The sequence below is a fragment of the Marmota monax genome, unplaced genomic scaffold (assembly GCF_021218885.2).
Source record: "Marmota monax isolate L192 unplaced genomic scaffold, Marmota_monax_Labrador192_F-V1.1 WCK01_AAM20220418_F8-fsc00315, whole genome shotgun sequence".
Classification (NCBI taxonomy): domain Eukaryota; kingdom Metazoa; phylum Chordata; class Mammalia; order Rodentia; family Sciuridae; genus Marmota; species Marmota monax.
The window spans coordinates 591,299-663,387 of NW_026692798.1; the positions used below are offsets into that span (position 1 = coordinate 591,299).

The 72,089-nt window shown below is 36.5% G+C and overlaps 2 protein-coding genes across 3 annotated transcripts in view; both read right to left on the reverse strand.

The window, feature by feature from the left end:
- Window positions 1–13,487: 13,487 nt before the first annotated feature.
- Window positions 13,488–53,711, reverse strand: Klrg1 (killer cell lectin like receptor G1). Of its 2 annotated transcripts, XM_046448204.2 has the most exons (6): window positions 53,535–53,711; window positions 50,103–50,204; window positions 47,451–47,620; window positions 41,791–41,891; window positions 41,103–41,202; window positions 13,488–13,597 (listed from the first exon to the last, which is right to left on the reverse strand). In XM_046448204.2, the coding sequence occupies exons 1-6, from the start codon at window positions 53,614–53,616 to the stop codon at window positions 13,508–13,510; spliced, it is 645 nt and encodes a 214-aa protein (XP_046304160.2). In that variant the 5' UTR covers window positions 53,617–53,711; the 3' UTR covers window positions 13,488–13,507. The 2 variants fall into 2 exon arrangements, with proteins under 2 accessions (XP_046304160.2, XP_046304161.2); XM_046448205.2 differs by lacking the exon at window positions 50,103–50,204.
- A 17,530-nt stretch (window positions 53,712–71,241) lies between these two features.
- The window catches only part of LOC124095097 (large ribosomal subunit protein uL23-like), a 936-nt gene continuing 88 nt past the window's right edge, over window positions 71,242–72,089 (reverse strand). The window contains exons 1-2 of the mRNA XM_046448207.2: window positions 72,007–72,089; window positions 71,242–71,552 (exon numbers count right to left, since the gene is read on the reverse strand). The exon at window positions 72,007–72,089 is cut by the window's right edge and continues 88 nt beyond it. Of these exons, the coding sequence (XP_046304163.1) occupies window positions 71,307–71,552; window positions 72,007–72,089 (329 nt within the window). The 3' untranslated portion in view covers window positions 71,242–71,306. The remainder of the gene's footprint in view (window positions 71,553–72,006) is intronic.

Sequence of the window (72,089 nt, forward strand, 5' to 3'; positions counted from 1 at the left end):
GTCTTCTTTGATATAAGGAGAGTAACTAAGAACAGAGTAGGGGCGAAGAGCATGAGAAGAAGATTAACATTAAACAGGGATGAGAGGTGGGAGGGAAAGGGAGAGAGAAGGGAAATTGCATGGAAATGGAAGGAGACCCTCAGGGTTATATAAAATTACATACAAGAGGAAGTGAGGGGAAAGGGAAAAATAATACAAGGGGGAGAAATGAATGACAGTAGAGGGGGTAGAGAGAGAAGAGGGGAGGGGAGGGGAGGGGAGGGGGGATAGTAGAGGATAGGAAAGGCAGCAGAATACAACAGACACTAGTATGGCAATATGTAAATCAATGGATGTGTAACTGATGTGATTCTGCAATCTGTATAGGGGGTAAAAATGGGAGTTCATAACCCACTTGAATCAAAGTGTGAAATATGATATATCAAGAACTGTGTAATGTTTTGAACAACCAACAATAAAATTTTTTTAAAAAAAGAAAAACATCTTAAAGTGTTTCCTAAAGTGGAATTAATCTCTTTCTCTGTTTTATATTTACAGAGTGGCATAAAAGATGAAGTCACCCTCTCTGCCTATATCACCACTGCCCTTCTGGAGATTTCACTCCCAGTCACTGTATGTACAATATTACTTCTCCATCTTCCCAGACTACTATGAAATCTTTTGACCTGTGGCTACACCACTCCTTCACATGCCAAATAACTTTCTGCATTTTCTAAATTCCATCAGGTAGGGGCACTTGGTTTGGGGGTTGTAGCTCAGTGGTAGAGTGTCTTGCCTAGCAATGCATTAGGTTTAATTCCTAGCATCAAAAAGAAAGAAAAGAAAAAAGGATCTGTCCAATAAAAATGTGCATGTGTTCCAAAACTAACCCAAAACAAATGTCCTCTAACTCTGTTCTTATCAGCTTATATTTTAAATAAAAAATAATTTTTAAAAAGGAGTGATTTCCAGCATACTATGGGGATACAGATACATGAATATTCATAGCAGTGCACCTCATAATAGCCAAGTTATAAAACCATCCCAAGTGCCTTTCAATAGATTAATGGATAAAGAAAATATGGTATATACAGCCAAAAAGAAAGATGAAATTTTGGCATTTTCTGATAAATGAATGGAAATGAGGAGCATCATGCTAAGTGAAATAAGCCAGACTCAGCAAATGAGAAGTCAAATGTTTTCTCTCCTATGTGAAAGCTAGAGCAAAGTCAGAGGGAAAAGGAAGAGGAGCAGATATCACAAGGATAGAGGGAATACCAGTGAAGTAGAAGAAGGAGAGTGAGGAGGGGGTAAGATGAATCAGAAAGGGGAGGAAATGTGGGATGAATTTGACAAAATTACACTGTATACATGTACAGGTATACCACCGTGAATTTCACCTTTATGTATATCTACAAAGCACCAACTGAAAATAAATAGATAAATAGAAGGAAGATCAGTAGAAAAAGATGAAGAAAAGGAGGGTGAAGAGGAGGAGAGAGAAGTACTAAGGAATGAAATGGAGCAAATTAAAGTTCATACATGTATGATTTATCAAAATAAATCCCACTATTACATGTCACTACAATGTACTAATATAAGCACTTTAAAAAAAAAAAAGGCTGGAGTTGTGGCTCAGTGGTAGACAGCTTGCCTAGCATGCATGAGACACTGGGTTCAATCCCCAGCATCACATAAAAAAACTAAATAAACAAACAAACAAAAAGGAATGATTTCTTGTGGGAACAGTGGTATGTGCCTATAATCCCAGTGACTCAGGAGGCTGAGACAGGAGGACCACAAGTTTGAGGCCAGCCTCAGCAATATAGCAAGAACCTAAGCAACTTAGTGAGACCATGTCTCAAAATAAAAAATAAAAAAGGGCTGAGGATATAGCTCAGTGGTAAAGCACCCTTGAGTTCAATCCCCAGTACCAAAAAAAGGACTGATTTCTAAAATGGTGGTTAAAGAGAGACTGCATGGATGGAGATAGATGATAGATGATAGATAAGTAGAGAGAGAGAGTGATTGATTGATTGATTGATTGACTGATTGATTGGTTTGAAAAGCACTGGTATCACCTTCCTATAATCTCTTTTATTTCAGTACCTGCTCTTTTCACATAACTCAGAATAACATTGTTCTCCCTTCACAGCACTCTGTTGTCCGCAATGCCTGATCTGCCTGAAGTCAGCCTGGGCACTAACAGAGGAAGGGTCCTGTGGCAGCCATGTCTACACCAAGGCACTGCTGGCCTATGCATTTGCCTTGGCAGGTAACTATGACAAGAGCAAAGAAATACTGAACTCATTTGAGGACACTGTGAAAGAAGGTGAAAACATATGTTGTGATATTTCTCCCCACCCACTTCCCTGGATGGATAAGGACAAGAATATTGACTCCTGAAAAACAATCTTCCATTTTGATCTACTACTCTTTGAAAAGCTGAGATTTCTATGCAAGCTTATGCACTAGGAAATAAATGCTCCTTTTATACCCAAGCCTTCCCTGAAATCTTATTATACAGAGAACAAAAATCAATAAAAGTAAAATCACAAGAGAGTTCAGGTATTTCAATCTCCCTTAACAGAAACAAATGTGGTTGACATGTTTACTTTTATTTATGATACATGAATACCTATCAGAATCAGTAAAAACTACTAAGAGCCATAGGAAAAGAACTATCATCCATAATGACAGCTTTCATATGTTACTATTTCTATTACAACTCTGAAATCAATTGATAGGTTTTTTTAATATTTATTTTTTAGTTTTAGGTGGATACAATATCTTTATTTTATTTTTATGTGGTGCTGAGGATTGAACCTAGTGCCTCATGCATGCTAAGCGAGCACTCTACCACTGAGCTACAACCCCAGCCCCCAGTTGATAGATTTTATATTTCACTTAAACTAAACACTAACATTCAACCTTATCTAACTCTCTTATCATGGGCCTACAATGAGATCTGTTTCCACTTTCTGTCCTAGGCCTGAATTGTATCTTTTCATTGCAATTAGACAAAAAATGTCAGAACAACAAAAGTCAGAGGTCAATCAATAGGATTTCCCCCATCAAATACAATGCTAACAGCATTTGATCATTTACTTGCATTTCTTCTTTTCCCTTACTCCCACCAGGATGTGTTGCCTTGCCAAAGGCCCCAAAGCAATGGGCCAACCAACTGTGGACCAAAACCACACAACTGTGAACCAAAATAAACAGTTAATCTTTTGAAGTTGATTATCCCAAGTATTTTTCCACAATATCAGAAAGCTGATTAACACATCTTCCCTCACTGTAGTCTGATTTGGGGAAAAGGCATATTCAAATCTTGAGTAGTACTGGTCATAGTCTACCATTCCCACATGCCTCAGTGGCTCTACATGATTGCAGTAGATCCCTGTCATAAACTCACCCAGGGTCTCTGAGATGTCTTTCCTGCTTCCTTCCTCTGCCCTATTTTCTCTTTTCTCTGATCCCACATCCATTTTTCTTTCTGCAAACAAATCTCTCTTTTTGCATTTAGGCTCCTCTGAAATCTGAAATCTCAAAAGAAGAGACAACTTTCCCCGTCCCCATAGTGAAGTCGTACAGGGAAGTAGTGAAGGGTGCAGACTCTGGAGCCAAAATGCCCAGGTTCATTTCTTGCCTCCTGAATCACTTGGAGCTTGGAGAGATTGCAGACTTTTTCTAAGCCTTTTTTTTTTTTTAATTAAAAATTTGATTACATAACACCAACAAAATGCTAAGAACGGTGCCTAGCAGATGGTAGACATTTAGTGTTACTGGGTTTTTGTGTTTTTTTTTTTTAATAAGAGTTAAGTGAAACTTTATCTCTTTCTTTTTTTTTTTTCCTACAGTTTCTTGTACCTTCAGAAACCTTGCTTCTATAACTTTCTTATCCCTTTCCCACTAGACTAGACTTTGTCGCACATGGAATTGATAACCCAAAGTCATACAAATTGTCAGTAGCATAAAAATGTGATATAGGATCCAACTTGACCTTTCTATCAATGACTATTTACTTGTCACTATATCATTTATTGAATAACACAGTGTTTCTGAACTATTTTGAAATGCTGCCTACATCATGTATTAAGTTCCTTGATGTATGATTTATTGCTTTCTAATATGTTCCATTTATTAGCATGCTTATTCATGTATTAAATTATCCTATTTAAGTTATTATTACTTTACAGTATATTTAACACCAATAGAACTATCCAATACTTTTCTTTATTAGAATTTTCTTAAAATTATTTTTGCTCATTAATTTTTCTATGTGTATTTAATTAATTACACAAGGTTAAATGTTAAAATATATTGCTATAGTTTGGATCTGAAATGCCCCCCAAAAGGTCTATGTATTCAAGGCTTAGTCCCCAACATGGGAGATGGTGGGGCCTAGTGGGTGGTATTCCACCCATTGGAGGTGTCTCCTTAAAAGAGGTAGTGGGCCCTTCTTCTCCCACTCTTTTTCACTTCACAGCCACAAGGTGAGCATTCTGTTTTACAACACACTGCTGCCATGATATGTTCCCTCACCACAGTCCCAAAGCAAATGTGATCTGTTTCCACTTTCTGTCCTAGGCGTGAATTGTATCTTTTCATTGCAATTAGACAAAAAATGTCAGAACAACAAAAGTCAGAGGTCAATCAATACGGGCCAATTGAACATGGACTAAAACCTATAAAATTGTGAGCCAAAATCAACCCTTCCTCTTTATAAACTGGTTATCTCAGGAATTTGTTGCAGTAACAGAAAGCTGATTAACACATGATGATGGTATTTATCTATATTAGTATCAAAAGTGAGCTTAGATTAGTTGAGAATGATTTATTAAAGGTCTTTTTTAAAAGTCTGCATTTTATCCTATAAGTAATTGGAAGTCAATGGAATTTTTTAAAAACTTGACAGTGGCATATTGAGATTTGTTTGGGGATAGTAACAAGTAGAAAAAGTAAGTTATAGTGGGGGAAACAGGTGGAAAGGACAATAGTTTTATTTCTCATGAAAATTTTGACTGGAAAATGGGTTATAAGCATATCCTACTTTTTAAAACTGTTTTTTTTTTTCTATTTTTCATTTAGGGAAAGTCAAAGTGCTTTACTCCAATATAACAAGTTCTAGACCAAAATGAAAGTCTGCTAACAGATTTTTATGATTTGGAGCTACTATAGATAACAGGTTCATCTTCCTATGTAATTTTTTCTGAAATCCATTAAAAAAAAAACATAATTAACAGTAGGCAACAAGTCAGTAATTACACATTTTGATTTGATAAAGAATGGAGACTACTAAAAAAGGTAAGATGTGAGCCGGGGTTGTGGCTTAGCAGTAGAGCGCTTGCCTGGCATGTGTGAGGCCCTGGGTTCAATCCTCAGCAACATATAAAAATAAATATATAACATAAAGGTATTGTGTCCAACTACAACTAAAAAATAAATATTGTTTTTTTTTTAAGTAAGATGTTGACTAGTGGGATTTGAGATAACATATGAAAAAAGAGATACATATAACATATTCTAGATTCATTCCTCAGATATTTTGCATTATTTTTTTTTTTTAATTTTTAATATGTACCCCCTACCTTTATCCCTGTTCTGATAGCAGCTCTGACACTTTTCTTAATGTGCAATAATGAAAGGCAACCACATGGTGGCAGCAAAGGTTAAAAATTATTAGTATTGCTACTTAATTAAAAATCTTTAAATAAGTTTAGCAAAAAGGAGAAGAATAAAATAATTATGGAAAACTAAAATGACAAAATCACAAAATAAGGAAACTAGCATACTATTCTTGATATTTAAGAATAATCCTCTTGACTTGCTCCACTTTCCAATCCCACTAGGGCAGCAATCCCACTTTCCAGAGCAGACCCACAGGGACAGAAATATCACCTTTCACATCCATTAGAACAATGGTCCTGTCCCATACCCATGCTGAGTAGAGGTCAGCACCCCAGGGCTCCAGGGAGCCCCATAACCATGACTATGGGCAGAGATTATCCAGACTGTTGAAATTGAAGCAATGGCCTTTTGAAGCCAGGCCTTGTGTCTCTTCTTAGAAGGACTCTAATCCAGGCCAGGCATGGGGGTGCTCACCTGTATCCCAGTGGCTCAGGAGGCTGAGGCAGGAGGATTGAGAGTTCAAAGACAGCCTCAGCAAAAGCGAGGTACTAAGCAACTCAGTGAGACCCTGTCTCTAAATAAAATATAAAAAAAAAAAGGGCTGGGGATGTGGCTCAGTGGTTGAGTGCCCCTGGGTTCAATCCCCACTATCCAAAACAAAAAGGACATTAATCCCATTCACGGGGGATCCATCCTCATGACCTAAGTACTTCCCAAAGGCACCACCTCCAAATAGCACCACATTGGGAATTGGGTTTTAACATGTAAATTTTGAGAGGTTACAAACATTCAACACATAGCAGTCTGATTAATATAAGGAACAGCAGAATCAAGCCAGTGCAGTGGTGCCTACCTGTAATCCCAGACACTCAGGAGTTTGAAGCAGGAGGATCACAATTTCAAGGCCAGACTGGGAAATTTAGTAAGACCCTGTATGAAATTTAAAAGGGTGAGAGTGTAGCTCAGTGTTATAATATCCAAGTACTTGGGGAAAAACAAAAGCAGAGTCAAATAGCCATCAGAATAGTCTGACCTCCAGACCTATGGCATTGGGAATTTCATCACAGTTCTCTAAGATGTAAAATAAATAGGAATACCACTAACTTCTTACTTGATCAAGATAGACATGTTATAGATCAAGTGAACAAAAGTCTAGGCTATATGATAAAAACAGGATCATGGCACTTCAAACAATCCCCAGACTTGATCTAGATCCAGAGCCCATTGAATGAATAGGAAGTTGGGTCCTCTTGAGTTAAGACCTTGAAATGGTACCAAATACTTATACAGTTAATCCTTCTCCCAGCTGTCTAAAAAAGCACCTAAGACCTTTGACCAAGGTAACTATTTGTTGAAGAAAAGGAAATAATTAGAACTTGGGGGACTATTAAACATTAGTCTGAGAGCACACTAATTCCAGAAGACCCAAAACATCTACAGTCCATCAGTCAGAATATGGGCAAATGGAAGTCAAGTGAGAAATTTCAGTCTAGTTCTAACTCCCAGTATACCCAATGAGTCCTGAACCCATCTTATGGTTATTTCCTGTTACCTAGGCCATAATTAAATAGACACACATGGCTGGAATTGGCTCCCTAACTTGTAGAGTGAAAGCTGTTATGCTGGTAAAGACCAAATGAAGCTGCTAGAACTGCATTTACCCAAGAAAATAGTAAACCAAAAGCAATACCATATTCCTAAAGGGATTGTGGAGATTAATATGACCACCAATGACTTGAAGGATTCAGGGGTGGTCATTCCCACCACATTCCCATCAACTTGTCTGTTGACCCTGTTTAGAAGAAAGATAGATCTTAGAGAATGACAGTGGATTATCACATGCTTAATTGGGTAACTGCTGTATCAGACATGGTTTTATTACTTGAGCAAATTAACATATACTCACTTTCCATACTTGTTAGTAAAAACCACCAAAAGCAGTTTGCTTTCATTTGGCAAGACCATGAATATACTGGTCTAACTCAGGGACATTTCTATTGTCCAGATCTGTGTTATAATTTGGCTCACTGTGATTTCATTTTTTTTTTCGTGTGTGTGTGTGTATGTGTTTGTGGGTGTGTGTGTGTGTTTATGGTGGTGGTACTGGAGATGGAATCTAGGGGCACTCTAACCCTGAGCTATATCCCCAGGCTTTTTATTTTGAGACAGGATATCACAAAGCTGCCCAAGCTGGCCTCAAACTTGCAATCCTCCTGCCTCAGCCTCCCAAGTAGCTAGAATTGCAGGTATGCATGAGCCACCATGCCCTACATGTTCATAGAAATCTTGTCCCTCTTTCCCTTTTCCCTTTTACAAGATATTACACTGGTTCATTGCATTGATGACATTATGCTTATTAGACTTGGGGAGCAAAAAGTAGCAACTACTGTAGACATAATGGCAAGATAGTTGCATGTCAAAGAGTGAAAAATTAATCCAACAAAAATTTGAAGAACTATCCAAGCAAAATTTCTAGGAGTCCACTGGTATGGGTTTATGTTGAAATATTTCTCCTAAAGTGTTTTAGTCCATTTGAGCTACTGTAAAAAATTACTAGAAATTGGGTGTCAAAAACAAGATCTAGGTGCTGATAGATTCAGTGTCTGGTAAGAGCCCCCTCCCTAGTTTATTAGACGGTCATATTTTGCTATGTTCCACATGGTAGAAAGAACAAGGGAGCTCTCCAGTGTCCCTTTTCTAAGGACCTAGTCCCATTTGTGAGGAATGACTTAATCACTGCCCAAAGTTCTCACCTACAAATACCATCACTTTGGGAGATGGGATTTAATGTGTGAAATTTGAAAGGAAATAAATATTCAGTCTGTAGTATAAGATGAGGGATAAGGTCCAGGATTTGGTTGTGGCCCCTTTCACAACCAAATAGAAGACAATATCAGGGGATCCCTTTGGATTTGAGAGACAACATAATCTATAATTTGTTATACCAGCCCATTTGCTGAAGGACCCAAAAAACTGCTAGTTTAAAAAGAAGGCTCTGAATCAGGCCCAAGATGCTCTGCTACTTGGGCTATACAATCCAGTAGATCCAATGGTGTTTGACATGTCAGTGTTCAATAGGGATGCTGTTTGGAGCCTTTAGCTAAGTAATTTGCAGAGCCAACCCTTAGAATGTTGGAGCAAATCTCTGCCATCCTCCATGGATAACTGCTCTCTCATCAAGAAACAGCTGTTGGCCGTAAACAGTTTTAGCAGAGACTAAACACTTAACCATGAGCCATCAAGTTACCATGGTACCTGAGCAGCCCATCATATACTGGGTGTTATCCCATTCACTAAACCATTAAGTTGGATGTGTACAGAAAGACTCCAATGTCCAAGGAAAATAATATGTATTTGATAAAGTCCAAGCAGACCTCAAAGACATAAGTAAGTTTCATGAAGAAGCGTCCCAAATACCCACAGTGCCCACTCTTGCTACACTCTGGTCTTTCTCTATCTCTCTTTCTCAGCTTGTACTGAGTAAAGCAGATTGGCCTCCCCAGTGTGGGTGTGCATTATCCAGTCCAATGAGGGCCTGAACAGAAGGAAAAAAGGCACAGAAAAGAGATCGAGATCTCTCTCTCTCTCTCTCTCTCTCTCTCTCTCTCTCTCTCATCCCCCAACCCCACAACTGATTGATCTGAGACATCAATCTTCTCATGCCCTCAGACCATTGACCCTTGGTTCTCAGGTCTTCAGACTCAGACTGAAACTAGCTTTGATAGGTTTTCAACTTGCAGATGAAGGTCATGGGATAGCTCAGCCTCCATAGTTGCACAAGTCAATTCCTTATACTAAATTAATAGGTAGATGATAGATAGATAGATAGATAGATAGATAGATAGATAGATAGATAGATCCTATTGCCGCAGTCCGGCTGCAGCAAACTAACGGGGGGGTGACGAGCAACTTGTGTACATTGATACACCAGGAGTGGGAGCCGTTTATTGTAGGACAGGAAGGGTATATATACATTACACACAGCTTATCTTAATTAACATAAACTAGATACAGCAGTCAACCAATAAGGAATCTCCACACTTAATGGCTCGCTGGCGTTACTTCACAAACCACTCCCTCTGGCAAAATGCCAGGCGCCATCCTGACTTGTTTACAGACCCTAACATCCTATTGGTTCTGTTTCTCTGGATAAATGTTGAGATCTAGATTTTATTCAGAATTCAGTGTACTTAAAGGACCTATTTGGAACAATTGGGAAAATTTATGTATGAACTATAAGATAATAGTATTGATTTCAAATGGTTTTCTTAGGTGTAGTAACAGTGTTTAGAGAATATCTCTGCTATGGAAATTTTATACAAATGCATTTGGAGACCAGGAAGGTGATTTGTGCAACCTCCTTTCAGATAGTTTGGTAAGAGAGAAGAATGGAGGCAGGGAGAGAGGAAAGAAAAGGAGAAGCAGCAGTTGTGACAATACATTACCAATAGGTGAATTTAGAAAAGGTGGTACCAAAGTTCATTGCACTCATCTTTCAACTTATCTGTGGGTTTGAAGGTTTTCTAAATAAATAACTAAGTACTTTAGTCAAATATTGAGTACCTATTAAGTACCAACTGCTTGAGAAGAAAATATATAAAACAATCCCTGACAACTCTGTAAGATGGGTATTATTATTCCCATTTACATATTCACTCAAATATTTGAGAAATTTCTTTGAGGTAAACATTATATCTGTGGCTGGGAAATAAAGCAGTGATAAAACAGATAAGATAGTTCTTCATAAGATTTACATTCTAGTAAATAAAATGGGGGCAGGAGTTGTAGCTCAGTGGAAGAGCACTTGCCTAGTATGTGAGAGGAACTGGGTTCAATTCTCAGCACCACATATAAATAAATAAATAGTCCTTCAACAACTAAAACAAAATTAAAATTTTTAAAAATAAATAAAATAAAATGGGCTATGAAGAAATAAACCACTCAAAGAAAAACATCAGAACAATGGCTGATTAATAATAGAAATCAATGGCCTTTACATATATAAACAAAACAATTGCAAATGTAACTTTTTAGTTACCCTATTGACAACAGGAGTAACAACAAGTTTTTAAAAAGATGTCTCCAAAAATCCTTTAAGAATTGCAAAATCTATATTTTAAAAATTCTTTAAAACACTACAGAAGAACACAAAATGTAATTTTAATTTTAAAAAAAAAAGAAATAGCAAGTCCTGGGCTATTAAAAAATCAACAAAGAAAGGTTAGTTCTACCAACTTGATTCTAAAATATGCATAGAGCCAGGCACAGTGCTGCATGCCTGTAATTCCAGTGACTCGGGACCTGACTCAGGAGGACTGCAAGTTCAAAGCCAGACTCAGAACTTAGCAAGGCCCCAAGCAACTTAATGAAACCCTGTCTCAAAATAAAAAAATAAAAAAGGACATGGATGTGGTTCAGTGGGTTCAATCCCTGATATAAATAAATAAATAAATAAATAAATAAATCACACATAGAAAAATTGATAAGCAAAAAGAATTTTTAAGAAAATTCTAATAAAGAAAAGTATTGGATGGTTCTATTGGTGTTAAAATATATTATGAAGTAATAATAATTTAAATAGGATAGTTTGATACATGAATAAGCATGTTAATCAATGAAACATATTAGAAAGCAATAAATCAGCTCACATACATTAAGGAACTTAATATATGATGTAGGCAGCATTTCAAATTAGTTCAGAAAAACTGTGTTATTCAATAAATGATATAGTGACAATAGTCACTGATAGAAAGGTCTAATTGGATACTCTATCACATTTTTTATAATAAAATAAATTCCAAAAGAAATATTTAAGCAAAAAATAATTAAAATCATCCATGTACTAAAGAAAAATATGGGAGATTTGTTTTTGTGTAATCTTGTAATGAAGACAGAATGATTCTGAATTATATAAAATCCAGACTTATAAAAGAAAAGATGACAATTTGATAGGTAAAATCAAAAATTTCTCAAAAGAAAAAAAAATTCTACCATATACAAGTTAAGAAAAAAAAAGAGAAACTAAATTTTCAGCTTATATTACACTCAAATGACTAATTTATTTAGCATATGAAAATTTTTTCTCATATAATTATTAATAAAAAATCAATCATCCATTTTTTTTAAAAAAAAGGGTAAAGGCCAGTCACTGACATACCACAGAAAAGGAAATACACATTGCTCTTCAGCAGGTAAAAGATACTATCATTCTTAATATGAGAAATGCAAATTAAAACCACATGAGAAAAGATGTTTTACTTCTCTGATTAGCAAAGATCAAACATAACAAAAAAGTGTGTTTGTGAAGGTGGAGAGAAAATGAAACTTTCATATGTTGCTGGTGGGAGTATAATCCATTGATTTATATATAGCCATTTGGTAATATCTCCAAACTTTCAAAATGCACAAAATTAGCCAGGCACAGTGGCACAGGCCTGTAATCCCAGCAGCTTGGGAGGCTGAGGCAGGAGGATCCCAAGTTCAAAGCCAGCCTCAGCAAAAGTGAGGTACTAAGCAATTCAATGAGACCGTGTCTCTAAATAAAATACAAAATAGGGCTGGGGATGTGGTTCAGTAGTCAACCAACCCTTAGTTCAATCCCTGGAACCAAAAAAAAAAAAAAAAGCACAAAATTACATATTCAAAAAAAGAGTCATTGCAGAACTTTTTAAAAAGACAAAAAGGAGAAAATGAACTAAATTTCCATGAATAGGAGACTATCTAAATAAATTGCCAAATCCACAATATAGAATTCTATCAAGTACATTAAAAAAACGAGACAGCCAGGCCTGGTGGCACATGCCATTGGTCCTGGCTACAAGGAGTCTGTGGTAGGAAGATCATTAGAGCCCTGGAGCTTAATATCAGCCTTAGCAACATAGTAATACCCTGTCTCAAAAACAAACACAAAACAAAAAATGAGGCAGTTTTAATGAATATGGAAACAGAAAGAATCAAGATATATTGTTAATTGGAGGAGAAGGTAAGTTCAGAACAGTGTGTCCACTATATTATAAATTGAATTAAATGTGAGTATATGCACTTATATCTGTACAGGTTTATATATAAACAGATTGTATCTGGAAAAGCACACAAAAAGCCAATGTTTTTTACCAGGAATGAAATTGGGTACTTTGAGGGTCAGGGGATAGAGACCCTTTTTTTCACTGATATGTCCCTTTGTTACATGAAACGTCTGAGGCTAGTGCCAATGTAACATGGTACACTGTTTCGTAGTAAAATGTTTTAATAAGTAGAAAAGAACACTTTAAAATAATGATAAAGGGGCTAGGGATGTGGCTCAGTTGCACAGTGCTTGCCTAGCACACGTGAGGTCCTGAGTTCCATTCCCAACACTGCAAAAAAGAAAAGAAAAATGATAAAAAGTATAGTATAGTAAACACATAAACCAGTAACATAATAATTGATTATAATTAGCAAGCATTATGTACTATACATAATAGTGTTGCTATACTTTCATATGACTGGCAGTACAATAGCTCTGTTTACAGCAGCATCAAGACAAAAATAAATAACACATTCTGGAAAAAATTGACAAAACAAAAAGTTGGTTCTTTGAAAAAAATAAATGAAATTGACAGACCCTTAGCCACGCTAACGAACAGAAGGAGAGAGAGAACTCAAATTACCAGCATACGTGATGAAAAAGGTAATATCACAACAGACACTATAGAAATACAGAGGATAATTAGAAATTATTTTGAAATCTTATACTCCAATAAAATAGAAGACATTGAAGGCATCGACAAATTTCTTAAGTCATACAATTTGTTCAGATTGAGACAGGAAGATATACACAATTTAAACAGACCAATATCAAGTGAGGAAATAGAAGAAGCCATCAAAAGCTTACCAACCAGGCTGGGGATGTGGCTCAAGCGGTAGCATGCTCGCCTGGCATGCGTGCAGCCCAGGTTCGATCCTCAGCACCACATACAAACAAAGATGTGTGTCCGCCGAAAAACTGAAAATTAAATATTAAAAAAAAAAAAAAGCTTACCAAGAAAATCCCAGGACTGGATGGTTACACAGCCAAGTTCTATAAGACCTTTAAAGAAGGACTAATACCAATACTCTTCAATTTATTTCACAAAATAGAAAAAGAGGCAGTAATTCCAAACTCATTCTATAAGGCCAATATCACCCTGATCCCAAAACCAGGCAAAGACAAATCAAAGACAGAAAACTTCAGACCAATATTTCTAATAAATATAGATACAAAAATTCTCAATAAAATTCTGTCAAATTGAATGCAAAAACATATCAAAAAGATTGTGCACCATGATCAAGTGGGATTCATCCCAGGGATGCAAGGTTGGTTGAACATACAGAAATCAATAAATGTAATTCATCACATCAATAGACTTAAAGATAAGAATCATATGATCATCTCAATAGACACAGAAAAAGCATTTGACAAAATACAGCACCCCTTTATATTCAAAACACTAGAAAAACTAGGGATAACAGGAGCATATCTCAACATCATAAAGGCTATCTATGCTGAGCCTCAGGCCAATATCATCCTAAACGAAGAAAAATGAAGGCATTCCCTCTAATACTTGGATCAAGACAGGGACATCCTCTTTCATCACTTCTATTCAACATAGTTCTTGAAACACTGGCCACAGCAATTAGAGAGATGAAAGAAATCAAAGGGATATGTATAGGAAAAGAAGAACTTAAATTAGCACTATTTGCTGACAATATGATCCTATACCTAGAAGACCCAAAAGAACTCCACCAATTGCAATTCCCATTCAAAATCCCAATGGCATTCCTCATAGAAATAGAAAAAGCAATCATGAAATTCATCTGGAAAAATAAGAGACCCAGAATATCTAAAGCAATTCATAACAGGAAGAGTGAAGCAGGTGGCATCACTATACCAGAACTTAAACTATACTACAGAGCAACAGTAACAAAAACACCCTGGTATTGGCACCAAAACAGACTGTAGACCAATGGTACAGAATAAAGGACACAGACACTAACCCACAAATTTACAATTATCTTATATTAGACAAAGGTGCCAAAAACATGCACTGGAGAAAAGATAGCATTTTCAACAAATGGTGCTGGGAAAACTGAAAATCCATATGCAACAAAATGAAATTAAACCCAAATCTCTCAGCATGCACAAAACTCAACTCAAAATGGATCAAGGACCTAGGAATTAAACCAGAAATTAAACTTTTTCATCTAATAGAAGAAAAAGTAGGCCCTAATCTTCATCATGTGGGATTAGGTTCCAACTTCCTTAATAAAACTCCTATAGCACAAGAATTAAAACCAAGAATCAATAAATGGGATGAAATCAAACTAAAAAGTTTTTTCTCAGCAAAAGAAACAATCTGTGAGGTGAACAGAGAGCCTACATCCTGGGAGCAAATCTTTACCCCTCACATATCAGATAGAGCACTAATCTCTAGGGTATATAAAGAATTCAAAAAAGCTCTGGCTGCTTTCCCTTCTTGAGTGGGCACGGAGCCCCAGCATGCTGGTTCAATAAATCCCCCTTCTGCCAATTGCATGAGTGGTCACTTGGTGGTCTCTTTCTCTGACGTTTCGCGGGACCCTTACATTTGGTGCATTGGCCAGGAAAAGTGCATCGCCGGACAAGGAGACCTCCAACGGACTCCTTTAGGGGGTAAGTAAGGCGCCTCTTCCTCTTCTTCTTCCTCCTTTTCTTCTCCTCCTTGTTCTCCTTCTTGTTTTTCCTTTGCGATCGCTTAGAGCTTTTTGGTTTTTGGCTCGATGGAGAGCGTAAGTTCTCAGAGCTTTTTGGTTTTTGGCTCGGTGGAGAGCGTAAGTTCTCAGAGCTTTTTGGTTCAGGTTTGGTTTTTGGCTTGGATTGGTTTGGTTGGGTTGGCAGCATGGCTGTCAGTGGAGAGTGTAAATTCTCCCTGGCAGTGGTGACAGACGTGTCCTAATCCACAGGCCACTCCTCTTAAGGGACGCCTTAGAGGATTTGGGGGGGGGGGCAAAAGTGCCCCCAGTTGGTAGAGGGACAAGAGTGCCCTCGTTTGTACTCTGCTGCCAACACGTTTGGTTTCGCCGGCAATTCTTAATCTTTGCCTCTAAACTTGTGTTAACAGTTTACTGTTTGTCCTTGTCTCTGTGTCACGTTTGTATTGTCCCTATCTCTGCCTGAGTAACTCCCAGTATGGGACAAAGCCATTCCACGCCTCTGTCCCTGAAGCCTTTCTTGGTCCCTGCCTCCACTCCGACCCCTCCCCCAAGATCTTATCACTCAATCCTTCTGCTCCTCCCCCTTTTCCCTCCATTCTCCTTGAGTCACAAGATTGTAGATCTTGGGGTTGTGAACGAACGGGAGCTGCATGATGATCTTTGTGTGTCTTTTTGTCTGTGTCTCTGTTAAGTGTGATGGCATTGTTTTACTTTGGACCGATGCAGAGTCCCAAATTCCAAACGGCCTTAGATGTGTGGAAGTAACTTTAGCTAAATTTTAACCTAATGCTTCTCCTGTGAGGGACCAAAAGTCAATAGAACCGCCAGCTTTTCTGTTCTCACCTTTTACACCTCTCTTAGCTGTGTTTTAAAGAACTTTGATAAACTTTACCCCCATTTGTTAAGCAAGATTAGGGAAACAGTGTTTTCTTTTCTTCCCGTAGTTGGCTTGAGCACGCCCACTGCAGAGGGAAATGCCTGGGGTCTAAAAACTTTGATATCTCGCTTAAACTTTTCTCAAACTCGAAACAACTGCAAGCAGAAGATGAACTTTTTGGGAAGCTGACTACTGAAAAGTTAGGAGATGTGAGAAATGCCTAGTGCCTGGGGTCAAACCAGGCCAGAGGAACTAATCCTATAAGTAAAAGGTGGAACTAAGGGGCTCCCAGCAGCTGCCAAAGCCATTTTGCTTTGGAGAGTCTCCTCCTTCCTTACCTGCACTTTAGGGATTACCCCACCTCTGTTTGCTTAACTAATGAGACAATAAATGCAGTAATGTGTTGATGTTATAGATTGTTTCTTGGGGATAATCTTGGCTAAATGTGTATCTAAAAGATAATTTTTTTATTGTAACAGTTTGGTATCTGAATGGGTTTCTAAAGCATTGCACTATCTTGCAGTTAAAAGTTGGGTTTAAGCAATTGTTTAGTTTGATTTCTGATAGTTCATGCTAGAAAACTTAAATACTTAGGGTAAAAAAATTAGAAAGTTTCAATTTTGAACTGGGTAGCCTGAGAAAATTCCACTAGGTATTCCAGTGCATTAACTTGGGCAAAGATAATAAATTATGATATGATATCTGTTCCCCTCAGTGTGTAAGATTCAGAAAAAAAAAAGGGGGGGGTGCTAAATTAAAACGTTGGTCTGGCTTATTGAAATGACATTAATTAGCAACAGTCTTGGAAATTTTTAAGGCTTGATTTTGGATATACATGATAAAACTTAATACTACCTTAGGAACTTCAGAACAAAGGAAGCAGCTTAATGATCCTGAGGAAATTTCCTCTGATGGTGGCCTTTATATTATCAGAAAAAGATCCTATTTTCAGTTTTGTGTGGGCAAGTGTTTCTAATGTAAAGAGATATAAAGATATAAAATTTTGAAAATTGTATCTTAAACCTGAAAATTATGACTTATAGCTAAAATGACTTATAGCTATTATGACTTATAGCTATAATGCTGAGGTTTCTGCTCAGAATTCCAGTTTTCCCAGTTCCTTCCAGACCTCAGCCAGGACTTAAGCTGATATGCAAATAGAAGAAGCTTGGGGCACTCAGCAGGAGACAGATTTCAGGCCCAAGGGAAAAAAAAAAAAAAGGTTAAAGTGTCTTTTTACCTGAACTCAAACTAGACCCCAACCAAAAAGTAAATTATATGCTATTTATTAATTACTGGCCAGTCATCTTTTTTAGGACTCTTGCTTTTTCTTAGATTCTGTATTTTTTTTGGAGCTTATGATTTTAATCCCACAGACGGGTTAATGTTTTCTGATCAGTTCTATTTCTGATCAACTGTGGAGTTTTTAAACATTGCAATGGAGATTTCACCTGAAAAAGCTACAAGGGTGTTACACTTGTGTTATGTGTTGTATGTCGGTATGTCTGTATGTGTGTATCTCCATATATCCTGCAGTGATATGACAATTGACAGATGAGGAGCGCTCATAAAAAAATTTAAAAATGGATCCAAATATCTTTGATTCACGTGATTCAAATGGTTCAATTTAAATTGGGTAAACAGATAAAATGATGGTGTCTATAAAATAATCTGCTTAAATTCAGAAATTTACAGATATTGTTTTAAAGTGTGAACAAAAGGAGGTTAACAGATGGAAAAGAAAAACTAGAAAGTTTTAGGTATGGATTTAATAGAGGGAAAATGTGTTTCTGGATAAGAGAGTCTATGTGATTAAGTAATTAAGAGGGTTTAAATAAGTGATAAAAAGGTCTGTGTAAGTTGGTTATATGTGTAAGTTTTTGAGCAAGTAATCTTAAAGAAATTAAAAATTATACAACTATGGTTAAACAACAACTGTTATTTTTCAGTACTTTTCTTGTGCTCTCTTACTCTGCATAATGTTCTTCCAAAACCAATTGCAGAAAGTTTCTAATTAGACTTTCAACCAGCTTCTGCTTAGGCACTACCGGCCTCTGACGACCGATGAACCCCTAGCATCTTCAAGAGAACAGTTCACTCAGTGCTGAAGCTCACTACCAAGCATGATGAAATGCAATGGACATCAGACAGTGGGAGACAACAAGTTCGGAGAATCTCATAATCTGCCATCCTGGATTCATGAGTCTTTATGTCCTTCTGAGCTTCCTCATGGCCCTTGGTCTCTTTTCTGTCAGTCCCCCCAGCATGGAACTTCTGCCAAAAATTGACCTTTGCTTTAATCTTTATCTTCATTCTGTTTTTATTCGCTCTGATTTTCTTCAGGTGCTGGTAACGCCAACTTGGCGCCTATCTGGAAGAACTTACTAATAAACGGGTTGCCTGCCACTTATCTAAGCCCTACCATCTCCCCCTTAGTTCTATATAAGCACACAGCTTTTTGCAAGGTTAATTATAGTGCTGTTAATGTGTTCATATCTTCCAGGTATACAAGTCTGTAAGGTAGAAGCTTCAAAAGAACATTATATCGAGCTGGTGTTCTAAAGTTGTATGGTAATTTTAGGCTTAAAAGAAAAAAAAAAACATGTTGGAGATTTATTCATATCATTTGTGTTCTACAACTGGACTTGTTATCAATAAGATATGTACGGTCCCATGTTACTTTCTACTCTGAGATACAATTTATGTATTTTTAAGTTAATGAGAGCCTAATCTGTGTGAAGGTTTTATTGCAAAACACAAAAGTACATTACTACTTTTCTACAAGAGGTTAAAGCTTTCAGCCTTTAATTCATGTTTTAAATGTGATATTATGTTGTGTTAGCTAATGTTCATGTAAACTTGAACAACAATTTATGTAAACTTTGTAAAATGATCAGCTTCAGAACTATAGTACTTGAGATTTATAAAGAGCCCTGCCTTACTTGAGATAAGCTCTGTCCCATCTCACTACATGTGAAAGTGGCTATGAAAGAAGTAAGCCAGATTTCAGTACAGTTAAAGTTGTGTCCAAAAGTGGGTTTTTGCCAAGATTACTAGGATCTCAAATAGGAAATTATGATGTATAACCCTGCCAGAATTCAAGGTAGCTATTATGTAAGATAAATATGTTTTTACCCTAGTTAGTTTTGTTTTGTAGTTTGCTTATAGATGGTTTAAGGATTGCCTGTTAATGTTTTAAAGAGGTACTGCTTTAAGAACTCACAACCTGGGTCAACTTAAGATAAGGAGTTATCACCTACAGGATAGAGAGATAGACATTAAAGCCCAGTGCTCTTAATAGAAGGCTGTTAACTTATTTGCTGGATGTTTAAGATTAAGTTTTAAAATTAAAAATTTGGCTCTTGCCCTCTGAGTCAGTCTGAATCAGGGAATAGGGGACTTCTCCAAAGGGCTCTGCAACTCTAGGCCACATAACCTCCTGAACAGGGAGATTAATGAGACCAGTGGAGGACAGAAAGCCAATCGGTGCATTTGCTGTGAAGAGGAGGGTCATCAGAAAAGGGGAAACATCCCTGATGCTTCCGAGGGAAGCCACATGGTCAAGCAAGGCCTGGACCCATCCTGGTGCAAATGGCACTAGCAGAACTGAGAAGCTGCTATGAAGTTCCCCGAGGACTCCCAGGGAAACTCGGCTGACTGTTGACAATAGATAAGAACAAAAGTCAGTTTGACTTGCTTCATCTTAAACACTTAGCAAAGATAGTTAAAGCCAAAGCACAGCTGTTCCTGGACATTTTAAATGATAATAATAGTTAAATGTAACTTCCAAAAATAAGTAAACTGGAGGCTACAAAAGAGATTCTCAGACAGAAATGTCTGATAACTATTAAAAGGAACTGCCAGAGTAGTTTTTAGTTTAAGGCCCACAGATATTCCTAACCTACACAGGTAGGCTTGGTGTTTGCTAGTATGGTTATCCAGCCCTAAGTAGCAGAATTAAAGGTTTCTCTATTAGACACAGGTCATACTAGTAAAAGGATTTTGCAAGATCAGATGACATTAAATTATTAGACTACATCTTAAAGGAAAAGGACATCTGTAAACCTAAATGTTAGTTGTTGTGTTTGCATCCCCGACATTTCTGGCAAGGTGACAAAGGTCCTTAAAGATTTACATGCTCAGATAGAAGCCATGTCCTCAGCAACTTTGTCGTGGAAACAATATCTTAGCTCCTGGTTCTTGGTACTTCCTGGTGAAAAACATTGTTAGTCTCTGTCTTGGCCATTATACTCATTGGCATATTCCTGTGCTGTGACATTTATTGCTGCATCAATATGGTTCCAGTAAATTAATGAATTCTTGTTTCTCTTATAGACCACCTATCACTCGAATGGCCCTCCAGCCTAATACTTCTCAATTGGACTTTTATCATGGACCACTCGATAGACCCAATATTTTTAAAGGGGGACTCCAAACTGCTTGCCCCACACCGTCCCTTTTCAGCCTGAAGAAGCCAGAAAGATTCTCTTCGCGCCCACCCCCTTCCTTACAGCAGTAAGGAGTTCCCAAATTAGAGGGGGAAATGAAGCCAGATTTTAAGTTAGGTAGTCAGTGTAGTTAGATAAATCGGGGTCTAATATCGAGTGGAATCTAAAATGGAGGCCATGCTGAAAATGATTCCAGGGAACGCAAAACAACTCATGAAATGTGAAACCCTTCAATAATTGTGATGCATTACTTTTAAGATTAAAAGTAGTCAGAAAAAGGAGTGGGGAATGTAAGGGTAAAAGAAATTGAAGTTAAAGGGTAAAAGACCGGGTGTTGTAAAGTTTCTAAGCTGCAAGGTCTGAGTTAAAATGTAAAGGATTAGGTATTGTTAGGTTCCTATGCTACCTGCAAAACCTGAAATTTCTGTAGCTGTTAAGACAATGCTTGGAACTGCCCAGTAAATATTTCCCCTGACTATTTGGTTGTTTAATAAAGGCTCTGTGTGGTCGCACGAAGGCATTGCAGGGCCTGGACCAATCAGTTTAAATGTAACCCCCTCCTTAGGAATGACCTATCACTCCAGCCTGACCTGTTCCCACCAATGAATGAACTAATCATGTTTAGGAGTTGTTGTTCAATTTTCCCGCGCCTCATGATGATTTGTTCTGATGTATACAAAGCCCTCCGCCCTCCCCAAAAAGTGTACTTAAGCAGTGCTCAGCTCCTGCTCGGGGCTCTGGCTGCTTTCCCTTCTTGAGTGGGCACAAAGCCCCAGCATGCTGGTTCAATAAATCCCACTTCTGCCAATTAAAAAAAAAAAAAAAAGAATTCAAAAAGCTAAGCACCAAAAAAACCAAATAACCCAATCAACAAATGGGCCAAGGACCTGAACAGACACTTCTCAGAAGATGATATACAATCAATCAACAAATATATGAAAAAATGCTCATCGTCTCTAGCAATCAGAGAAATGCAAATCAAAACTACTGTAAGATATCATCTCACTCTAGTCAGAATGGCAGCTATTATGAAGACAAACAACAATAAGTGTTGGCGAGGATGTGGGGAAAAAGGTACATTGATACATTGCTGATGGGACTGCAAATTGGTGCAGCCAATATGGAAAGCAGTACAGAGATTCCTTGGAAATCTGGGAATGGAACCACAATTTGACTCAGCTATCCCTCTCCTCGGACTATAGCCAAAGGACTTAAAAACAGCATACTGAGGGTCACAGCCACATCAATGTTTATAGCAGCACAATTCACAATAGCTAAACTATGGAGCCAACCTAGATGCCCTTCAGTGGATGAATGGATTAAAAAAAAAAGTGTGGCATATATACACAATGGAATATTACTCAGCATTAAAAGAGAATAAAATCATGGCATTTGCAGGTAAATGGATGGTGTTGGAGAAGATAATGCTAAGTAAGCCAATCACAAAAAAACAAATGCCAAATGTTTTCTCTGATATAAGGAGGCTGACTCATAGTGGGGTAGGGTCGGGGAACATGGGACAAATAGATGAATAGATGGGGAAGAGGGAAAAGGAGGAGGCAGGGAATTAGCAAGGATGGTGGAATGTGATGGACATCATAATCCAAAGTACATATATGAAGACTTGAATTGGTGTCAACCTACTTTATATACAGAGATATGAAAAATTGTGGTATATATGTGTAATAAGAATTATAATGCAAAAAAACAAGTACATGTATAAAGATGTGAATTTGCGTGAACATACTTTATACAAAGATATGAAAAATTGTGCTGTATATGTGTAACAAGAATTATAATACATTCCAGTGTTGTGTGTTTAAAAAAATAAAATCAATAAAAATAAGTAAATGAGTAACACATTCTACTACAGCTTATCGTTAGGATGGCTATGGTGTCACTAGGCAATAAGAATGTGCCATTATAATATTATGGAACAACCATAGTATATTTGGTCCCTCGATGAACAAAATGCCATTATGCAAGACATGACTGTCTTTTTATCCCAGAAAAGTACCCCCCAAAAGTGACTTCTTTTGAAGCATACTCACCAATCCTCTACTCCTTCTTGTCATTGTCCCCCTCAAACCTGTTCCCTCCTTCACAATGATTCAGGACTCTGTCCCAAAATTCTGTCATGTTTTCTACTCCTATATTCATATCAGGAAAAAAGTATTTAAGCATTAAACTGTAAAACAAAATAATGATAAAAAATATAAACTTATTAGAAAATTTTTGGAAAACTATATGTAGAATCCAAAGTACAGGATTCCAGATGGAAAACCAGAATCTACAATGGGAGGAAAAATAAGAGATTTGACTTGATTGAAATTTAAAATGGGGGGCTGGGGATGTGGCTCAAGCAGTAATGCGCTTGCCTGGCATGTGCAGGGCGCTGGGTTCGATCCTCTGCACCACATAAAAGTAAAATAAAGTTGTTGTGTCCACCAAAAACCAAAAAATAAATATTAAAAAAAATTCTCTCTCTCTCTCTCTCTTTAAAAAACATTTTTTTAAATGTGGGGGCTAAGGTTGTGGCTCAGTGGTAGAGTACTTGCCTAGCATGTGTGAGGCACTGGGTTTGATTCTCAGCACCACATATAAATTGATAAATAAATTAAGTCCCATCAACAACTGAAAAAAAACATTTTTTTAATTCAAAATGGGCCAAGTGCTGTGGTACACACTTGTAATCCCAGAGGCTTGGGAGGCTGAGGCAGGAAGATTACGGAATTCAAAGCCAGCTTCAGCAACTTAGCAAAGCCCTAAGCAACTCATTCTCACCACAAAATAATGATAAATATGTGAAGTAATACATGTGAATTAGCTCAATCAGTCATTGCACAATGCATTTATATTTATTTCAAAACAATATGCTATTGAAGACAAATGTGTTTTAGAATTTATGAACATTCAGAGATGGTTGGGAAGGGTAGCTGTGCAGATTATTAGTAGCTGTTCTCTCTTCTAACAAACTTTTGTTAGTGTCATACATAATTGAAAACAATAGGCTATTGAATAATTGTAATATTGTCCTGATTTTTTAAATTCATTACATATAGGTTGATTTTGAAAAAAAATGTTGTTCACAAAATGCTGGGAGCCATTAGCCAAGTAGGTATGACAATTTCCTTGCCAGCGTACCCCATGTTGCAGTGACATTGAATGTACGTGACCTTGCTCAAGGACCAAGGCAGATTAGGGTGTTCCCGGTTTTAAGATAATCTTGTTTAGGGCGTTCCCAGTTTAGGTTCCAGGTTTAAGGTTTAAGATTATTCCTGCTGGGAATAGGGCGTATCCTGCTGCCTGAGTTCCCCTTGAGTTCTCACGGGATTCAGACAGTATATTTTGGAGATAGAAGCCCAGTGGAGGTGGATTTGGGCAGAGAAGGTGGATTTGGGAGAGAACGTGGATTTCCCCAGAACGTGATTGTAGACGGCTGGTGTGAGTTCGGGAATAAAGAGTTGCTGTTTGAATCTACAAGCTGTGTGGTGGCTCGTGATTGTGTGCCCAGCCAGACTGCGGCATTTGTGCCCAGCCAGACTGCGGCATTTGGTGGCCCGTGCGGGGAACTTCTGAAGCTTGGAGGTAAGTGAAATTGCTCGCCCTGAGGAAGAGCGAAAGAATGGGTGACCAACTCAAAAAACAATGTGTTATTGTTTTGATTTATCTTGTTTTTGTTTCAAGCTGCCTATCCCTAGAAATTTCTCAGGCAAACTGGAAAAAATGGTTGACTAAAGGTTTGAAGTTTGTCGGCCCTGAGGAAGAGAAAATTGATACAACGATTTTTTATTCCGTTTTTGTTTCATTCAGTTTCGGCTTTGTTTTGTGCTATCTTATTGGGTTGCGTTATCTTTATAGTAGATTAGAAATTAGTAAAAAACAAACCGAAAAGATGTTAAGTAAATTGTTAGAGGTTCAGACCATGGAGAAAGACATTTTAGATCAAGCAAAAGAGAAGGTCTCTCGAGCTAGTCAGACAGAGGAAGAAAATTTAAAGGAAAAGGGGTTGTTAGGAAAAAGGCCACAACAGGAGGCTTTTAGTAACTCCGTTTTATCACAAGAGGGCGTAATTCAACCAACAGCCCCACCGATGGAGACAGCTGAGTGGCCCTCAAACCCCGTAGTTGATAAATGGGATCCTGAGACAGGACCTCAAAGATTAGCATGCCCTGTACTTGAACAGGCAGGAGGGCAGCGAATTCACCGTGCTTTAGATTTTAAAACAGTGAAGCAGTTGAAGGAGGCTGTAACAACCTACGGGCCACAAGCTCCCTTCACGGTAAGCATGGTTGAGTCCATTACTAACTTGGACATGACGCCAGCAGATTGGGCTAGCATGTGTAAATCTGTACTAAATGGAGGACAATATTTGTTATGGAAGGTTGCCAATGAGGAATTTTGCACGGAGACAGCTAGGCGAAATGCAGCAGCCGGTTACCCTCAAAGAAATCTAGATATGTTGTTAGGAAAAGGACCTTATGAGGGTCAACGGCAACAAATTGAATATGATCCTGCTATATATGCACAAATTGCTGCAGACGCAGTTAGGGCATGGAAGACTTTACAAGGACATGGAGATTTACAAGGTCAGCTATCTAAGGTAATACAGAGAGTTAATGAACCTTACGCTGACTTTGTAGATAGGCTAATTCAAACGGCTGCCAAAATTTTTGGGGATACAGAACAAGCAATGCCATTAATAAAACAACTGGCTTATGACCAAGCAAATCGTTGCTGCAGAGAGGTTATTAGACCATGGAGACATGAAGATTTAAACACATATATTAAATTATGTAGAGATATTAATGAACAAGGGCAAGTCTTGGCAGCTGCAGTACAACAGGCTTTAGATGCCAGGCCAAAAACATGCTATGATTGTGAACAAACAGGACATTTTAAAAGGAATTGCCCCATAGGAGGAGGGTTTAACAAAAGTAGGTATCAAAGGAATAGAATACCAGGTATTTGCCCACGATGCCGTAGAGGGAGACATTGGGCTAATGAATGCCGTTCTCAAACCACCATAGAAGGTACTCCCTTATCAAAAAACGGACAAAGACCAGGTATTTATCCAAGATATCGTGGAGAAAGGCATCAGGCTCCATTGCCAAAAAACGGACAGGGGGGCCCAATGCTCCGGGGCCCACAACCACAAATATACGGGGCAGTGGAGGATCCCAGCAACACCATCAGGGTAGTGCCCAGGACACATTGTCCATTAAATCCCTCATCAGACAAACCCGAGGGAGCGCAGGGTTGGACATCTGTGCCTCTGCCAGAGCAGTATTAACTCCAGAGATGGGAGTTCAAATCATTCCCACAGGAGTAAAAGGACCTCTTCCCCAAGGAACAGTAGGCTTATTATTGGGACGTAGTTCATCTACATTAAAAGGACTTATGATAAGTCCTGGGGTAATTGATCCTGATTATGTAGGTGAAATAAAAATTATAGCTAGTTCTCCAAGAGGTATATCAGTAATTTCACCTGGAGATAGAATAGCACAGTTGTTAATAATACCCAGCCTACATAATAAATTTCCTAGTCATAGTGTAGAAAGAGGTTCCAGGGGATTAGGCTCCACAGGTGTAGATTGGGCTATGTTGTCTTTAAATTTAGATTCTCGCCCAATGCTAAAACTAAATATTCAAGGTCATGAGTTTAATGGGCTACTGGACACAGGAGCTGACCTTAGCATCATATCTCGTCAAGAATGGCCAAAACATTGGCCATTACAACAAGCCACTCAAACGCTTCGAGGCCTAGGAGTGGCGACTAATCCCCATAGAAGTTCTATGATATTAGATTGGAAGGATCCTGAAGGATGTGAAGGAACTATACAGCCATATGTATTGGATCATCTTCCTATAAATTTATGGGGACGAGATGTCCTAGATCAATTAGGTTTGACGTTAACAAATAACATCAATCCTAATGCGCCCACTACTAGGGCTAGACAAGGCTTTAGGAAAGAAAAAAGATTAGGAAAACAAGGGCAAGGTATAGCAGCACCAGTACAAATAGATCAAGGAACAGACAGACATGGGTTGGATTTTCAGAAAGGGCCACTGAGACAATCAAAATTACTTGGAAATCAGAAAGACCAGTGTGGGTTCCTCAGTGGCCCCTGACTAAAGAAAAGACACAAGTAGCCCATGATCTGGTCAAACAACAATTAGCGGAAGGACATATACAACCTTCCATATCTCCCCATAATACTCCCATTTTTGTCATCAAAAAGAAGTCTGGTAAATGGAGATTATTGCAAGATTTAAGAGCCATTAATAATGAGATGGTTGTTATGGGACCTGCTCAATCAGGGATTCCTCAATTGTCTGCTTTGCCAAAAACCTGGCATGTTTTAGCTATAGATATTAAAGATTGTTTTTTTTCAATTCCAATTCATCCCAAGGATAGTCCACGTTTTGCATTTACTATCCCTGCATTAAATCATGAAGGTCCTGATCAGAGATATGAATGGAAAGTACTCCCTCAAGGGATGGCTAACAGTCCAACTATGTGTCAAATATATGTTAACAAAGCAATCCAGCCACTTAGAAATCAAAATCCTGAACTACAAATATTTCACTATATGGATGATGTATTATTGGCACATAAAGATAAAAACATATTGCTGGAATGTTATGCCACACTTACAAACTTATTAAAAAATTATAATCTAGAGATAGCAATAGATAAAGTACAATTAAATTTTCCAATTAATTATTTAGGAGTTCTATTATCCTCAACCATGGTCCGTCCACCAAAAATTCAAATACGAGTAGATCAACTCAAATCACTTAACGACTTTCAAAAGTTATTGGGAGACATAAATTGGATAAGGCCTTATCTAGGTATACCAACAGGAGAGTTGGGACCTTTATTTGATATTCTAAAAGGTCCATCAGATCCAAATTCACCCCGCATGTTAACTCCTAAAGCAAGAAAGGCATTAAAAATTATTGAAACATATATGGAAAACATACACTTGGATAGAATTGATATAAGTTTGCCTTTATTATTTATTGTACTACCAACAAAAAATATTCCTACAGGAGTATTTTGGCAAGAAGGTCCATTATTGTGGATACATTTATCTTATTCTCCTAACACTATTCTTACTAGGTATCCTGAGGCTGTAGGACAATTAATACTCAAAGGAATAAAAGCAGCGAAGGGAGTGTTTGGAATTTCTCCCAATAAAATTATTACTCCATATACTATGGATCAAATTGATGAGTTAGCTAATGAGTTAAATACTTGGGCAATAATCATGTGTAAATCTAATGTTTCATTTGATAATCATTTACCATCTAATCCTTTGTTGTCTTTTTGGTCTAAGCATCCTGTAGTTTTTCCTAAAATGACAAGAAAAACACCTATCATGAATGCTCCAAATATATTCACTGATGGGTCTAATAATGGTACAGCAGCAGTAGTTACCCCAGATCGAACTTTTACATTTTTAGTACCAAAACAATCAGCTCAAAAGGTAGAGCTTAATGCACTTTTACAAGCTTTTTTGATGTTTAAAGATTCTGTATTTAATTTATTTTCTGATAGTCAGTATGTAGTTAATGCTATAGTATCTCTTGAAGATGCTGGTAGGATTTCCCCTTCTTCTACTGTTTTCTCTTTGTTTTCCACTATACAAAGTCTAATCTGGGACAGAAAAGATCCATTCTTTATAGGACATATTAGGGCACATACAGGATTGCCTGGAGCCCTTAGTTTAGGCAATGATTTAGCAGATAAAACTACACATGACATACATATTTTCTCTACATTTGAAGAAGCTACAAATTTTCATAAAAGGTTTCATGTTAATGCTAATACTTTACAAAAGCGTTTTAAAATAACTAAGGAACAAGCCAGACATATAATAAAACAATGTCAAAATTGTGTGACCTTTTTACCACAAGTTAATCTTGGAGTCAATCCTAGAGGACTGATACCTAACCATATTTGGCAGATGGACGTCACACACTTGCCAGAATTTGGAAAATTAAAATATTTACACGTTACAGTCGATACTTCTTCTGGATTTTTGATGGGCTCCCTTCATGCCGGAGAAAAAACTAAAGATGTTATAGCTCATTGCTTACAAAATTTTGCCACTGTGGGCGTTCCTAAACAGTTAAAAACCGATAATGGTCCTGGCTATACCTCTACCTCTTTTAAACAATTTTGCTCATCATTTGGTGTTACTCATATAACAGGAATCCCATACAATCCACAGGGACAAGGCATAGTTGAAAGAGCTCATCAAACTATTAAAACATACTTATTAAAGCAAAAAGAGGGAATTGGAAGGGGGTATATATCCCCCAAAGATAAACTTAAAATAACGCTTTTTACTCTAAACTTTTTAAATTTGGATTCATCAGGACTTAGTGCTGCGGAAAGGCATATGTATCCAAAAAATGTGCATAAGCCTAAAGTACTTTGGAAAGATATTCTAACAGGACAATGGAAAGGTCCTGACCCAGTGATTGTCTGGAGTCGGGGGTCTGTTTGTGTTTTTCCACAGGGAGAACAGCAGCCAATTTGGATTCCAGAGAGATTAACTAAAACAGTTTCTACAGATCGAAAAGAAGATGATTTGACTCAAATCCATAACAGTTGATATCCAGAACTCCAGCTTGGCCATTCTTACATCTGCGACAGTGATTAACCAGGATGCTTTTTTCAATAGCTATTTTATTATTGCATTTTTCCACATCATAAGGTTCTATTTTTATTTTTTGAGCTCATACAAACCTAGGTTAATGTTTTTCTGATCAGTTTTATTTTTTGACTGTGGAGTTTTTAAACATTGCAATGGAGATTTCACCTAGGTAAAGCTACAAGGCCTTTACTATTTTCTTATGTGTTGTACGTTTGTGTACACTCTTGTGTTTTGTGTTGTATGTCTGTATGTGCGTATGTCCATATTTCTTATATGAGGAGCGCTCATGAAAAAATGGATCCAAATTATTATTTTTTTTTTTATTCACGTGATTTAAATGGTTTAATTTAAATTATGTAAACAGCTGTTAAGGATTGTTTTTAAAGGTGGTTAACAGATCTGTTTGTTTACTAATTTAAATTAGGTAAAAAGCTGTTAAGGATTGTTTTTAAAGTAGGTTAACAGATCTGTTTGTTTACTTTCACCTTTCCTTTTCATTATATTTAATAATTCTTTTCAGGATAATGTCTCTTTAGCATCATTGCCAGAATTCCTATCTCCATCTCAGTGCTGGTGAAGAACTCAACAAGTAATGCTCAATCAAAGAGTCAACTTACTTTGGGAGGAAACGGATTTTGGGAGGAAATGGACATATTGATAGATTCCTCTGCTTTGAACTGCTTGCAGAACTTGCCTGGACTATGTAACTATCATTTGATGGTGTCACTAGTGATGCAATTTTTATTTCCTTGCCAGCGCACCCCATGTTAATTGTGGTAGTGCTGACATATCTTTGCTGATGGTGTCACCAGTGATGCAATTTTTCCCAAGGAGCCGTCAATTGGCTTGGTGTCGTGGCATTTCTGTATCCTCCTCCCTTCTGCTAGTGATGGTCTAAAATTTGGGGGCCAATGGCTTATGCTGGACCAGTAGTCAGTGACGGGTATGATCCAATTGCAGTGGTATCAACCTAAGACAGGAGGCTGACGCCTAAAGGTCAGTTTTCCGATGACGGGTAAGAACCATATGTTGAATTGGACAACCTACCAGGCACGGTCCATAAGCCACATTAACCTCACTCCCCCACTGGCACCAAGGCCAAATTTGGGGGCCAACAGAGGTGAGGCAAAGAACCTCACCCCCCCACTGGTGCATAGACCTATCCACAAGTATGGCTGTATGCTGGACCGGTAGTCAGTGACGGGTATGATTCAATTGCAGTGGTATCAACCTAAGACAGGAGGCTGACGCCTAAAGGTCAGTTTTCCGATGACGGGTAAGAACCATATGTTGAATTGGACAACCTACCAGGCACGGTCCTTAAGCCACATTGCTTGTTGTTTAATTAATCAGAAGGGGGGAGATGCTGGGAGCCATTAGCCAAGTAGGTATGACAATTTCCTTGCCAGCGTACCCCATGTTGCAGTGACATTGAATGTACGTGACCTTGCTCAAGGACCAAGGCAGATTAGGGTGTTCCCGGTTTTAAGATAATCTTGTTTAGGGCGTTCCCAGTTTAGGTTCCAGGTTTAAGGTTTAAGATTATTCCTGCTGGGAATAGGGCGTATCCTGCTGCCTGAGTTCCCCTTGAGTTCTCACGGGATTCAGACAGTATATTTTGGAGATAGAAGCCCAGTGGAGGTGGATTTGGGCAGAGAAGGTGGATTTGGGAGAGAACGTGGATTTCCCCAGAACGTGATTGTAGACGGCTGGTGTGAGTTCGGGAATAAAGAGTTGCTGTTTGAATCTACAAGCTGTGTGGTGGCTCGTGATTGTGTGCCCAGCCAGACTGCGGCATTTGTGCCCAGCCAGACTGCGGCAACAAAATATATGCAATTTTTGTTAACTTTTAAGTATACAGTTTTTTGAAACTTTAAATGCATAAATGGGAAGAAAAATTCCTCTATAATGTTTAAAAAAACAATTAATAGAAAGAAAATGTTTACAATATGTGTGACTGAAAACAGGTCATTATCACTAATATACAAAGAGCATCTATAGGTGGATGAGAAAAAGAAAGAAAAACCTGACCAAACATATGGCCAAAGGATATAAATATACAACTCAGAGAAAGTATCAATAAATGATTAACCCGAGAATACGCTTAAAGCCAATGGTACTTAAAGAAATACAAATTATAAAAAGATATATCATTCCTCTTCTACCACAGGAATAATAATAATAATAAGCCAAAATATAAAACATAGAGATGATGTGGAGCTAAGAAGGGAGAAGCAGTATCCTTGTACATTGCTAGTGGGAGTAAAATTGCTTCAACCTTTTTGAAAGTAGTCTAGTAGCATCTATTATAATTTTTAACTTACCAGACACTTTGGCCCATGATTGGCACTTTTAGACATCTATTGTGGAGAAACGGGACATAGGTACAAAAATGTTCAGTGTGGTCTTTTAGCACATGTCCTACACTGCCATTCCCAAAGCTTTTCCTATCCAACATGTCCTTCCCTTCAGGATGCCTACTAATTGGGTTTCTTTTCTACTTTTGACTCCTTCAGTTTCTTATGAATTTTTCCTTTCTCTGAAAACTCCCAGTAAAAATCCCAACTCTTCATCATTTCTATCATCTGACTTGTCTGTTACTACAACTAGTCTGATACGAGCTGCTGCCAAAAATCATGCAATAATGCAGACTGAAATCACTAAAAAATGTGTGACCTCCCGCCTGACCTCAGCTCAGTGCTGCTCAGTAGTGCAATCTCCATGTAGATGTTTCTTTTTCCTGCATGATTATTCCAAAATTCTGCTATTAACCCCCAAACCTATCATTCTTAGCACATGACCTTGTCTCATTTCACTGAGAAAATGAAGTTTACCAAGCAAAAACAGTCTACATTTCTTCCCTATCACTTACAAACATATCAGAACCTTCACCCATTCTTCCTCCACCCACGGGAAAAGGGGCACTCTTTCCACCCAAGGTATTTCTTCCAGTTGTATGCTGGGTCTCATGTTGACTCACTGCCTCAAGGATCTTGGTCTATGAAATATTCTTTCTCTTGCATGCATTTTTAAACTCTCTTTCAACTGAATTATCCATATCAACTTATAAATATATGTTATTGTCTCCTATCCATATTTGAAATATAGTGACCCTACATATAACTATTTAGATATTATCTCTTCCTTCCTATCATAACCAAACCTCATTTAAAAGAATCTTCTAAGTGAATTGTTTCCACTTCCTTAACACCTACTCATTAGTTGGCTTACTCAAAGTGTCATCTGTCACCATCACACCAATAAAGAGTAATGAACCACGGCATCCATATTGCCAATTTCATTGAATGCTTTTCTTTCACTACGCTAATTCACAGCTCTTTGACATTTTATACTGATGAGTGATTCTTCCGCCTTGAAAATCAGGTTTTCCTGAGCTTTTATCACATCGTATTAATACTCTTTTCTTTATGCTAGAAGTTTTCTCTCCTCCCTTTCATGTATTTTTCCACCTCAATACTATAATGGAAATAATGACTATTATTATCATCAAAGATTTGCTCAGAGAGATCATTACTATCAAGGGAATGATTTGCCTTCTAGATGCTCTAATGTAAAGAATCTGAAATTCTTCCTCCTAAGTGAAAACTCATCTCTACTTTTCAAGGTTGGAGCCAGGAGTAAAAGGTCATCATGATTGTGAGGAATTTGTGGTTCACTTCACCTTTGCCTTGTGAAGGCACAAAGAAATAGACACTTCAAATCATACACTGCTGGAGAGTTTAATTAATGCACCATTTAAAATTATCTAATAAAATTTAAATTGCATATTCCCATGACCCAGTAATTCTCCCTGATATATATACAAAGTAACTTATGAAAAAGATATTTATGTAAAATCTATAGGAAAGACCACAGGACCTAGAACAGCTAAAATAATTTTGAAAAAGAAAACAAAATTGGAGGACGACACTACCTGATCTCAAGACTTATAAAATTACTGTGAGGAAGAAATAAAATAATAGGCATATAAGTAAACAAAACAAAAGAGGAATTAGAAATAGACCCACATGAATATGACCAACTGATTTTCACTAAAGGTACCAAGGGAAGTCAGTGTAGAAGAGGTAGTTAAATGGTACTGGAACAATTGGGCAGCTATAAGAAAAAAGTAGTAATTTCAATTGACACCTCATACCAGATCACAAGTTAAATCAAAACTGATCACAAACCCAAATGCAAAACCTAAAACTACAAAATTTTTAGATTAAAACACAGAAGCAATCTTTATGACCACGGACTAGGCAAATATTTTTTAGATAACAAAATAACAAACTGTAATGCAAAATATAATCAGGAGAAGAAAAAAAAAGACTATTTGTTTTCCCTCAGAAACAAACTTTTACACGCAGACAGTTTCTGTGACTAAATGTGAGGGGGCAGGGGATTTCCCACAGACCAATCAAGCAATTAATTCTTCAGTGGATTCTCAAGTAGATACTAGCTGGGGTTCTCTAACTCAATTTGATTCTGACATGGTGATAGCATCAGAGCCCACAGGTTGAGGGCTCAGTCCCACAGACTGCCCCCAATATCACATGTCAGTTGAAAGCAAACACAGGTTATGCCTGAGCTTCTGATCAACCAGGTTCTCACAACCACTCCTCACATTCAGTTAATTTGCTGGAGTGCTTCACCGAACTCAGGGAAACCCTTGCTTATATTCACTCATTTATATAAAGGATATTACAAAAGACACAAATGAACTTCCAGATGGGAGAGATGCACAGGGGTAAGGCATATTAGGGAGGGGACGTGGGATTTCCATGCCCTCTTGGGATGTACCATGCTCCAGGAAACCCCACCTGTTCAGCTATCCAGATGCTCCCAGAACTCAGCGGTTTTGAGTTTTTATGGATGCTTCATTAGGTAGGCATGACTGACAAAATTATTGGCCACTGTTGATTTAAAAAACCTTCAGCACCTCTCTCCTTCCTGGAGGTGCGGAGGTGGGGTTTAAAGTCCCAACCCTCTAAACATGCCTTGGTCATTTTGGTGAGCATCCCCCAACCTTAAGCTATCTAAGAGCCACTAGGAATTCATTAGCATAGGAAACACACTCATCACTCAGAAGACTCCAAGGAGCTATGTGAAGAAATAGGGTAGAAGGTCTAATATGTATTTCACAATATATACTGATAAACTGAACTTCACCAAAATTTTTTAAAAATTCTGTTCTTTGAAACACACTGCTAAGATAATGAAAAGACAAGGCACAGACTGAAGAAAAGGTGTACATTTACAAAGCACATATCTGATAAGAACTTATAGAGAATATACAAAGAATTTTGAAAGCTTAATAACTAGAAAACAAATGGGCAAAAGAGTTGACTATATAATTAATCAAAAATATATGGATGGGGGCTGGGGATGTGGCTCAAGCGGTAGCGCGCTCGCCTGGGCCGGGTTCGATCCTCAGCACCACATACAAACAAAGATGTTGTGTCCGCCAAATACTAAAAAATAAATATTAAAAAAAATTCTCTCTCTCTCTCTCTCTCACTCTCTCTTTAAAAAAAAAAAAAATATATATATATATATATATATATATGGATGGGGGCTGGAGTTGTGGCTCAGTGGTAGAGCCCTTGCCTTGCACAGATGAGGCACTGAATTCGATCCTCAGCACCATGTAAAAAATAAATAAATACGCAAAATAAAGTTACTGTGTCCATCCATAACTAAAAATATTTTTTAAAAAAAGAAATTTTAAAAAAATACATGGATGGCAAATAAGCACATGAAAAGATGCTCAACATCATTATTTTTTTAAGGAAATGGTAATGAAACCCACAGTGAGATATCACTCCATACTTATACCATGGGTAAAATTAAAAAGATTGTCTAAGCTTCTATGGTGTAAAGGAAATGGAATTCTTACACAATGCTAATTGGACTGTAAAATGGTACAATCACTTTGGAAAAGAGTTTGGTATTTTCTTAAACAATAAAATGCACATGTACGAATATGTAACAACAAACCCCACCTTATGCACAACTACAATGTACCAAAATATATATATATATATATATATATATATATATATGAAAAAAGGAGGAGGTTAAGACACAGACACCCTGAAGGACCACATGAGGACAGTGGGAGAAGTCTAGCTGACTCCACCCCAGTAAGAGAGGCCGCAGAAGAAATCCATGTAACAAACACCTTGACCTCAAACTTCTAGTCTCCAAAACAGTGAGAAAATAGACTTCTGTTGTTCAAAACACCCAGTCTGGTAACCTTTGTTATGGCAATCCAAGAAAACTAATACAATCTGAGATAGTGGGGCCTGAAGCAAGGTATAGAAAGTCATTATTGTACAATAAACGTATACAATTTAAAAAGAACTCTAACTTCATATCTTTTAGAAATATAGTAAAGTAAAAAAACACCTGCTTAATTTTTTTTTAATGACAATTATCTCATTTTTCATTTTTGGGGCTTTTTCTTCTGTTTCTCCCTTCTTTATAAGGCAAGACAGGACCAAGAAATGTCACAAATACCTTGATCCAAGTAAATTAAAAGTTCTGTAATTGAGTGCATTCTCAGTAAAGCAACTAGTCTTGGGCTTTCATTGCATAGGTTCATTTTATAAGAAAGAAAAGAGAAGGGGACTTCCATAAGGATAGTTTCCATTTCTCCCCTGAGCTACCAGCTATAGCATGGTACCACTGCACTATGCTGCCATCTTTTTCTTTCTTTTGTGGAGCTTGGAATCAAACCCAAAACATCATGCATGCTAGGAAAGTACTGTCACTGAGCTATATTGCTCCCCGCCCACCATCGCCAGCCCCTACAGCTTCTGCTATCCTTCTGAAGATGTTTAACAATGCCATAGTAAGTCTGCCCTCTCCTTCCTTGGTTCCTCTGCAAAAACTGAGTGCCTTTTGTATACCAGACACTCGGCTGCTAACCACTGGGGGTAGCCACACAGACTTGTCCTAACTGAGCATGCAGTCCTAACGTACAGTGGGCAAGAGTAAGACAGGAAATTATCAGAGTGCAGATAATTTGTGGAAATGTAAGTGACAGTGTGTGAAAAGCAAAGTTCAGGGAGCATACAACTGTAGCCCAAGAAAGGCTGCCTTGGAGGAACTGGCAGTTTGTTTTTATTGTCCACTGAAAGATGAATGTCTAAATCACGTAGCAGACTAAAAAAAATGTCCAGTGAAAATGGAAGATGCAAAGGCCCTGTGGTGAGAAGGAGCAAAATGTACTTGAGAAACTGAAGGAAAGCCAATGTGATATGGATTATTGAAACAGTTGGCTGTCAGGACATTTGCATTTAATGTCAAGATAAGATCTGCATTAAAAACAAGCTTAATAATATAAAAATATTGTACTCCATAAGTGTATACAATTATGATCAGTCATTTTTAAATAATATCAACTTATAAAGAAAAAATAGAATAAAATGTACACCTATATTTAATCCAGTTATCCTACCTCTTAGGTTATTTGCCAAAGAGAAAACAAGGTCTATGTCCATACAAAGACTTGTACCCAAATGTTCACAATAGCTATAAAACTGTTTTAGTAGACACAACTAAATTTTCATAAATAATTGAACAGTTAATTCAATTATTTAGTAGAAACAACCTAAATTTTCATAAATAATTGAACAGTTAATATGATAAATCCATACAATAGATTATTAGTAATAAAAATCTAAAATATTGATAAATACAAGGATGAATCATAAAATTTGTAAAAAAAAAAATGAGTACATAGTGAATGTTTCTCTACATACTATAAAACTTCAGAATATACAATTTCAAATATAGTGACAGAAATTAGAATGGGAATTTCCTAGGAAAATGGAAGAACTAGGGGACAGAAGGAGAAAGAAAAGAAATACAAAACATCACAAGGAACCCATTGTGAGTAATTGACACATTCACTATCTTGATTGTGTTGATGATTTCACGGAGAGATATATATTAAAATTAATAAAATTGTATAGAAAATAAATTATATATAATAAAATGTTCCACTTAATTGTATGTCAAATGTACCTCAACAGAACTGTTTTGGGGTTTGTATGTGTGTGTGTGTGTGTGTGTGTGTTTACAGGTGGGAGTGATTATGAAACTGTCACTGTAATCCAGGTGAACCACACAGTGGTTTGGACTAGAGTTAAAAGCGGAGATGGAGAAAAGTGGTAAAATTAAAATGTACTTTCATGGTATACACAAGAAAATTTGCTGATACAGTGAATTTTAAAAAAGAGAAAGAGTCTGGCACTGTGGTGCACTCCTGTCATTCCCAGCAACTCGGAGGCTGATGGAGGAGGATCACAAGTTTGAGGCCAGCCTGAACAACTTAGTGAGACTCTGTTTCCAAATTATCTTTTTTTTTTTAATGGTGGGTTTGTAGCTCAGTGCAACAGGCTTCCTGGGAAAGAAAAAGAAGGAAGAAAGAAAGGAGGGAGGGGAAGGACAGAAAGAAAAAGGGGCGGGAGAGGGAGGGAGGGAAGAGAAGAGAAAGAGAAAGAGAAAGAGAAGGAAGGGAGGGAGGATGGAGAGGGAGGGAGAGGGGAAAGGGAGAGAAAAATGATAAAGGAATGAACAGAGTGGGAAGGAAAGGAAGAAAGGAAAGAATCAATCAGTAAACTCTCTAGTTTGTTATCTAAATAACAGAGTAGGACCACTGCTTGAGGTGGAGGAAAAGTTGGGAGTAGGAATATGTAGAGGATATTCATTCCTGCATTTTTGGAAATAGAGAAACAAAGGCAAACTGAATGTCTGTCATTGAGAGAATGGATACATCAAATGGACATACTACACAGCAGATAAAAGGATGAATTACAAGCACATAGAGCAACATGGATAGATTTCAAAAACTTAACACTGGTGAAAAAAGAAAACAGTGAGATATATTTAAAATCATTTAATTACATATGAAACAAATGAAGATGAAAACTGTTTCAAAAGGAAACAAGCACGCTTAAGGAATCTAACAGCAAAGTGTGCTCCTTTGCAGGAAAGGTGAATGGATGTGGGGATACAGAAAGAAGCGGAAAGATAAACAGACCCTGAGAGACACATATATGGATTAGGAAAGAAGCTGACTTCACAAAATGAGGAGTTTGATTGATTAACTCTAGTGGCTGAACCCAAGGTCCAAAAAACATTTATTAAAGTAAAATAAAATAACAAAAGATGAAAAGGACAAGAGCTTAGGTTCTTGCTATATTAAAAGGATTATCTAATCTTTCCCTACTGAGCCTTAGATATATGAGTAGCCTCCATAGAGGTTTTTTCCCTCTCTGGATTTTCTTCATTCCCATTTTGTTACTGCTGTGTTACTGTCTTAATAATGTTTTATTCTAAATATTGCACATTCTAGATATGTTTATTGTATGATGTTCATCAAAGGAATCAACTGTGAAATTTAGATCCTGAGGGAAAATATTCAGTTGCTAGTTTTTACCAAACTTTATTACACCAGGCAAAGTAAAGGAGCTGAGTCAATAACTAAACTTAGCTCCTAAGTAATAAGTCTAAGGAATAAATAAACAACTGTTAATTCTATTGTAACATCCTTAATAAAGACTAAGCAGTGATGAATACAACCTAATCCTCACAACAGCTAAGAAAAGCTTACAAGAAGTCTGAGCTTACCTTACAAAGGAAAGCACATATATCCTGCTTGCTCAGGTGAGAATCTAAAGGCTTAACAATGCCCCTTCATTCATTTAAATGAATGAAACTGTGCAGCCTATGGCAACCAAGCAGTGGCCCAAATGAAATCACTATCATTACATCCTTAACAAAGTTGATGTCATTACAATCATATCCATAAATCAGGGACACCCTTGCTCCAAAACCTAAAGTTAAGAGGTTATAAGCAGCTTGTTTCTACTACTTCTTTCTGTGAGCATGATATCCAGATTAATCTTACCCTTTGCCTTTTTAGAGTCAGCTACTCACCTAGCTAATGGGTAGTTAAGAGAGGATTAGGATATCCTGTTTTTCTTGCCTTTAATACTTCTAACTGATGGGTTAACAAAAACAGCTAGGATATTTTTAAGTTTATTTATTTTATTCATCCATGTATTTATTTAATATTCACAGAATGTAAGCACTATCTTAGGTGTTTGAGATGCAGTGGTAGAAAAAAAAAAGTATAAGGGGCTGGAGTTATAGCTCAGTGGTAGAGTGCCTGCCTCACATGCATGAGGCCCTGTGTTTAATCCTCAGCATCACATAAAAATAAATAAACAAAAATAAAGATATTGTGTCCATCTATAATTAAAAAATATTTTTATCAAAAAGTATGAATGATGAAAGAAACAAAACAAATGACAATCTGGTAAAAACATCACAGAATTTTGGCCTATTTAAGTAATGTCTCTTGTATCTTTAAACAGCACCTTTTCTCCTTATGTATGTCCAGACTCCTCTATGGAGAAATAATGAAGTTTTCTCATTTTTGCTGCATTAGTGCCTAAAAAATTTGGAAACCCAACCATATAAACTGCTTCTGTAAACTTTCATCTATGAAAATGCCTTATTAGATTAACAACTGTCATGAAATCAATACACAAATCACATATCAGCTGCATAGAAAAGATAGTCACACCTTGGGTTATTCAACCACATCTATGAATGCTCAGAAAAACCAGACTCAGTCTTTATGTAAGTGTGAAGAGCTGAGAAACACAAAGCTTCTCACCCACTTTCCACTGTGTATTTTCTCACAGTTGGCAATATTCTTTAGAATATAATTTTATCTGCAAAGGGTCAGCGTAAAGACAAAAAAGATATGCTCAAGAAGTTAACATAGTAACCCATCAAAACATAAAACCTCTCTAGGACATGAGCAATAATACATATTTACAGAGATTTCTTCAGATCAGTTCATAATAAATAAAACACAGAAAAGTTTATGTCTTCTTTGGTTTTTATTTTTAATTGACACATATTAACCATACATATTTGTAGGGTAGAGTGTGATATTTCAATTCACACATAAAATGTATAATGATCAATTCAGGCTAATAAACATAGCCATCATATCAAACACATAGAAACATTCAAAGTCCTCTCTTCTGGCTGTTTTGAAATCCACAATAAATTATTATTAACCTAGTCAACCTACTGTTTTATGGAACGCTAGAAATTACTCCTCAATCTAATGGTTAACTAAACTCTACCACCCTCCTCCCTTCACAGCCTCTGGAACACTATTCTACTTTCTACAAATATGAGATCAACCTTTTTTAGTTTTCACACATGAGAACATAAGGTATTTGTCTTTCTGTGTCTGATTTATTTCTCTTAACATAAAATCCTCCAGGCTCATCCATGTTACTACAAATGATAGGATTTCATTCTGTTAATGGCTGAATAATTTTCCACTATGTATGTATACAACATTTCTTGATTCATTCAGCCTTTGATAGAAGACTAGGTATAGCTTTGACAAAGATGGTAGAGGTGGGGAATATGGGAACCAGCATGAGCAGACAGCGTGAAACTACTAAAAGCAAACTTTTATCTATTTTATAAATTTGCCTAAATATGATCTTTAAGTATTATTATTAACATAATACTTAAATTTCTCAAAGAGAAACCAGCAGTACAGTATCAATCTCTAGAGGCCACATTTGTCTTTCATCTAATACCATTATGTTAGTAGGCTTTGCATTCACTAAATATATTCCATGGCTGGCCCAGAAGCCCAATGGCCACTCCCCTCTTTTCAAATATACATGACAGATCTGAGATTCAGTACAGTTCTGCCTTGCATCAACGTCTGACCTTCTTACAGATGTACTGCAAAGGAACTTCACAGCTGGAAGCTTGAAGACCATCTTCATTGATGGCACCACACGTCTGTATCCAGCTATTAGAAATAATCCTGTAAGAATTCAGAAAAGTCCATCACTTGTGGCAACATGCACAGTAAGGGAGTTGAAAAGCACGAAAGGATAAAAATTGAGCAAATTCTTTCTCACTCAACTCCCGAAACAATAGAAGAATAAAAATTTTTCAGGGCTGGGGTTGTGGCTCAGCAGTAGAATGCCTGTCTAGCACATTCGAGGTCCTGGGTTCAATCCTCAGCACCACATAAAAATAAATATTTTTAAAATTTTTCATTAGCCTCCCTCTAAAATATCACTTTTGGGAGCCGGGAGTTGTGGCTCACCTATCACATGGAAGAACCTGGGTTTGATCCTCAGCACCACATAAAACAAATAAATAAAATAAAGGTATTGTGTCCAACTACAACTAAAAAAATTAAAATCACCCTTTTTTCCCCCTTTCCCGCTGTCCACCCACTCTTCATTCCCTTTTTTGGCCCCTATTTTCTTCTCCTTACAGCCTTTCCTCTCCTCTATACCTGCTATCCTTCATCTATTTATCAAGCCCTGAGTCATGTCATTTTTTTCTTTCCCTCAGCTTCCTCCTCCTTGTTATTTTGTTTCACTCCTTTGAAGCCCTTTACCTTGACAAGTTTAAAGCTGATCCATCTTCCCACCTCCAGCCAGAATTATTCCTCAGACCAATCCAGTGAAAATTCTCACGGATGAAATCTTTAAGCAAGCTCTAAAGGGGAGATTGAAGATGATGAGGAAAGATGAGAAAGATGCAGCAAATTTAAGAGGTTCTGTTGTCATGGTGAATAATTATTCCTCAGACCTCCCTTATTACCGCTGTGGAGGACTGAAAGTTTTGGTCCACCTTCCACAAAATCCATATGTTTAAGCCCCAGCCCTCAATGGCAAGGCTTGGGGAATCTTTAAGAGGTAATTAGGTTTACGTGAAGTGATGAAGGTAGAGCTCCGGTGGCTTATGTGCCCTTAAAATAAGAGACCTAAGCTCTCTTTGCACCAAATGAAGACACAACAAAAAGGGAGCCCTCTGTAAAATGGAAGTGGCACCCATCAGGAACTAAATTTACAAGTACCTTGATCTTGGACTTCCCAGCCTCCAGAATTGTGAGAGATAAATAAATGCCTGTTGTTCAAGCCACTCATGCTAAGGGATTTTTTTTTTACCAGCCCAACCTGACTACAACAAGCATCCACCCTAAATAACTCATCCCTCTTTTAATTTCTAATTCTAGAGATCTATTGATTGCAAGGAGGAGCAGCTTCCTACAATTGACCTTTATGTCTATATTATATTCTGATGTGAGAGATAAGATAATGCTACATCTCTACCTTTCATTGCAACTTCCTCCTTGATTAGATGGAACACCTGATAGGTACTGAAAAGAAAGAAACCAAACATTGTTGCAGACACAGTCCTCTTTCTCATCACTGAATGCATAACTTATGATTGATCCTATAGCAATACACTTGTGTTTTCTCACCAAGCTCATTTTCCAAATCCTCATCAATCTTATATATGACGAGAAAAAAACATTCTCAAGAGAACAAGACTAAGGCAAATTTAAATTGGTTACACCACTTATATGTGTCATGCTCCCCAAAGGAACAGATAAAAGATGCTTTACTCTGTATGGTTTTACAGTTTTTAAAGTTTATATCCTATGGGAATTACCTCTATACATAAAGGATAAATTCAAGATTAATTTTGGTGTAAGAATTGCTGTTAACATAATGAATGATTACACTTTAAATATTTTCTAACAACAGCTTAATCACTCGAATATGAATTGAATTAGTTGATAATTTCTTTAGGAGGAAACAGTGCTTTTTATTCAGAAACCAAGAAAGCAGTAAAATTCCACCTCAATGTAGTAATTATGATACCAGCAGACATCCCATTTTTATGTCATTTTTATTCTACTCCTGGAAAATGATTGCTGAACAATAAGGATTCATGGGCTACACTGAGCCATTTTCCTTTAACTAATTGGACTTTTTATCAGAAAATAAAGACTTCCTATTATAAAGTCAGGAAAGGCATGAAACCTCTTTGCACTCCCAGAAAAGATGCTATAGGAAGTACAAGAAGCTTTTGTGGTATTTCACATGTCTAAATAATTTCTATTTTCTCTTCTTTAGGTTTTGGTCCTAAAAATCTAAAATTTTCACTATGTATACAGTCTTGCGTAGTCTGGCCCTTAACAACTATTTACTCACTAAGTTCCAGCCCCATACACTTTCTTTCTGCTCCTTTAACATGCCAAATGCATTCTTCCTCTAGGGTCTTTGCATAGCTTTTCCCTCTGTCTGCAATACCTTCCCCTAGGTTCTCATATGGCTGTCATTCAGGTCTCAGTCTCAACTCAAATGAGACCTTCCCAGACAGAGGGGGAATGGCAACAAATAAAACACAGAAATGGATATAGCTTTTCTCAGATTTTTCAATTAGCATCTGAAAAGCTAGGATTAATTGATGCCCACTTACAAACTCCATTCCTGCACTATGTCATTTTCAGTACCCATATAATTCTGAGCCACTTGAGCACTTCTTTTTACTACTTCCTACTGCTGAGGCTATATATTGAAAATTTTTACTGTATCACTTTCACTTGAAAATCTTCCTATTTGGAAGAGCCTTCAACCCAGAGTGCAATTGCTTTTCTATGTACTCAGCAAATTTGTGTGTGGGTGCGTGTATGCGTGTATGCATATGTGTGGCAAAAAAAAAAAGCATGAAGATATAAAGGTGTTAACTCAGAAATATTATCCCCCAGAGAGTGTATGAACTAGAGCACTTAAGAGCTGCATCACTTTAGTAATATTCATTTTTATTGTAGAAAAAAACTTGCAAGAACTAGAAGTAACAAGCGAGGTAAAGACAGGACTCAAGCAAATTAAATCAGATTCATTTTTTCTTTTCTTTCATTTTTTTGTAGGTTGATATTTTTACCTTATACACACAGACACACACACACACAGACACACATTTTTTGTAGGTAATATTTTAAATTGAAATTAAAATACTATTAAGGCACAAAACAAACTCCTTAAACTGACAAAATTAACATGGTTTATATAAAGCATCTATATTATTCAACTATCAAGAATAACTGATAACATACCAAAGCTATTAAATTAGTCATTTTTTATTAACCAACTTAACTTTAGGGATTATAATATAAAATAATATAAATGACCCCAATAAAAATAATTTATATAAATATGCTCATAGATCATAATAATTGGGCATAGACAGAATTTTGTCTAATGTGAAAATATTTAAGCAAAGCAGAGTAATGCAGAATTATTAAAAATAATTTTTTTAAGAAATATTTCATAATTTTTAAAAATTGCCTGAAATAATTTAGTGTTAGAAAAAAATAGGAATGAGATAATGTCATTATGACTACTTAAAACAAATTTTAAAAAAGAAGAAATAATGTTATGTGATAAAAGCAGAACATAAAATGCAGGATGTTCCAAAACAGTAGAAACCCATGTGTTTTAAAACAGTCTCATATTTTCTAATATCATCACTAAAGTTTTCTTCAGACACTTTTTTTTGTAAACAATTTGAGGTAATGAATGTAATTGACTTGAAAAAAAGTACAATACAGAGTACTCATAAAATTTAAAATTGATTGGATCTATTGCTTTAACTTTAGAGGTATTTCACAGGTGTCTGGAGGCTGAAGAAGAACAACATTGAACATATTACTTAAAAGTGTAAAAAGAGTTTTCTTAACAGGCATTTAGCCTCCAGTATATAGCACGTCATTCTCTAGCGGTATTCACCAATGGAATGCCAGTTTGAAAAACTTCTGTCTTAACCAGCCCAGATACACATCTTTTTTTAAAAAAAAAAAAATATGTTCTTTTGGTAACTGTTCAGACCCAAGCATAATACTAGGAACATCACACATATCCTAAAATAGTATATAAACCTTGCCTTAAGATCAAAAGAATAACAATGCTAGGACAAGAGACTCTGAAAATTGGATATGTAAATTTGGTTCTACAGAATATGACAAAAGCTGGAGAAAAAGAAGCCAGAGAATCAAGCAAGAATCCTCAGGAATGTCAAAAGTAAAACTTATCTATGGATATTAAATCTAACGGAGATATTTACCCTTTCCAATACTGACTTGAACCAAAGGGTCTTAAGAGAAAATAGTCTCATCTTGAAAATGCAGCCAATTTAACTCTGTTCACTTTACCCAACAGTGGACACAGATGCAAGGAATGTAAGGAAAGAAAGGAAGGACAAAATCCCTGTAGGTCCCTTTCTTCCTCTGCATACCTCAGAGAAACAGAAGTATCTCCAACTCCCAGATATTCTGTACCCTATTCTTTTCCCTCCTCATCTCTCATTGTCACACTGTATAATTTAAGTAGCTGTCATATCACAATTTTCTGTGGCAATGTGTTTCATTATGACTCAGTACTCCTGTTTATTGGTATTTGCAATGTTGGGCAAATGTTTCAAGCTCGTTGCTCACTTCTGCTATTGACTGCAGTCAGCTCAGGTCCTCAGATGCAGCTACATTAGAATGAGAGTAGGAGTGCTGCCATGAGGTCCAGAAAACCAGGCTATTATTATCAGAAACCATAAAACAAAGATTTCACATCTAATTAATAGAGCCCAATGCATTCTGCCTTAGATCAGGGAAGACATAAAGGAAACATCGATCGCAGAGGTGGAATGATTTGAAGTTTAAATTCTATCAAGAATTTCAAATCATGGAGTATTCCTTTCATAGAAATTTTTATCTATTTGAAAATAAGAATCAAAATTCTTTAATCTTTTCTTAAAATAGGAAGTTATAAAAATTAGGGACTATATGTTCTACTTAAGTGCTATAGAGAAATTGCCTCTCTGGATTTCTCCAAGGGATGTTAATACAGTTTAATTCGTAATAAAGTGTTCTCTGTGACATGATTCTACTCAAAAAAAGAAAACATGACTATCAAAACAAATAAAAGTCAGCATGAAAAATCAAAAAATCTCACTAGGATTTCTAAATCCTAAAAATCAAGCTAGGATTTCTTATTTTCTTCATATTGGGATTGAAGTTGATTGATTTTTGTGCCTGGAACATGAATTCCTTGTATTGCCTTCAGATGCCATAGGACTAACAGATGTTAGGTGGATATGAAGGATTTGAGAGGACTATAGGAAATGGAATCCCAACTGCTGAGTTCTGCAAGATGTTCATGATCATACATGCACACACACGTGTGCACACACTGACACACACACATACACACACACACAGTTTCCTTTCTTCCATCCAACTTTTTGGACATTGTTTCCCAGTCTGAAACTTACTGAATTTCAATGAATGAAAAAATATTTTAAAAGAAGACATTTAAGCCCCTGCCATGATCTTTTTACCTCTAGGATCTTTCTTCTTCTTCCACTCCTTCCCAAATTCACTGGCTTTTGTATAGGAACTTGCTACCTTCTTGTTTTTAGATCTTATGTTTCTTTGTTTTTTTTTTTTTGTTTGTTTGTTTGGTTTTTTTTGTACCACGGATTGAACTCAGGGGTGCTAACCACTCAGCACCAGCCCCAGCCCTTTTTATTTTTATTTTGAGACGGGATCTTGCTAAATTGCTTAGGGCCTCACTAAGTTTCTGAGTCTGGCTTTGAACTCTACCATCCTCCTGCCTCAGCCACCAGAGCCACTGGGATTACAGGCAAGCACTACCATGCCCAGATCTTTTTCTCCTTTTTTTTTTCTTTTCCTTTTTTCTTTCTTTTACTTTATTCTTTCTTTCTTTTTTTTTTTTGTGTGTGTGAGTGTGTGTGTGTGTTTTCCTTTTTCTTTTTGAGACAGGGTCTCACTATGTTGCCTAGTTGTACTCAAATTCCAAGGCTCAAATGATCTACCCACCTCAAACACGAGATCACTGAACCTACAGGCCCAGATGCTTGTTTTAATTAGACCTGCACTTCAATTCTATTTCCTCTCTGTAATACTCCCAATCCTGTCACCTCCAACACTCACACACATATACATACATGCCTACACAGCACCTGGTTGCTATATCTGAGGGTAATTAGGTCAGATAGTAGTTAAGGAGTAGGGAAGGAGAGGGGAAAAGGCAAGAGTGGAGCCGGAGAAAACAAGAAGAGGAGAGGGAAAGGGAAGAATACAGCCTCCCCCAAGATCACAGGCTCCTTTTGCTGCTTAAAGAAGATACCTGGCACATTTGAACAGCAATCATTAAAAAATAAAAACTACATCTTCTAAATGTTTGTATTTACCATTTCCTTGTTGTCCGTTATCATCAGGAGATCTGAGTCTTCAGCTAAACAGAAGTGCAGACTAGAATTCCAGTCCATTTTCTTCATTGAAAAATAATAACAATGGTTACCATGTCTCATCCAGAGATCTGGGCAGCTAGGACAGCTGGCACAAGTAAAGCAGTTGGACCCTAGAAAGGAAGAAGACCTGGTTCATATCTTTATGGAACAAATAGATTTGGAAATGAAAAGGACGATAAAAGGAAATATGGCATTCTCAGTGTCTTCCTTGTCCCACCACCTTCAGATTGAGGTTTAGAGAAATGCGTAATAATGTGTGGCCTCAAACACAATGCTTCACACCACTAGCCTTCTCTTCACCAGGCAAGGATGTGCCTGTGAAGAGCAGAAAAGAAAAAGTAGTACACATGCCTGGGACTGTGGAGAGCATATTATTCACACCAGAGACCTCTATGCACATGTGATATATATTTACCAGATAAAATAAATCTGCATTTGCATGATACATATCTGTTTACTGTTTATGTTTGACACATACATTGTATAACTTCATAATGTACATTCTTAAATCAGGCAGAATCATTCAGGATATCCAACGTCAACATGATATCCCATATGGTGTATTAAAAAAAGGAAAGAAACTAGAAAGAACAAACAACTAGAATGAAAGGTTGATTATTAAAGATTGTCAGCTGGGCACGGTGGTGCACACCTATAATCCCAGTGGCTCAGGAGGCTGAGTAAGGAGGATCGCAAGTTTAAAGCCAGCCTCAGTAAAAGTGAGGTGCTAAGCAACTCAGTGAAACCCTGTCTCAAAATAAAATACAAAATAGGGCTGGGAATGTGGCTCAGTGGTTGAGTGCCCCTGAGTTCAATCCCCGATACCAAAAAAAAAAATGACTGTCACCATTGGAAACTGAACAAAATACTTAGACTTCTGCACAACTGATTTACTGTAGGTAATTAAACTTTTTTTCTGTTGGGTGCAACAGTGCACACCTGCAATCCCACCTACTCAGTAGGCAGAGGCAGGAAAATCACAAGTTCAAAACCAACCTGGCAATTTAACAAAACCCTATCTCAGAATAAAAATAAAAAGAGCTGGGATGTTGCTCAGTGGTAGAGCACTTACCTAGCTTATGCCAGATCCTTGGTTTAATCCCTAGTACTACAAAAAAAGAAAGAAAGAAATTCTAACAGAGAAACATATCTAATGTTACATATCTAATATCTAATGCTAAAGTGAAAAGCATAGAATTTTCCTGAGTTCTTTTAAATAGACAATCCTCATTCCTTTAAAATGATTAGATTATAGTTCTTTTAAAAATAAGAGGGAGGGCTGAGGTTGTGGCCCAGTGGTAGGGAGCTTGCCTAGCATGTGTGAGGCACTGGGTTTGAATCTCAGCACCACATATAAATAAATAAAAAATAAAGGTACATAAACAACTAAAAAATATATTAAAAAAAATAAGAGGGAGAGTGATATTGGCCAAGTCATATTATTATATCGTGTTCATGTAACAAGTCCTCATTATGTACAACTAAAATGTACCAATTTAAAAGTGTAAAAAATATGAGAAGTGAATAAGATTTCAAGATAATCTCAAACAAGATTTCATAATTTTATTGATTTTCTATTTCCATGAAACATATTTGAAAAAACTCATCATATAAGCACAATTCTACAATGAGCAAGCATGTGTCATTATATCACATAAGCATATGTGTAGATATATGATTGCAGAACAGACGACTGTGGATGTAGCTCAGTGGTAGAGTGCTTGCAAGGCTCTAGATTTGATCCCTAGCATAATAATAATAATAGCAGAATAACTCACATATCTACTCCAGATTTAAGAGTTTAAGAGTAGAGTAGGTAGCCCTTCTCCTATGAAGATTAGGTAACTCTCTATGGGAAGGCCTGACATGGGACCAATAGAGAGTTCAGCACATCAAACTATTAAATTGGCACTTTATAGATCTGTGCTTTTTCCGTACAATCATGACCCACTTTGTATCAAAAATTCTCCATTTGTTTTGTCAAAGTAGGACTTGGTGTGAGGTAGAGTCCTGAGGCTGAACCCTTAGAATCCTAATGAATAAGTTCTATGTAATCTGTCATTAATTATCCCCCATTACATAAACCTAAGTTAGGAACCTGACTGTGAAAAAATAAACTCAGTCCTCTGAATCATCAGATTTAAGGACCTTAAAGAACTAAGTCTTGGAAAACTAGTTTTAGAAAATATGAAGGCAACCAAATGCTTATGTGAGTGGTTAAACACCATAAATACTATAATTTAAATATGATAAATGTGGTAATAAGTAGGAAACTATTATGACACAATATGGAAAACCAAAAAACAATATACAACATTATAAGTATTCTATGGTCAAAACTATTCCAAGCTTTGTTTTGGGGTGGGGAGGATTGGAGAGATTTTTAAAAGACTTGTTTGCAATATTTTAAGAGAATAAACACTCATATAAATGCATATAGTCCAAAATGAGGAGGCTACACTTAGGAAGTAGTTGTATACAGTTGGCAACTTATTTTATTTGAATTATTTTTCATTTTTCAAATGTTATACCAATTTTATAATGTAAAATGGATAAAATGAAAGATTAATTTTACCTTAAATTAGCACTTACCCTGGCACTGAATCCATTGGTATAGCAGTAAACTCATAAGAATTGCATTCAGAAGCCCCAGAGCTATTGCCACAAGGCAAGCAAGAGAAGGCCTGGAAGAAGCTACAAAAACAGAATCCAACACAAAATCCTCAGAAGAAAGATAAAGGAATTGTATATGGGATCTTGAAGCAACTGGGTCTAGTGGGAACTAAGACACAGGCCATGAAGATTTCTTTTCTGAATAAACCAAACTCAGAAAGTCAAGGGTCATATATTTTCTCTCATATGTAGAAGCTAGAAAGGAAAAAGGAAAAGAAGGGTGGGGTTGGGGGAATGATATAACCAAATTATATTTCTTTATTGTGTGCATGTATGAATATAAAACAACAAATCCAACTATTATGAGCAAATATAATGTACCAATTAAAAAAAAAAAGATTTCTTTCCTGAATCTCTCAGGGACTTGCTTTAACGTCTAAAGTACCACAAACACCTATTTCAAGAAAGATACTTTTTTACGAAGTTAAAGAAAACTTTTTTTCCTTTGAAATTGTGGCTTACTTGTTCTTATACTTTGGTAGTGAGAATACAAGTAGGTATAACCTCTTTAGAGGTTGAAGGAAAATTTGGCAATATTTACCAAAACTGCAAAGGTATTTACCCTTCAGCCCAGCAATTTCTCTTTAAGAAAATTTTTCTATAGCTACGTAAACATGTGCAAAATGTCATATTTACAAGGCTATTCCTGGCAGTTATCTTTGTGGGATGAAAAAATTTAATACAACCTAAATGCCAATCAATAAAAGACCAATATAGGGCTGGGGTTGCAGCTCAGTGGTAGAGTGTTCACCTAGCATGCATGAAGCATTGGGTTCTATCCTCAGCACTACATAAAAAATAAAATAAAAATATTGTGTCCACTTAAAACTAAAAGATTAATATTAAAAAAGGCCATATATATTTTGATATTCCCCTAAAGTGTGTTTGCAGCTTCTAACAACAGAATATTTGGAGTGTTTTGTTTATTTGTTGCTGATAAGGAGTGATTCTTAAAATATATAGTTATGGGAAAGAATTCTAAGCCAGGAGCTGTGGCACATGCTTTAATCCCAGCTATTCTGGAGGCTATGTCAGGAGGATCACAAATTTGAGACCAGCCTGGGCAACATATTGAAACCCTGTCTCAAAAACAAACAAACAAACAAAAAAACAACAACAAAGAATCATTCCCCAAACAGGATGTACTAAGATTTGTGCAAGAATCTGATATGTTGTTTGCCTCTGGAGAAGACAAATGGGGAGGGACAGAGATAGGCCAGAGACTTTTTACCTTATTTTCTTTTGTACCTTCTGAATTTTGAACCATGTGAATGTATTAGCTACTCCATCTTTAAATAAACAAAATTTAAACAAAAATAAAATAACTTGCATCTCAGAAGAGAATGAAAAAATTCCTTTTGCTTTGTAAACTCCCATTATTGGAAGCACAGTGAGTTTAGGTTGACAGAATGTCTAAAGATGAAAAAAAGAATGCTCAAAGATGAAACATTACTTCATATTAACTATGCTGCATACAACTTATATCTAAGAATGATCTTTCAGTTTGAAAAGTGGAAGTATTTTCCCCAAAACTTTTTATTTCAAAATCATAGGTGTCTCATAGTCAGATACTGTAGGTATTACATGTAAAGAGTGAAATTATGTAAACTTAAGACATTCAACTTCTAGTTTTGACTCCTTTATTTGATAAACCTTTAATTAGGAAATCAATTTTGCCCATTTGTACCTCATTTTTCTGTTTAAATTTTAGATAAATTATTCTGTATATATGCGTATATATGAACTGTTCTGAATTGCTTAAAAGAAATTCACAGAGAGAGATGCCTTTAGAAAGAGAGAATTCCACATGACAAATATTTTGACTGATGAATCCAGAAACACTAGATTTCTAGCGACATAAAAAAATACATTTGTAGGACTGGGGTTGTGGATTAGTGGTAGAGCACTTGCCTAGTATGTGTGAGGCACTGGATTCAATTCTCAGCACCGTATATAAATAAAATAAAGGTTCATCTACAACTAAAAAAAATTTATTTTAAAATACATTTGAACCATACAAGAACATTTAATGAAATAAACATTCATTTTAGATCTTATGTTAAATGATAAAATTTTATCAAAACATAATTATATTTTGTTGTACAACACCATCCAATTTGAGAAAGTAAAATAGATTTCTTAATTTATATTAATTACATATTATATTATACTTGTTCCAACTATTAAGTTCCAATTTATCACCAGTTATAAGATAAATTGAACTTATACTTCAAGTTGTATATTAATATTTCTAGTCCTTAGAAATTAGCACAGATATAATCCCAAAGAAGGAAAAGAATATACAAATAAAATGTGCTATATAATTATAGCAATAAAAATAAATCTAATTGCCCAAGTATATGGGAATGATTTAGCATATTTTGGAAGTGCTTTTTTTTTTTTTTTAAGAGAGAGAGAGAGATTTTTTAATAGTTATTTTTTTAGTTTTCGGTGGACACAACATCTTTATTTTATTTTTATGTGGTGTTGAGGATTGAACCCAGCACCCTGTGCATGCCAGGCGAGCACGCTACGGCTTGAGCCACATCCCCAGCCCTTGGCAATGCTTTTGACAGACAACATTAAAAATCATTATCAATAAGACTATGTAGCAACAAGAAAGCTTAAAGAACTACACTAAAGAATATATTCTTCTGGAACTTATCTGCTTTTATCTGTCTGTCTCAGATAGTGTTCTGTCAGGATTCTACATAAAGGTTTTTTTTTTTTGCGGGGGGGGGGGGGGGGGGGGGGGGGGGGGGGGCGTTGTTTGTTTGTTTGTTTGCCCTCAACATCCCCTGAATCAAAGGGACTGCTTATCTGTAGTGTTCTCACCTTTTCATCCCTCATTACCATTCTGGTACTATACTAGAATGAGGGAGAAAAACACCTACAAATGTGAATTAGTTTCTTTTCTGACAAAATCTTACCATTACCAATTAGCAAAATTATTGGTCTCTTCCTCATTTCATATAAAAACAACATGTTTAGAAATTAAATAGCTGGTCCAAGTTTACTCCAAACATGATTAAAGAGAGAAACTTTTCCCAATACAGTTCTTGCTTTAGTTCAGAGGCAATAAAAAAAAATAATGCACTGTCCTAGCCAGGCATTAGATGTGATAATAGAAGTAAATGGCTAGAAAAAAAGTTTATCTGAGAACTACTAACATATTCCATACCATATACCAAATTTCCATACTCCAATTCATGACTTCAGACTGAACCCAAAGTATTTCTTCAGATTATCCTCAATTTTTCTGTACCCTCTACTCCAAAATTATTCTACTTCTTATTAATCTATGGTCTAGAGTCACTACAAACAGCTTCCAAGCTAACTTGGTTAACTCACCTTTTTGCTGTGATCTGTAGTCATTCTCGGCTTGTGCTGTGTTAGGCAACTCTAACATGGAATAAATATCACTGTCAGTCATCTCCACCTAATATCTTTCACATTGAGTTAAGAGAGTTAAAATTATAGAAGTATGAGAAGACCTGTCAGTAAGGAAATCGCCTAGTAACTAAACTGGTAGCAGGAAACTTGACAAAACAGAAGTAATTTTTCAGGAAATGATTCAAATTCTGGGGCTTCCTATAGAAATTAACATTCTATAGGACATTCTATTGTAAAAAAATTTTTTTTTGCTCCACCACACTCTCTAGATGCTCACTGTATCCATATTAAATTGATTCTCAATCTCACCTAACTCTATAGAGCAAGCAAAAATGGTTCTCATATTCAGCAATTTTTATTATGGACCCTAGAATAAAAATGAGAGTGGTTCCTAGCATTTTTCTAAGATTTTTTCCTCTACTGTTTTCTTCTGAGAAAATAGATATATGCCAAACAGGACTGATTTCACCATTTCTTGTACCGTGTGGGTAGTGATAAATGACAGAGAATTGGACTGTTAGCTGAATGTGCCTATAATTACAGGGGGAAAAAAAAACTATGTCCCAGGTATGTTTTGTGAATATGACATACTCCTGTCTTCCCCTAAACATTCTTCCAGGTGTGCTCTAACCTCTATTCTTCAGACTGTCAGAAATTCCATTAATTTTTTTCCTCCCTGTTGTCTTATTTTTATAAGAAAAGACAAACATTAAGAAGAGCAAATTAAACAAATACATACAAAAGTGTTAGTAATTTATTTCTAGTAATGAAAGTTTACTAAAAAATTAAAGTGGGCTGGGCATATAGCTCAGTTGGTAGAGGGCTTGCCTCGCATGCACAAGGCCCTGGGTTCAATCCCAGCACCACACACACACACACACAAAAAAAATCAAAGTAAGAAAACAGAATTGGGGGCTTGGGTTGTGGCTCAGTGGTAGAGTGCTTGCCATACTCAACATCACATAAAAATAAATAAATAAAAAATAAATGTATTGTGTCCAACTACACCTAAAAAAATTTTTTTAAGAAAAACAGAAATTGAAACTCTTAAGAATAGATAAGATCACCAAATGAAAGTGCATAAAGTTAGTAGAAAAGAAGAAGAGAAACAAGGATAGCATATTGATAAAAATGAATAGAGTTCTGCTTCTAGTCACCACAGAGTGGTATTGAACTTGCTGTCCAACCAAAAAATTACACATGCAAATATACACACTAGCACAAAGAGGCTGCATTGTGATCCTCAAGAGAAGAGAAACCCAAATGCAAGTGCTACAGTGCATCATCATAGTTTCCTGCATAGAGGCACTTTCTGGCACAGACAGGAAAACAAATCCTAAACAGAACAGTAGTCTCATTAAACTAAAGGGGCAGAGATTAGAGTTATAAGCTGCTTAAGTGGCTGGAATTTGTAGAGCAGGAAAACTGACAAGGGAGAGCTGCACAGAGAGAGAGGGTCCTAGGAGACTGCATGAAAACTAACCACAGGTTCGTGGCTAAGAGCTAAGTTGCACGCTCTGGCTAAGACTGAGGGTTGGAGATGTGTCTCAGTGGTAGACCATTTACCTGGAATTTGTGAGGCTCTGGATTCAATACGTGGTGGTGGTGGTGGTGGTGGTGGGGAATCCAGCTCATATAAGTTAAAACAATGCAAGCCCTAGTGGAGAGGGCCTCCCTCAGAGTCAAAGGCTAAACAGCCAGAACAGACATGCATTTCTTAGCAGCAGTTACAAACAAACAAAAAAAGCTTGACAGTATCAAAAAGATCCACCAGTAATTTGGCTGCTTATAAGAACAAATTTTGATGCCCTTAAAAGGAAGGGAACATAAACAAAAGTGTTTGACAGGAACTGGGAGGAAGGGAGAAAGGAAAGTTATTCAATGCATATAAGGTTTCAGCTTTGGGGAGGGAAAGGGCCTGGTGTTGTGGCTCAGTGGTAGAGCACTTGCCTAGCACGTGTGAGGCCCTGATTCAATTCTCAGCACCATTATATATATATCTCCACTGACTACTAGAAAATATACTAAAAAAAAAAAAAGGTTTCAGCTTTGCAAGACAAAAAGTTCAGATCTGTTGCATGTTTGAAACTTACTTGTATTAGCCTTCTAAGGCTGCCATAACAAAATACCACATACTAGCAGATTTAAGCAATAGAAATTTATTTTCTCACAGTTCTGACACTTTAAGTCCAAGATCAATGTGTCAACAGGGGTAGTGTCTGGTGAGGGGCTCCCCCCTTGAATTGCAGGCTTCTTGGTATATTCTCAAATGTCCTTTCCTCATTGTGTACACAGGATAGTGAACTTTGGTATATCTTTTTTTTAATATTTATTTTTTTAGTTGTAGTTGGACACAATACCTTTATTTTATTTATTTATTTTTATGTGGTGCTGAGGATTGAACCCAGGGCCTCACACTTGATAGGTAAGCGCTCACCCCTGAGCCACACAACCTGAGCCTGGTATGTCTTCTTATAAAACACTAACCTATCAGATCAAATTTGACCTCATTTAACTTTAATAACTTGTTTAAAGGCCCCATTTTGGAAAACACTCATATTGGAGGTTAGGGTTTCAAAATATATGTATTTTTCGGGGGACGCAAACATTTAGTCCATAATAGTACTTAACATTACTGATCTGTATGCTTAAAAATGGTTGTGGAAAAAAATAAAAGGAAGGCAACACAAGAGCCAGAGTTTCCTTGAAGAAATGACTAATTCTAGGGCTAGGGCAGAGAAAACTCAAAATGAGCTTGGAGCCTCTTAAAGTCTTTTAGTATTAGAAAATAAGAAAGTTTTTTTTTTTTAATTGAAGGCATATCAGGACATATAACTAACCCAAAAAAATTCCCAATAGAACAATTTGAATCACAAAATAATAATTCATATTGAATTATAACTCAAAGAAAAAAAGACTGTGAGTCCATATTGATTTAATAAATGAGGAAGAAGTAATAAATTTTTCTTACCAAAGATCTCAAATAATATATGTAGATACTATCCCTTCAGTATGTAGAATATTATTCCCCTCCTTTTGAGTGTGGCCAAGACTTAAATACCTGCTTCCACAGAGCAAAACAGGTAGAGGCAAAGAGTGACTCTACTGAGGAGAAACCTGGTAAATAGTACCCGAACCACATGAACATCTGAACCACCAATGATGAATCTTGGTGATATCATATACCCCCAAATATGACACAATGAGAATACCTAGTTATTAGGTATTTTCCCCAAAACCAATAACCCTAGTGAAATATCAAGAAAAAAATGAAATAACTCTAAATTGAGGAGGATTCTATTAAATACATGCCCATTACTTATCAACTATATCAAGATAATGAAAAATGAGAAAACACTGATAAACTGTCATAGAACAGTGAAGAATGAGTAACAAGATAAATAAATGCAATATGGTATCCTGGATTGGATCCTATAATGGAAAAAGGACATTAGTGGAAAACTAGTGACATTCAAATGAGGTCTGGAATTTAGGTATAAAAATGTAACAATGTTAATTTTTTACTTTTGACAGTGCAGTGATTATTTAAGATGTTAACATCAAGAAATATGGCATAAAGAGTACAAAGGAATGCTCTGTAATATATTTGAAACATTTCTGTAAGTCTGAAATTATCCCCAAATAGAAATTTTATTTCAAAAAGGAAAAAGGCATAATGCAGGCTAGCTATAAATATCATATTTAAAGCCAAGAATAGAATAAAATTTATTAGAATGCAAAAAATAAGAAAATGTGGGCCTTGGTCCAGAGAATAATTAATAAATAGAAAATAAATGAACATGACATAGATGTTGCAATTAGCAAACAATAAATTTACTATATGTATCAATATGTTCAAAGACTTAGAGGAAAACAGTCATAATGAATAAAAAGCTGAAGAATCTCATCATAGAAATAGAAGCTATAAAAAGAATCCAGTGAATCCTCTAGAATAATATTCATAATTTTAAAAAAAAAAACAACCAAATGGTACTTATAGAAGATTGGAGAGGGAAGAAAAAAGGTCAGTGAACATGAAGACAGATTACTATAAATTACCTAATATTAAGAATAGAGGGAAAATGAGGTGAAAGATAAACAGAACTTGAGTAACCTACAGGATAATACCAAGTAATATAACATATATACAATTGAACTCCAAGAAATAAACAGGAGCTATAATGGAGTTAGAAACGAATTTGAAAAATTAATGGTCTAATGCTTCCCAAATTTGGTGTATAACTTAAATATAAGAAACTCAATGAATCCCAATAAACATAAAGAAAGTAACACAGATCACATAAAACTGATTTTAAAAATATAAAAATATTAAAAGCAGCTAATAAAAAGAACACATTAATAATTATCACATAAATGATACCTGAATTTTCATCAGAAACCAAGAGGGAGAAAGATAATGGAATAAATACCATCTTAAAATGGTAAGCCATCAGGGCTGGGGTTGTAGCTCCGTGGTAGAGCATCTGTCTCACATGCATGAGGCTCAGCACCACATAAAAATAAATAAAATAAAAATATTGTGTCCATCTACAACTAAAAAAAAAAAAAGTTTAAAAATATTTTTTAAAAATGGCAAACCATCCAGAATTCTACATACAGCAAAAATATCCAGTAAAAATGAAGAGGAAATAAAGCCATTTTCAGACCAAAGAAAACAGAATTTGTCATGAGCAGCCCCACACTATAAGAAATGTTAAAGGAAGTTCTTTGAAAAGAAATTCACTAAGGGGAGGGGAGGGGAGGGGGGATAGTAGAGGATAGGAAAGGCAGCAGAATACAACAGACACTAGTATGGCAATATGTAAATCAATGGATGTGTAACTGATATGATTCTGCAATCGGTATATGGGGTAAAAATGGGAGCTCATAACCCACTTGAATCAAATTGTGAAATATGATATATCAAGAACTATGTAATGTTTTGAACAGCCAACAATAAAAAATTTAAAAAAAATTAAAAAAAAAAAAAAAGAAATTCACTAAAGGAAAACTTATATCTACAGAAAAGACAGAAGACAAGAAATGGGAAGTATATAGGTACATATAAAATATTTTATTGTTTTCTCTCACTTTCTTTAAAAGAAAAAAGAAATTAAATCAGGTAAGACAAATTATAAGCAAATAGCTTAAAATGATAAATGTAAAGCCAGTAATATCAGTACGATCAAGCATTGTTTAACAACAGGAATATAATTTTAGGAAATGTGCCATTAAGCAATTATCACTGTATGAACATCATCATCGGATCACTGTCATATATGCAGTTGCTGAAATGTTACTATGCAGTGTTATGATTGTAATTGTATTCACCTAAATGGACTAGCACACCAAATAAACAGCAGAAATTAAAAGACTTGAAGAAAAATCAAGAACCAGTTTTGTCTATAAGATACGCACTTCATCTACAATAACACAAATAGGTTGAAAGAAAAAGATACACAAAGAAAAACATCAAACAGTAAGCAAAAGAAAACTGTAGTTGTATATTAGTTTTTTATCATAGCTGTAGTGAATTACCTATCACAAACTTATTAGCTTAAAATGAAATATATCTTTTTCTTAAAGTTCTGGGATCAGACACCTCAAGTCAAGGTGCTGGCAGGACTGCTTTCCTTCTGGAGGTGTCAGAAAAGAATCCATTTTCTTAATTCTTCCAGCTCATGATGTTTGCTTGCATTCCTTAATTTGTGGCTTATTCCACCACCTTCAAAGTGTATCCTATCAGAGAGTGCTAAGAGTATTTGCCTACCATGTGCAAGGCCCTGGGTTCATTCTCCAGTACCACAATAAACAAAAGTCATCCTCAGCTTCCACTATCACATTCCCTTTTTCTGACTTTGACTCCACTGTGTCCTTCACATAAAGTCCCCATAACTACACTAAACCCATCTGGATAATCCAGCATAATCTCTCTGTCTCAAGATTTTTAATCATCTATGCAAAGTTTCTTTTGCCATATAAGGTAACATATACACAGGTATTAGAGATTAGTACATGCACATCTTTGCGATGGGGCACTATTAAGCCTATCACAAGTAGTAATATTAACATAAGACAAAATAGACAGATGTATTTCATAATATATGAGTCACTGCATCAAGCATACTTAACTACAAATGAGCATGCCAAAATTGGAACTTGAAAATGTATGAAGCAAAAACTAACTGAATTAAGGAGAATGAAATAAGTCCATAATCATATTTGGAGATTTATTGGTTACTTTTTCTCAGTAACTGATAATTATTAAACACAAAAATCAGTAATAATATAAAATATCTCAACAACACTATCAGCTACCTTGACCGCTTTTTAATTAAAATGTCCCCAATGACATCTAACAACTAAGAAAATATGCAAAAAAAAAAAAAAATCCACAAAGATCAGAATTTCCCACCCAGTCCTGGAATCATGTGGACACACCTTTCAGATTGACTCACTACACACCCCCTATAATTGGGGCCCACACATGTCCCCCAAAATCCTCACATCTATGTCAACCCAGTGTATTGTGTAGACCACCCAGTCCACATGTGGAAGTCTTTCCCAAGTGAACGTAATCTGTAGAGACTGGATAAGGTAACTGTTTTTTCAAACACATAGGTGCCAGCACAAGGCTGCAAAAATAGGAAAAGCATTTTTTAAATTTTTTTGTGGTGCTGGGGATTGAACTCATGGCCTCACACATGTTCAGCAAGTGCTCTGCCACTGAGCTACTACCCCAGCCGGGAAAAAGCAATTTTTTAAATGATATCACCAAAATAAATTTTCAGTTACTAACCCCAAAGAAAGGGAGACTTATGAAATCCCTGTCAAAGATTTCAAAATATGTGTTTTAAAGGAAACTCAGTGAGCTAAAGATAACACAGATGGATAACTCAATAGTATCAGGGAAATAATATATGAACAAAATGAGAAGTTAAACAAAAAAAGGCAGAAGTCATTAAAAGAACAAAACAAATTCTGGAGCTGAAGAGTATACAAGAAGTTAGTGAAAAAGTGAATTTTATTATGGTTTGGATCTGGAATGTCCCCCAACTTTACATGCTGCAAATGTGAGCCCAATGCCTCGAGAGTCAGACGTGAAGATTTTAAAGAAATGACTGGTTCATGAGGCTCTGAATGAACAACTGGGAAGTGGAACCTAGTTAGATGGACTAGGTCACTAGGGCTGTGTCCTGGAAGGGTCTATGTTCTCCCTGGCCCCTTCCCTCTACCCTACCTTCTTTCACTTTCCCAGCTGCTATGAGCTGAGCAGCTAGCCTCCTCTAGGACCTTCTCCCATAATTTTTCTGCCTTAAGAGTCGCCAACTATGGCCTGAATCTCTGAAATTGTAAGCCAAAATAAATCCTTCCTCCTCTAAATTGTTAATCTCAGGTATTTTAGTTACAGAAATGAAAAGCTGACTAACACAACCTTCAACAGCATATTTAATCAAGCAAAAGAAAGAATCAACAAACTTGAAGACAGGTATTTAAAATTTTCCAGTCAGAGAGGAAAAAAAGAATGAAAAAGAGTGAAGACAGTCTGAGATTTGGGAGACATAGGAAATAAGCAAACCAATAAAGAATTTATTGAAATCCCACAGGAAAAGAAATAGATTCAGAAAGTTTATTTTTTAAAAAATGATCAAAAACTACTCAAATCAAGGGAAAGATATAGATAACCAGGTTCAATAAGTCTGAAAGATCCCAAATAGGTTGAATACAAAAATTTCTACACTTAGATACATTATTATTAAGTGGATAAAAGACAGAATTTTGAAAGCCCTGAGAGAAAGGTGGCTCATTACATATAGGACTGGGATTTTTAAGAAGAAACTTTACAGGCCAGGAGAATGAGATGATGTACTCAAAATTACTAGAAGAGAAAACTATCAACCAAGAATACTACACCTAAAAAATATATATATATATATTTTTTTTAAATGGAGAAGAAGCAGGCTTATTGGATTAACCTGTAATCCCAGTGATTTGGGAGGCTGAGGTAGAAGGATCACAAATTTGAGGACAGCCTCAGAAGTTTAGCAAAACCCTAAGCAACTTAGTGAGACCCCCCCCATCTCAAAATTTTTAAAAAATAAATAAATAGAGCTAGGAATGTAGTTTATTCATTAAGTACACCTGGGTTCAAACCCCCAAAACCGAAAAACTAAAATAAAGATAAGATTAATTTTTTTCTGTACCAACAAAAATTGACAGAGTTCAATCATTATCAGACCACCCTTTCTGGAAATGCTTAAGAAAGTTCTTCAAAACTTGAAACAAGACATGCTAAACAGCAACATGAAAACATATGAAAGCATAAATCTCACTGACATAGATATAAATATCATGTAACACTTTAATGGTGGAGCATAAATTAATATTAGTCATAACATAAATAATAAAACTTGTTAATCAATAGTACTATAAAAAGAAGTAATCTCTGACTTCAAGAATACAAACTTTACCAAGATGCTGTGGCACACGCCTGTAATCCCAGAAGCTCAGGCGGCTAAGGCAAGAGGATCTCTAGTTCAAAGCCAGTCTCAGCAAAAATCGAGGCACTAAGCAACTCAGTAAGACCCTGTCTCTAAATAAAATACAAAATAAGGCTGGAGATGTGGCTCAGTGGTCCAGTGCCCTGGAGTTCAATCCCCACACACACAGAAAAAAAAAAAAAAAAAAAGAATATAAACTTCAAATGAGATGAAATAACAGTGTAGAGATTTTGTACAAAATTAAGTTGTTCTCAGTTTAAAATTACAAGGTTATATTACAAGGTCTTTTATTCAAGCCTCCAAATAACTACAAAGAAAATTAACTAATAAATAAAACAAAAGATAAAGAAAAAAGAATAAAAGCAAATCACTTCAGAAATCAACAAATAACAAAGGAAGACAACAAAAGAGGAAGAGAGGAACAATACAATTGCAAAACAACAAATGACAAAACAGCAGGGATAAAGCTTTGCTATTAAATATAAATGAATTAAATTCCCCAATCAAAAAGCAGATACTGGCCAGGTGGGTGGAGCACGCCGCCTGTAATCCCAGCAGCTCAGGAAGCTGAGACAGGAGGATTGCAAATTCAAAGCCAGGTTCAGCAAAAAAGCAAGGCACTAAGCAACTCAATGAGACCTTGTCTCTAAATAAAATACAAAATGGGGCTAGGGATCTGGTTCAGTGTCCTAGTACCCCTGAATTCAATCCCCAATACCCACCCCCACAAAAAAGCACATAATGGCTGAATGGGTGAAAAAAATATGGGTAAAAAAAAATCAAGACCCAGCAATATGTTTTCTGAAAAAAAAAAAAATTCACTTAAGGACACACATAAGCTGAAAGTAAAGAGATGGGAAAAAATATTTCATGCAAAAAGTAACCTCATAGAGCATGAGTAGCTATACTTACATCAGACAAAACAGACTTCATGGTCAAAAACTGTCTCCAGAAGTAAAAATAATTTTCTTATGATAAAAGAGTCAATTCAACAGATAATTGTACACTTAAAAATATATTTTCTCCCAACAAAAGAGCACCTAAATATAGAAAACAAATATTAATATATCTGAAGAGAGAAATTGATGATAATACAATAACACTATGATACTTCACTATCCCACTTTCAATAGTGAATAGAACATTAAGACAGAAAATAAAGCAACAGCCAACTTGGACAACAAAATGAATCAAATAAACTTAACATGTGTACAGAAGTTTCCACCCAACAGCACCAGAATACTATACCAGTACACGTGGAACACTCTCCAGAGTAGATCATATATTAAAAACCAGATTTTATCAAACTTAAGGCCAAAATCTTTCCAAGAATCTTTTAGAAACACACTCATAACATAATTTGCTCAATTTCATTCACCAGTACATGTGCTTTCCCTTCTCACCTCCCTCCCGCTAGACTCCTTCCCTTACTCTACTGGTCTGCCTTCTATTTTCATGAGATTTCATCTCCTTTTTTCTTCCTTTTTTCTCTGTAGCTTTCATATCAGAGAAAATATGTAACCGTTTCGCATTCTGGCTTATTTTGCTTAACATAATGCTCTCAAATTCTATCCATTTCCTGCAAATAATAAATTTCATTCTATATAACTAAGTAAAACTCCATTATATGTATATACAACATTTTCTTTATCCATTCATCTGTTAATAAACCTAATTGTTGATGGACGAATGAATAAAGGAAATTTCTCTCTCTCTCTCTCTCTCTCTCTCACACACACACACACACACACACACATGCACACACAATGGAATACTACTCAGCCTTTAAAAAGAAGAGCCTGCCGTTTGTAATGGCAGCATGGATGAAAGTGTAAGACATTTTGCTAAGTAGAATAATCCAGGAATACAAATACTGCATAAGCTCACTTACTAGGTAGTATTTAAAATAGTCAAATTTAGCTTGGCATGGTGGTGAATGACTATAATCCCAGATACTTGGGAGGCAGAGGTAAAAGAATTGTGAAATTAAGGACAACTGGGCAACAGAACAAGACTCTGTCTCAAAAATAAAATAGCCCAAATTATACAAGCAGAGAGTAAATGGTGATTGTCAAGGGAAGTGAGAGAAATGGAGAGATGGTCAAAGGACACAAAGTTTCAGTTATACATGATAAATAAATCTGGACATCTAATATACAGCAATATGACTACAGACAACAAGACTCCATTTGTCCTGGAGATTTGCTAAGAGGATACATAAGTGCTTTTACCTCACCACAATTAAAAAAAAAGAAAGAAAGAAAGAAAAAGAAGACAAAAAAATGTGTAGCGATGGGTATGGAAGCTAAGTGATTACAATTAGTTCACAATGTATACATATTAAAACATCAAGTCCTTATACAATGAAAACTACAGAACCCTAAAGAGAGAAATAGAAGAAGATCTTAGAAGATGGAAAAATATACCCTGTTCATGGATAGGCAGAACTAACATCATCAAAATGGCGATATTACCAAAAGTTCTCTATAGGTTTAATGCAATGCCAATCAAAATCCCAACGGCATTTCCTGTAGAAATAGAGAAAGCAATCATGAAATTCATATGGAAAAACAAAAGACCCAGAATAGCAAAAACAATGCTAAGCAGGAAGTGTGAATCAGGCGGTATAGCGATACCAGACTTCAAACTATACTACAGAGCAATAGTAACAAAAACAGCATGGTACTGGTACCAAAACAGGCGGGTGGACCAATGGTACAGAATAGAGGACACAGAAACCAATCCACAAAACTACAACTATCTTATATTTGATAAAGGGGCTAAAAGCATGCAATGGAGGAAGGATAGCATCTTCAACAAATGGTGCTGGGAAAACTGGAAATCCATATGCAACAAAATGAAACTGAATCCCTTTCTCTCGCCATGCACAAAAGTTAATTCAAAATGGATCAAGGAGCTTGATATCAAATCAGAGACACGCCGTCTGATAGAAGAAAAAGTTGGCTACGATCTACAGTTGGTGGGGTCGGGCTCCAAATTCCTCAATAGGACACCCATAGCACAAAAGTTAATAACTAGAATCAACAAATGGGACTTACTCAAACTAAAAAGTTTTTTCTCAGCAAAAGATACAATAAGAGAGGTAAATAGAGAGCCTACATCCTGGGAACAAATCTTTACTCCTCACACTTCAGATAGAGCCCTAATATCCAGAGTATACAAAGAACTCAAAAAATTAGACAATAAGAGAACAAACAACCCAATCAACAAATGGGCCAAGGACCTGAACAGACACTTCTCAGAGGAGGACATACAATCAATCAACAAGTACATGAAAAAATGCTCACCATCTCTAGCAGTCAGAGAAATGCAAATCAAAACCACCCTAAGATACCATCTCACTCCAGTAAGATTGGCAGCCATTATGAAGTCAAACAACAACAAGTGCTGGCGAGGATGTGGGGAAAAGGGTACACTTGTACATTGCTGGTGGGACTGCAAATTGGTGCAGCCAATTTGGAAAGCAGTATGGAGATTTCTTGGAAAGCTGGGAATGGAGCCACCATTTGACCCAGCTATTCCCCTTCTCGGTCTATTCCCTAAAGACCTAAAAAGAGCATGCTACAGGGACACTGCTACATCGATGTTCATAGCAGCACAATTCACAATAGCTAGACTGTGGAACCAACCTAGATGCCCTTCAATGGATGAATGGATAAAAAAAAATGTGGCATTTATACACAATGGAGTATTACTCTGCATTAAAAAATGACAAAATCATAGAATTTACAGGGAAATGGATGGCATTAGAGCAGATTATGCTAAGTGAAGCTAGCCAATCCCTAAAAAACAAATGCCAAATGTCTTCTTTGATATAAGGAGAGTAACTAAGAACAGAGTAGGGTTGAAGAGCATGAGAAGAAGATTAACATTAAACAGGGATGAGAGGTGGGAGGGAAAGGGAGAGAGAAGGGAAAATGCATGGAAATGGAAGGAGACCCTCAGAGTTATACAAAAGTACATACAAGAGGAAGTGAGGGGAAGGGGAAAAATAATATAAGGGGGACAAACGAATGTCAGTAGAGGGAGCAGAGAGAGAAGAGGGGAGGGGAGGGGAGGGGAGGGGAGGGGAGGGGGATAGTAGAGGATAGGAAAGGCAGCAGAATACAACAGACACTAGTATGGCAATATGTAAATCAATGGATGTGTAACTGATGTGATTCTGCAATCTGTATATGGGGTAAAAATGGGAGCTCATAACCCACTTGAATCAAATTGTGAAATATGATATATCAAGAACTATGTAATGTTTTGAACAGCCAACAATAAAAAATTTAAAAAAAAAAAAAAAACATCAAGTCCTACACCTTAAATATATACAATTTTTGTCAATTACATCTCAATAAAACTAGGGGAAATTCTCTCTTAAACAACTATTTGGCTTGGACAAAATAAAAATAGAAATAATAATAAAATTTTGTCAGGCATGGTGGCACAGGCTTGTAATCCTAGTAACTCAGGAGGTTGAGGCAGGAGGATCACAAATTCAAGACCAGCCTTAGCAACTTAGCAAGGCCCTGTCTCAAAATAAAAAGGGCTGGGGATGTGGCTCAGTAGTTAGGAGCCCTTGAGTTCAATCCGTAGTACCAAAAATAATAAAAATTTTTTAAATAATAATAAAATTTTTTAAAAGACTGATCAAAACACAAAGGAAGGGCCGAGGTTATGGCTCAGTGGTAGAGCACTTGCTTAGCATGGGTGAAGCACTGGGTTCGATCCTGGGCACCACACCAAAAAAAAAAAAAAAACACAAAGGAAGAGAACACAAATTACCAGTATCAAATATGACGGAGTTGATGGCTCATGTCTGTAATCCCAGCTTCTCAGAAGGCTAAGGCAAGAGGATCACAAGTTATGAAACCAGCCTGGACAAAGTAAAGAGACCCTATCTCAAATTAAAAAATAAAAATTCCTGGGGAATATAGCTTAGTGGCAGAGAATGCCTGGACTCAACCCCCAGTAGCAAAAAAAGGAAAGAAAAAACAAAGAGGGGCTGGAGGTGTAGCTAAGTGGTCAAGTGCTGGCCCCGCATAAGTGAAGGCCTTGGTTCAATTCCCAGCACAGAAAGAGAGAGAGAGAGAGAGAGAAGAGGGGGGAGAGATAAAAAGGAAGTAAGGAAGCAGAGAAGGAAGGAAGGAAGGAAGGGAGGGAGGGAGGGAGGGACGGAGGGAAGGGGAGGGGAGAGAGAAAGAGAGAAAGAGTTGAAGAGGGCATGCTGCTATAGATTTTAAAAACATGAAAAGTATGACAAGTAAGCATCCTATATGCCAATACATTTAATATCTTAGATTAAATGTATAAATTCCTTGAAAAACACAATTTAACAAACTAACAAAAACAAATAGAAATTTTTGAAAAGCTTTGTCTACTAAAAAATTGAATTAGTTAATACAACCCTTCCAATATAAAAAAAACTTTATGCTCAGCAGATTGCAATTAATTCTAGCATATTCTATCAAACATTCAGCAGTAAATAACATAGCTCCTTCAGAAAATAGAAAATGTACGTACACTCTCCCAATTTGGTTTAGGAAATCATGATCCTGTTGCCAAACTAGACAAATAATTGCAAGAAAATAAAATTATAGATACCAACCTTTATGAATATAAATAGGAAAATCTTAAAATATCAGAAAACTGAACCTATAAACATAAAATCAGTGTCATCATAATAGGATGGTTTATCCCACAAGTGTGTGATGTTGGTTTAACATTCTAAAATTAATCATTATTTACCTTATTAACAGAACTAAGAAGAAAAACTATATAACTATAGATTATGCCAACAGAAGCAGGGGGAAAAAAGCACACACAAAAAAAACCCAACATCCATTCAGATTAAATATACTCCATATAAAGAATAGTAAGAAACTTTCCCAACAGTCCAATGGCTTCTATAAAAAACCTACAACTGATAACCTTATTAAGGTGAAATAATGAATGTTATCCCAATAAGACTATGAAAAGGACAAGGATGTCTGAGTTTGTAAACTCTATTCAACATTGTACAGAAATTCTAGAGAAGGAAAAATAAATAAAAGATGAAAAGGAAGAAGTAGAGTTTGCTGGAGAAGTCATCTGGCCCACTGTTTTCTTTGTGGAAAGGTTTTTTGTTTGTTTGTTTGTGTGCTTTTTGCTATTGATGATGTTGTTGTTATATGTGGTCATGGGGATTAAATCCAGGGTCTCAAAACATGGTAGGCCAGTATTCTACCACTGAGCTACTTTCCCAGGCTTTTAAAAACTTTTTGAGACAAGATCTCACTGAGTTGCCCATGTTGGCCCTCCAACTTGCTATCCTCCTGCCTCAGCCTCCAGTGTAGCTGGGATTTCAGGTTTGTGCCACCCAACTTGTGGGAAGGTTTTCGATCTAAATTCAGTTTCTTTACTGGATAGTGGGATATCAATGGCTATCTATTTTTTTCTTGAATGAATTTTGGTACTTAGAGTCTTTTAATGAATTTGTTCATCTAAGTCAGGGGTCAGCAAACTTTTTCTGTAAAAGATCACAGAGTAAATACTCCAGGCATTTCCAACAATTTGATCCTCCACAACTACTCAACTCTGTACTTAGTAGTACAAAATCATCAACAGATAAAATAGAAATAAATATATTCAAGTTCCAATAAAAAGAGGATAGGTAAATAAGTGCTCTTACCACTTTATTCACAAATAGGTGGCAAGCCACATTTGGCCTACAGTTCATACTTTCTTTACAGACCACTGATATAAATTTTCATATTTATTGACATAAAATTATTTATAATATTGCTTTGTTAGTCTTTTCTAATTTTTTCAAATTATTTAAGTTTACAATAGAATTATATGTCAGTGCCTTCCTTCTCTAATTTACTAATATTATTTTGATTGACAAATAATAATTGTATATATTTATGGGGTATAAAGTGATGTTTTGATATCTGTATACAATGTGACAAGCCAACATGTCCATATCCTCATATACCTATTTTTTTATGGTCAAACATTTTAAATTTTTGCTCCCTTCTTTTGAAGTATATAATACACTATTATTGACTATATTCACCCTGCTGTGCAAAGATTTCAAGACCCATTCCTCCTATCTATCTGAAACTTTGCACCCTTTGATCAACAACTATCCATTCCCTTCCTCCTCACCTGTTATAGTTTGGATATGAAGTGTCCCCCCAAGAGTTCATGGATTGGAAACAAATCCAATGTAGTAATGTTCAGAGGTAAAATGATTAGACTACAGGGCTATAACTTCATCAGTGGATCAACCCATTTGATGAATAAATAATTTGAATGAATAATTGGGTGATAACTGCAGGCAGCTGGTGTGTGACTGGAAGAAGTCGGTAACTGGGTACATGCCCTTGGAAATTCTATTTCATCCCTGCTCCTCACACTCTTCCCACTCTCACCCCACCTAGCTGCCATGAACTGAACAGCTTTCCTCTGCCGCATCTTTCTGCCGTGACATTCTGCCATCATCTCTAGCCTACAGCAATGTAGTAAGCTGATCATGGACTGAACCTCTGAAACCATGAACCCAAAATAAACTTTTCTTGCTTTAAGTTATTCATGTCAGGTATTTTGATCACAGAGGGAAAAAACTAACACACCAACTCCCGGAATATGGTTAAACATTGTTTTGCTCTCCACTTCCGTGAGTTCAATTTCATTAGATTACACATCTAAGTGAAATCGAGGAAAATTTGTCTTTCTGGGTCTGGCTTGTTTCAGCTCACATAATGTCTCCAGATTCACCAATGCTATCACAAGTGCTAGGATTTATCCCCCTTTTAATCCTGAGCAGTATTTCACTGTATATATATATATATATATATATATATATATATATATATATATATATATGGCACATTTTCTATATCCATCCATCTGCTAATGGAACTTAGGTTGTTCTATATCATGGTTATTGTGAATAATACTGCAATGAACATGGGAGCACAGGTATCCCTTTGATATAGTGATTTCAGCAGTTTGGTTATATATAACCTATAAGTGGAATTACTGGATTGGATTGTAGTATCATTTTTAGTTTTGTGAGGAAACTCCATACTGTTTTCTGGGCCTAGCATATGTAAGGCCTTGGGGTCAATCCCCAGCAACACACACACACACACACACACACACACAGGTAGATGCATACAGTTCTCCATAACAGCGATAGTAATTTACATCCCCTCTAACAACATAAGAATTCCCTTTTCTCTGCAACCACTCCAACATTTGTTATCTTTCATCTTATTGTTAAAAATTATTCTAACCAGTGTATAGTGATATTTTGTGGTTTGAATGTGATATGTCCCGCCAAATCACCTGTGCAAGAATATTCTGAGGTGCAATAATTGGATTATGAGAGCTGTAATACAATTAGTCCAACCTAGTTTAAATGGACTAACTGGGTGGTGGCTGTGGACTAATGGGGCATAATCAGAGTGGATGAATCCCTGGGGGCATGATCTGGAAGGGTTCACCTTTCCTTGGCCCTCTGCTTCTTGGCTACCATAAGAAGAGCAACACTGTAATCCCAGTGGTTTGGGAGGCTGAGACAGGAGGATTGAGAGTTCAAAGCCAGCCTCAGCAAAAAACAAGGCACTAAGCAACTCAGTGAGACCCTGTTTCTAAATAAAATACAAAATAGGGATGGGGATTTGGTTTAGTAGTCAAGTGCCTCTGAGTTCGATCCCCAGTTCCAAAAAAAGTAGAGCAGTACTCCTCTGCCACACCATTCTGCCATGATGTTCTACCTCATCTTGGGCCTAGAGCAACAGAGTTGGCAATCATGGACTGAATCTCTGAAACTGTGAGCCAAATAAACTTTCCTCTCTTAAGTTGTTCTGGTAAGGACTTTTGATCACAGCAATGAAAAGCTAACAGAGCTCATTTTGGTTTTAATTGGCATTTCCTTAAAGATATAGTAATGCTGGGCATTTTTCATAGCTCTTCTGGCCATTTGTATCTTTTGGGAAATATTTTTTCAGATTCTTCATCCATTTTTCAATTGAGTAATTTGTTTTCTTGTTATTATTTGAGTTCCTTATACATTTGAATGTCAGCCCTTTAACAGATGTATCATTTGCAAGTATCTTTTCTCCTTTTTTATGTTGGAAAAAAAAAGTATATTTAGACTTAGACAGCTGGACTCCGTTTAGATGATCCCAATTTTGTTGGCAACATCCAAAGCACCATAATCAGGAGCCAGTCAAACATATGCCTTTTTCTCTCCATCAGGCCTGATCAGAGTGTTAACCTTGGCCACATCAATGTCATAGAGCTTCTTTATAGTTTGTTTGATCTGGTGTTTGTTGGCCTTGACATCCACAATAAACACAAGTGTGTTGTTGTCTTCAATCTTCTTCATGGTTGACTCAGTGATCAGAGGGAATTTGATGATGACATAGTGGTCAAGCTTGTTTGTCCTGGGGGTGCTCTTCCCAGGATATTTGGGCTGTAAAAGAAAAGTGACCACAACACTCGGAGCAACCAAAAGATCTTTACTGCAGCAGTGCAACAGAGGAGAAAAGAAAGAAGGAAAGAAGGAGAGAGAGAGAGAGGAAAGAGAAGAGGAGAGATGAAGAGGGAGAGAGCAAGAGCAAGAGACAGAGAGAGAGCGCAAGAAAGACAAAGAGAGCAAGAGAGAGAGAGAGCAAGAGAGAGGGGGGCCTGGCAGGAGGGAGTTTTTATAGCCCAAATCTAATGGGGCCTCTGGGTCTGCAAGCTGCCTTGTTGGCCCAAGGAGGGGTTAAGTGTTCAGCCTTGAGCGGGGTTGAATGTTCAGACTTGAGGCAAACAGGTGATAAAGGACCAGATAGAGGGGGGTTTGAGTGTGTGGGCTATCTTGCAGCCAACATCTGTTCAGCCTGCCCTGCAGACAACACAGTTCAGCCTGCTCTGCACCCAACAGGCTGCCTCTGGAGCCGCAATGTCTTGGGTCCCTGGAAGGTAGGTGATGTGCAGATCATCTTTTTACAACTGTGGACATGCT

Bases quoted from the DNA above. Each gene is read 5' to 3' on its own strand.
- Klrg1 (XM_046448204.2), bottom strand. From the start codon at position 53,616: ATGACTGACAGTGATATTTATTCCATGTTAGAGTTGCCTAACACAGCA. The intron at 47,621-50,102 runs GTAAGTGCTAAT...CTTCCTTTCTAG, and splicing joins CCAATGGATTCAGTGCCAGG to GGTCCAACTGCTTTACTTGT. The intron at 13,598-41,102 runs GTCAGACGTTGA...TTTAATTTTCAG, and splicing joins TGCAGTACATCTGTAAGAAG to TTTTTCGGCGGACACACATC.